Source organism: Trachypithecus francoisi, unplaced genomic scaffold (assembly GCF_009764315.1).
Source record: "Trachypithecus francoisi isolate TF-2019V2 unplaced genomic scaffold, Tfra_2.0 Lachesis_group4, whole genome shotgun sequence".
Classification (NCBI taxonomy): Eukaryota; Metazoa; Chordata; class Mammalia; order Primates; family Cercopithecidae; genus Trachypithecus; species Trachypithecus francoisi.
The window spans coordinates 95339514-95411112 of NW_022681469.1; the positions used below are offsets into that span (position 1 = coordinate 95339514).

The window sequence follows — 71599 nt, forward strand, 5'->3', positions numbered from 1 at the left end:
CTGGACCTCAAGTGATCCACCTGCTCAACCTCCCAAACTGCTGGAATTACAGGCATGAGCCACCACGCCTGGCCCTAATCTTTTTTTCTTTTAGAGATGGAGTCTTACTCTGTTGCCCAGGCTAGAGTGCATTGGTGCAGTCTTCGCTCACTGCTACCTCCACCTCCCAGGTTCACACGATTCTCCTGCCTCTGCCTCCTGAGTAGTTGTGATTATAGGTGAGTGCCAACATACCCGGCTAATTTTTGTATCTTTAGTAGAGACGGGGTTTCACCACGTTGGCCAGTCTGGTCTTGAACTCCTGAGCTCAGGTGATCCGCCCGCCTCGGCCTCCCAAAGTGCTGGGATTACAGGCATGAGCCAGTGCTTCCGGCCTTTTTTTATGAGACGGGAGTCTCACTCTGTCTCTAAGGTTGGAGTGCAGTGGCATGATCTTGGCTCACTGCAACCCCACCTCCTGGGTTCAAGTGATCCTCCTGCTTCAGCCTCCTGAGTAGCTGGGATTACAGGCGCCCGCCACCACGCCCGGCTAATTTTTTTGTATTTTTAGTAGAGACGGGGTTTCACCGTGTTAGCCAGGATGGTCTCAATCTCCTGACTTCGTGATCTGCCCGCCTCAGCCTCCCAAGTGCTGGGATTACAGGTGTTAACACCGCACCCGGTCCTCTAACATCTTTTTTATTTTTTTTTGAGACGGAGTTTCGCTCTGTCGCCCAGGCTGGAGTGCGGTGGCCGGATCTCAGCTCACTGCAAGCTCCGCCTCCCGAGTTTACGCCATTCTCCTGCCTCAGCCTCCCGAGTAGCTGGGACTACGGGCGCCCGCCACCTCGGCCGGCTAGCTTGTATTTTTAGTAGAGACGGGGTTTCACCGTGTTAGCCAGGATGGTCTCGATTTCCTGACCTCGTGATCCACCCGCCTCGGCCTCCCAAAGTGCTGGGATTACAGGCTTGAGCCACACCGCGCCCGGCCTAACATCTTTTTTATAAAGGTCACTTGAAACACCCTCTTCTTTTACTTTATGGTCATTTAAAAATGTGTGTTTCCTACTGGAATATATTCAGACTTTTTAGGATATTAGCTACCTACCGGCCAGGTGCGGTGGCTCACACCTGCAATCCCAGTACTTTGGGAGGCTGAAGCAGGCAGATCACGAGGTCAGGAGATCGAGACCATCCTGGCTAACACAGTGAAACCTCATCTCTACTAAAAACAGAAAAAATTAGCCAGGCTTGGTGGCGGGCGCCTGTAGCCCCAGCTACTTGGGAGGCTGGGGCAGGAGAATGGTGTGAACCTGGAAAGCGGAGGTTGCAGTGAGTCAAGATCATGCCACTGCACTCCAGCCTGGGCAACAGAGCGAGACTCTTGTCTCAAAAAAAAAAAAAAAAAAAGAGAAGTATTAGCTACCTATCTTTCCTTCAGCATGGTGCTAGTACTGAATATTCTCAATATTTACAACTTGGTCTCCTCCAAAAGAGAAGCAAAACAAGGGTTTTAAAAGAACCAAACACAAGACAAGAACTAACATTCTGGTGTAAGAAAAAAATATTTTTAAAAATGAGAAACATTGGGAAATTAAAACTCAGGATGGGTAAACTTTCATATAAATATGCACTGGGGGGATGTGAGGGAAAAGGACCAGTTCCTCAATCATATTTCTCCACTGTGCCACAATAAAGAGACAATCCCATTTTCAAAGAAATTAGCTTTTATTTGAGACTACTTTTCCCCACATGTATCTTTCAAGAATTCTATGCTATATGATAACCTGCTTATCCACTGTTCCAATACCAGAATTTCTAACAGCAAATTATACAACTGCTGTAGGTAATAAATAAGGGTTGTTCTTCACTGATTAAGGGAATAAACTTCAATAAATTTAACAACAACAACAAAAAAACACACTTTAGTTTTTAAGTTTTAACAGATGTATTTCAAATACAGCATGTTTTACAGGAGTCCACAAACTTTCCATCTCTAAAAAAAAAACTTTCAACTACCTGACTGTTCCATTCCACCCCAGACAATCCTGACATAACTGAACTACTTCATGTGTTACTTTCCTGAAAATAAAGTTAAAAAAAGGAGTTCATGATAAATGCAGATCTCTAATACAGTATCTAACACAAAATAAGCTTTAAAAAGACAGTTTCTTTCCTTATTTGATTAGTTAGAAGTTTAGGTAAAAGCAAAAAAAAAAAAAAAAATTTACAAAGCGTAACATTGGGGTTCTTTTTATACTCAAGATGTTTAACTGCTCAAAATGACAACAATTACATCTTTAAGAGTATAATTAAAAGGGGTGGAAAACAGCAACACAATTGACAAAGTGTAGATGCTAAATAAACCAAAGATTTTTTTCTTAAGGAGTAGGAAGAATCCAAAGCTTGGGGAAGTCTCAGGAAAAAAAAAAAAAAAAAAGAAAACAAAGAGGAAAACAATGTCCTTAATTGCAACCATTCCGTTATCAATAGCGTCCTAGAAGAGAAAAAGCAAAAAAAAAAGGTTAACAATTATAGTTTAATTTGCCTAATATTTTTCCAACTATTCACTGCCACCTTCCACCTTATATTCTAATATTCTAAAGTAAGCCATTAATTAGAAATGAGGTTTTTAATGCTACAAAAGCAAAGTTCACATACTTGGGCTGTAGGAACGAGATCTTGATCGTGATCTGTATCGACTATAATAAGGAGAAGGTGATCGTCTTCTGTAAGAAATGAAAGATTACTTAGCATATTATATAATCACTCTACTGAGGCAGATGAAAATAAAAATTCCTCATCATTCAAAATAATAATGTACCTAAGGTGATAACTACTTAATATTAAGTTCTCTTTGTGCCAATGAGACCAGAAAAGTATACAGCACAACAAAACACTGGCATATACAGATTGCTAACTTCTGTTCCCAAAGCATCATATATGATCTATTTTAAAAATCAAGTTTTTATTCATATGTATCAAACATAAAAGTGCCAAACACTATCATCTAATTTAGAACAGAAAGCTCAAGTTAAAACATTACCTGTACCGGTAATCATAGTCTTCATATCTGTCATACCCACGATCATATCCTCTATCATAGTAAGAATCTCGACGTCTGCCACCACCTCCACCTCCACCACCGCCTCCTCCTCCACCACCACCACCACTACTGCAGAAAAATGTAAAAATTCTGCATTAGTGTGAATGACTATTTTCCAGGACACTTTAATAGAAATTGAATGCCTTAAAAAAGAGAAAAGTGAGAAAGAACATCCCTTTCATCAGAAATTGCCTTCGTATCTCATTTTACTGACTCCCATGGTATTCTGCTTTGCCTTATTCACTACACACATAACCAAGAAAGACTTCACGAAACTCTCAAAACTATTAACTGCTCTTCTATTAATGCACTGCCCAAATCATCAAAACCTTTTCAACAAATTGAAACGATGAAACACTGTGTTGAGCAGCAGTATAAAAATGCTAAGATGCATCCCTACTGCTAAATAAGACTGGTAAAATAAATTGAATAAAAGCTGTATCCCTGACTAAAAGGAAATAAACACCAAGAATTTTAAAGTAACTAACTCTGGACACCAAAGAGAATACCAAGGAATGACTATATTCCTTCTTTTATTCCCAAGAAATACCTCTGTGAATACTGCCTTTGGTTGTATATTTTATTTTTACTTTTTGAGACGGAGTCTTCCTCTGTCACCTAGGCTGGAGTGTATTGGTGCGATCGCAGCTCACTGCAAGCTCCGCCTCCCGGGTTCACACCATTCTCCTGCCTCAGCCTCCCAAGTAGCTGGGACTACAGGCACCCGCCACCACGCCCGGCTAATTTTTGTATTTTTAGTAGAGACGGGGTTCCACCGTGGTCCCAACCTCCTGACCTCATGATCCACCCGCCTTGGCCTCCCAAAATGTTGGGATTACAGGTGTGAGCCACTGCGCCTGGCCAATGAACATCACAAGCCAGCCAGGAGGGTTGTATATTTAAAAACATTATCAAAACCCCTACTTATGTTTTTTGTTTTTGATTTTAGAAAGAGTCTCACTCTGTCGCCCAGACTCACTGCAACCTCCGCCTCCCAGGTTCAAGTGATTCTTGTGCCTCAGCTCCCAAGTTGCTGGGATTACAGGTGTGTGCCACCACACCCGGCTAATTTTTCTATTTTTCTTTTAGTAGAAGCAGAGTTTTGCCATGTTGCCCAAGATGGATTTGAACTCCCGGCCTCAAGTGATCTGCCTGCCTTGGCCTCCCAAAGTGCTGGGATTACAGGTGTGAGCCACTACACATCAGAATGGGGTACAGTGGCTCATGCTTATAATCTCAGCACTCTGGGAAGTCAAGGTAGGTGAATCCCTTGAGCCCAGGTGTTCAAGAACCACCCAGGCAATGTAATGAGACCTCTCGCTCTAAGAGAGTCCTTCTCTCTTTAAAACAAAAAAATTAGCATGGTGGCATGCACATGTAGTCCCAGCTACTTCAGAGGCTGTGGGAGGATTGCTCTGGCCCAGGAAGAAGTTGCAGTGAGCCAAGGTTGCTCACAAGGTGCTACAGGTTCTTTTTATAACCTACCTCCAATTTTATTCTTTAGCTTATGAGGCGCAACCTCAGCTCACTGCAAACTCTGCTTCCCAGGTTGAAGCAATCTTCCTACCTCAGCCTCCTGAGTAGCTAGGACGACAGGTGCATGCCACGATGCCCAGCTAATTTTTGTATGTTTTAAGAAGAGATGGGATTTCACCATGTTGTATAGGCTGGTCATAAACTCCTGGACTCAAGTCATCCGCCCACCTTGGCCTCCCAGTGCTGGGATTATAGGTGTTGAGCCACTGTGCCTGGCCTACTGTGGCATCTTTTAATATTTTTAACAAATGCTAAAATCAATAAAATCTGTCTTATACACAGAGACCTCCCCAAATGACATAAGAACAAAAAGAGAATCAATATTTAAACAGCCTATGATATTTTTCTAGTATTCAGTAATTTTTCTGCTTGTACAGTACAAAGAGCTGAGCCAGGCTAGGGGGGAAAAAAGCCCGGATGCACTTTTGATAGTTTTAATTTATCCTGTTGCTCAAACATATGTATGTAAAAATAAAAAGACTGGCTGAGGCAGGTGGACTGCTTGAGCCCAGGAGTTCAAGACCAGCCTGTACAACATAGTGAAATCTTACCTCTGAAACACACAAAAAACGATGTATTTAACTTTCAACTCTATCCTGGCATGGTGGCTCATACCTGCAATCCTACCCTTTGGGAGGCCAAGGCGGGCAGGATCCTTCAGCCCAGGATTTCAAGACCAGCCTGGGCAACAAGGCAAAATCCCACACGGCAAAACCCCATCTCTACAAAAAATACAAAAATTAGCTGGGCGTGGTGGCACGTGCCTGTAGTCCCAGCTACTTGGGAGGCTGAGGTGGGAGGACTGCTTGACCCAGGAAGCAGAGGTTGCAGTGAGCTGAGATGGCGCCACAGCAGCCCAGCCTGGGTCACAGAGTGAGACCATGTCTCAAACCCACACCCTTGCCAAAATCAATTCTAATTATAGGAAAAAAGTTTTTTTGAGTAATCAAAATTTTGCACATATTTCTGGTGGATTTCATAGTTTAGCTTAGGAAACTTGAACTCTTACTGAGTTGGTCTGCCCATGTAGATGCCTGGTGTTGGTGTGTGTGCTCTCTTGGTGATAGAATAATCCACCCGAATTCTTCTACCATCCAGCTCCATTCCATTTGCCCTTTCCATAGCCTAGAAAGAACAGGCACAGAAAGTCACGTATAATTCACCAGTCTTGAAGTAATCATTACTTAAAATTAAGCACAAAGTATTTGTAATCCAAATAAACTCCTGATTTTGAAAATGACAGCAATGTAGCTTGTACAGGGCACTGTATAGACAATTCTAGACCTCAACAATGTCTAGAACACATTTTAATTTACTCAGCAGAAAGAGTAGTTAATAAACTTTCCCAAATAATTTTCCAGTTCTGGTTCAATTCCCATTCCCCACTCCATGAGATCAACAAACAGTAGTTAATAAACTTTCCCAAATAATTTTCCAGTTCTGGTTCAATTCCCATTCCCCACTCCATGAGATCAACAGGGGAGCGGAGACTGAAGTCTTTTCAAGCTAATTTTGTAGGTTGCCCAGGTAGACTGCCATTTCATACTTTCTAGTCTCCAGCGATTTCACTTACAAAGACTGACTTCAGAACATTTAAAAAGGGTTTGCTAAGCTTTATACAGGTTCTTTTTATAACCTGCCCCCAATCTTATTCTTTAGTTTGCAGTCTAGTATACTGACAAGACTCAGTGAGCAGTCAAGAAATGATGATATAAATAGACAAGAATAAATTTATGGTAATGCCTTTCAGCCTTTTACTGAGACTGAACTAATAAAAGTATAATAAACTAATAAAAGCTACACAATTTTTATGTATCCACAAATATTTCTCTGTAAGATGCCCTATAAACTAAAAGTCATTAAAAAACAAAACAAAACAAAAGACAAGGTCTCACTCCGTTGCCCCGGCTGGCAGTGACAAGATCATAGTTCACTGTGGCCTCAAACTTCTCGGCTTATGCAATCCTCCAGCCTTAGTCTCCTAAGTAGCTAGAACCACAAGGTTTGTGCCACCATGCTTGGCTAATTAAAACAAAAATTTTTGGTAGAGAAGGGGTCTAAACAGTATTCCATTCAATGGACTGCATTTTATTATTTACTTATGAGAACAAGTTTCGCTCTTGTTGCACAGGCTGGAGTGCAATGGCGTGACCTCGGCTCACTGCAGCCTCTGCCTCCTGGGTTGAAGCAATTCTCCTGCCTCAGTCTCCCAAGTAGCTGGGATTACAGGCATGCGCCACCATGCCCAGCTAATTTTTTGTATTTTTAGTAGAGACAGGGTTTCACCATGTTGGCCAGGATGGTCTCGATCTCTTGACCTCATGATCTGCCCGCCTCAGCCTTCCAAAGTGCTGGGATTGCAGGCATAAGCCACCACACCCGGCCTGCAAGCATTTATTTTTGTAGAGACAAGATCTGGATATGTTGTCCAGGCTGGTCTCTTTTTTTTTATTTTTTTATTTTTTTATTTTTTTTGAGACAGAGTCTGGCTCTGTCGCCCAGGCTGGAGTGCAGTGGCCGGATCTCAGCTCACTGCAAGCTCCGCCTCCCGGGTTTACGCCATTCTCCTGCCTCAGCCTCCCGAGTAGCTGGGACTACAGGCGCCTGCCACCTCGCCCGGCTAGTTTTTTGTATTTTTAGTAGAGACGGTGTTTCACTGTGTTAGCCAGGATGGTCTCGATCTCCTGACCTCGTGATCCGCCCGTCTCGGCCTCCCCAAGTGCTGGGATTACAGGCTTGAGCCACCGCGCCCGGCCCAGGCTGGTCTCTTAACTCATGGCCTCAAGTGGCCTTCCCACCTCAGCCTCCCAAATTGCATGAGCCACCTTGCACAGCCTAATTCTTGAAGATCAAGAGATGTCTCTTTGAAAAGAACTCTTTAGAGTATTATTTGTTTCTGGTACAATTTTTTTCCTATTCTCTCACACACACATATATATTTGTAGAGACCAAGTCTCCCTATGTTTCCCCAGGCTGGTCTCAAACTCCCGGGCTCAAGTAATCCTCCTGCCAAAGTGCTGGGATTAGAAGCATGAGCCACCACACCCGGTTCAATTTTCAAAAAGAACCTTATATCACATAAATGTCTGCAAAAGCAAAGCTGCAAAAATTTAACACATTTTCCATTTGAAGTTCCAAAAATCAAAGTTGATCTCCCCCCATTCCATCCTAAGCACCGCCTCCAAAAACACACACAAAATCTCTAAGTACTTCTTACTAAAACAGGGTGAGGAGCTTATATTATTATCTTCACCACATGCACTCTAACAACTTTGACACTTCAGTGAAATTTTCAGAATCAGGGAGAAGTTAGTCAATAAGGGATACAAATTTTAAAAAGATTTTAAAAATCACTTTAGGCTGGGCACAATAGCTCACACCTGTAATCCCAACACTTTGGGAGGCCAAGATAGACGGATCATGAGGTGTCAGGATCGGGACCATCCTGGCCAACATGGTGAAACCCCATCTCTATTAAAAGTACAAAAATTAGCTGGGTGTGGTGGCGTGCGCCTGTAGTCCCAGCTACTCAGGAGGCTGAGGCAGGAGAATTGCTTGAACCCGGGAGGCGGAGGTTGCAGTGAGCCGAGACTGTGCCACTGCCCTCCAGCCTGGCAACACAGCAAGAGATTGTCTCAAAAAAAAAATAAAAATAAAAAATCACTTTAGCCAAGTGAAGTGGCTCATGCCTGTAATCCTGGCACTTTGGGGAGGTCAAGGAGGGCAGATCACTTGAGGTCCAGAGTTTGAGGCTAGCCTGGGCAATGGGGCAAAACCCTGTCTCTACCAAAAAATACAAAAATTAGCCAGGTATGGTGGTATGCACCGGGGTTGTCCCAGCTACTCTGGAGGCTGAGGTGGGAGGATCACTTGAGCCTGGGAGGTGAAAGTTGCAGTGAGCTGAGATCGTGCCATCACACTCCAGCCTAGGCGACAGGGCAAACAGCAAGACCTCACCTCCAAAAAAAAAAAAAAACCAGAAACAAGAAGAAAATCAAATCACTTCAGATTGCCTGTCCCTAAAGACTGGAGGCAGTCTCAGCCATAGAGAAGAAACCATACAACATGCCTGTGTTAGCTGAGGATTCAGCCTAGGCAACTGAAAAGAGAAACTGCGATTTAGCTGTCAAGCCTAGTCAACCCAATCCTTAAGTAACACACTGTCACCTAGTGAACTAAAAGGAACTTCTAAACCTGCCACTAAGTAACTGCTCCTGTCTTTAAAGTTGCCATGTAAGCTTTATTTTTTTAATTTTTTTTTATTTTTGAGATGGAGTGGAGTCTTGCTCTGTTGCCCAGGCTGGAGTGAAGTGGCACGAATTTGTCTCACTGCAACCTCTGCCTCCCAGGTTCAAACAATTCTCCTGCCTCAGCCTCCCGAGTAGCTGGGATTACAGACACGTGCCACCATGCCCGGCTAATTTTTGTACTTTAGTAGAGATGGGGTTTCACCGTGTTGGCCAGGCTGGTCTTGAACTCCTGACCTCAGGTGATCCACCCACCTCAGCCTCCCCAAACGCTGGGATTACAAGGTGCGAGCCACTACGCCCCAATAGCTTTATCCAGAAGTGGAAGGGGGAGAGGTGGAATCAAGAGATAAACATGTTTCATATTAAAAAATAGTAAGAAGAAAAAATTAAACTGTGTTCTGGCTTGCACTTTGCGACTTTTACTTCAGCTCAGATATCCTAGTATTTCCAAATTGATACCTTTATCTCTTGAGAAAAGGAATATATAAATCAAATATGTAACAGTAAAAAAAAAAAAAAGTCGTAATACTGACAAATTAAGGCATTAAACTGCCTGTGACATAAATGACTAAAAACTGAAGTACTAGCCGAGATTGCGCCACTGCACTCCAGCCTGGGAGACAGAGCGAGACTCTGTCTCAAAAAAAAGAAAAAAAAAAAAAGCCTGATTATTAATAGAACTTCTAGATATACACAAATACATGTATTTTTTAATTTAGAAGACAGAAAGTCTAATAAAACTAAAAGTATTAAGCTTCAAATTCCTTAAAATGCAATTTTATAAGTCAATTACTATCAACTTTTATTAAAGAGTAAGCGAGCCTAGGCCAGGTATAGCAGCTCCCATCAGTAATACTAGCACCTTGGGAGGCCAAGGCAGGAGGAACAGTTGAGGCCAGGAGGAGTTCCAAGAGCAGCCTAAGTGACACAGCAAGATTCCCTGCAAAAACTTAAAGCAAGCCTAACACTTCCTTTATAATACCTAATATGTTAGAATAGCACTATTTCAAATCATTGACATTGATTAGTTCATTGTGTTAGACAAGAATAGCATTAAAAAATTATCAATTCTTTCCATGTAGTATTTTTCAATTATTGAACAGACTGATACATGAACATTTAGAGAACAGAAAAACAAAGTTCCTTCCTCATTATAGACACAAAATTAAACATATCAAACCTAAACATCACAGAATTATTTTTAAAGTTAACATAATCACCTATTTGGAGCATCATTATGGCTTATTCAAAAGAGAACACTTACACATATATACTTTTTCCATTAACTTTTAACTTTTTCCATTAACTTTACACAGCCAGATTTCAATTAGGATATGCCTATACCAGAGAGCATAACTGAAAAAAGTGAAACTGGTCACTCCAATTGTTAACACTGAGAGGCAGAGTTTGAATCAGGTCAAAATTAGAAAGGACACAACAGGCCACATATGATGGCTCATGCCTGTAAAACCAGCATTTTGGGAGGATCACTTGAGGCCAGGAGTTCGAGATCAGCCAGGAGTTCGAGATCAGCCTGGGCAACATAGTGAGACCTCATCTCTACAACAAGAAATTATCTGGGCATGGTGGCCCACGCTTGTAGTCCCTGCTACTCAGGAGGGCTGAGGTGGGAGGACTGTTTGAGCTCAGGAGGTCAAGGCTGCACTCCAGCCTGGACAAGAAAGCAAAATCAGCAAGATCCTATCTTTTATTTTTTTGAGACGGAGTCTCGCTCTGTCGCTAATCAATGTCAATGATTTGAAATAGTGCTATTCTAACATATTAGGTGTTATAAAGAAAGTGGTAGGCTTGCTTTAAGTTTTCGCAGGTGCTTTAAGTTTTCGCTGGGAGTCTTGCTGTGTTGCTCAGGCTGGTCTCGGAACTCCTTCTGGCCTCAACTGCCTGCTGTTCCTGCTGCTGTGGCCTCCCAAGGTGCTAGGATTACTGATGTGAGCTGCCATACCTGGCCTAGGCTCGTTTACTCTTTACTAAAAGTTGATAGTAATTGATTTATAAAATTGCATTTTAAGGAATTTGAAGCTTAATACTTTTAGTTTTATTAGACCTTCTGTCTTCTAAATTAAATAAAATATGTATTTGTATATATCTAGAAGTTCTATTAATAATCAGGCTCTCTTTCTCTCTTTTTTTTTGAGAGAGTCTCACTGTTGTCCAGGCTGGACTGCAGTGGCGCAATCTCGGCTCACTGCAAGCTCCGCCTCCTGGGTTCACGCCATTCTCCTGCCTCAGCCTCCCGAGTAGCTGGGACTACAGGGGCCCGCCACCACGCCTGGCTAATTTTTTGTATTTTTAGGAGAGTCGAGTTTCACCGTGTTGGCCAGGATGGTCTCGATCTCCTGACCTCGTGATCCACCCGCCTCGGCCTCCCAAAATGGTGGGATTACAGGCCTGAGTCACCACACTCAGCCGCAAGATCCTATCTTAAAAAATAAATAAGTAAGAAAGAAAAAAGGATGCAATGTTTACAGAAACAAAAGTCTGTTAATCAACTTTTCACACTAATTCAGTACTATAATTGGGCATATAAAAGACAAATTTACCTCCTTTGAGTCATCTATTCTCTCAAAATACACAAATGCAAATCCTCGAGATCGTCCAGTTCGCTGATCATAAACCACATTGACACCACTCAATGGTCCATATCGAGAAAATACTTCACGAAGATCTCTCTCTGTTGTGTACAAACTGAGGCCAAACACTCCAAGGCAAGTGTTGGGATCTGGATTTGCCTATTGAATAAAAATATTATTTAAAACTCCAAATTAAAATCAAAATTAAAGAAACAGAAATACTTTGTTTAGAACACTTCATCTAATACACAAAAAATATATTGTTTCTAGTAATTTGGAGGTAAGATTTTAAGAGAACTAGAGCAGATGAGCCATATTTTACAATTCACAGTACACCCAAGGTCTTCTTTGGGATATGCTTTCTGTCTATTGCCTGAATTAAAATGTTCTTACTCTCCAGCCCAGCAACGTTCATAATGTATCCTAAAAATCTTGTAATCCCAGCACTTTGGGAGGCTGAGGTGGGTGGGTCACCTGAGGTAAGGAGTTTGACACCAGCCTGGCCAACATGGTGAAACCCCATCTCTACTAAAAATACAAAAATTAGCTGGGCATGTTGGCGGTGCCTGTAATCCCAGCTACTCCAGAGGCTGAGGCAGGAGAATTGCTTGAATCCTGGAGGTGGAGGTTGCAGTGAGCCAAGATCACGCCATCGTACTCTAGCCTAGGCGACAAAAGTGTTAGAAATGTTTGTTTCTTGGTGTCGTAAAGTAGCAGCACTTGAACATACATTTTTTTTAGTAAGGCCATTTTTATTTTCTGGAGAAAGGGTACACTTGTCAGCAGTTTTGTCACAAGAGTACACTGAACAAAGGAAACAGGGTCATTTATAATCTGATGTGTCTACCTTACTGTTCTGTTTTTTATTGGTTGGAACGTGACTTCACATTCTGTATTTGTGTTGATTGGCTAGTAACTTAGAACTGAGGCAAAGGCAGGAGAACAAAGGAAGGGGGAAGTAACTTGTGGAATGTTGAGAAAGGTAAAAACACCTTTAAATAAAGAGGAGGAACAGGCTATGACCTAATGCTTATTTGGACCTGTACAAGCATGTTAGGGAAAATATTTAGGCTAAATTGTGGGAGCTAAGAACATAAAGTACATTGATTTTTTTTTTTATTACGGCTAGTACTTTTTTTTTTTGAGACGGAGTTTCACTCTTGTTGCCCAGGCTGGAGTGTAATGGTGCGATCTCGGCTCACTGCAATCTCCACCTCAGTCTCCCAAGCAGCTACACCCATTCACAGTATACACTACCCATTACAGGCACGCACTGCCACCCCCAGCTAATTTTATATTTTTTAGTAGAGATGGGGTTTCTCCATGCTGTTTAGCCTGGTCTCGAACTCCCAACCTCAGGTGGATCCACCCAACTTGACCTCCCAAAGTGCTGGGATTATGGGCATGAGTCACCGCACCCGGCCTAGCAGATATTTAAGAATGTTAGCACAGGTCTTTGAACAAATTTTGCTTCTAAGAGAAGTTATTATTTATTTCTAATTAGATGGGGAGGAAAATCTCTTTGAAGAGGAATCTACTTTTTACAAGAGCGAAACTCCATCTCAAAAAAAAGTTTAATACCATCTTTCTGGTTTATTCAAATGCTTTACATCCCTTACAGATTTGTACTTGATCTGACTTGATCTGTAATTGCTGATTTAGACTCCCTCTCCTCCATTTTCTCTTTTTTTTTTCCCCTGAGACAGGGTCTCACTCTGTTGCCTAGGCTGGAGTTTAGTGGCCCGATTATGGCTCACTGCAGCCTTGGCCTCCTTGGGCTCAGGGAATCCTCCCATCTCAGCCTCCCAAGTAGTTGGGATTACAGGCATAAGCCAATATGCCTGGCCCATTTTCATTCTTTAGCAAGGATATTCTTTCAGTGTTCCCACAATCCAGATTTTATAAATAAATTTACAGATTTCAAAACATTAAATAATGACATGCTCCACCACAATTTCAGTTAGTATCCTGTGGGAGAAGCATAGCACAGCATGCAAACATGCTCTAAAAACTTCAGAGTTCGGCTGCCTGGTTGAAATCTAGACTGCCGGCCGGGCGCGGTGGCTCAAGCCTGTAATCCCAGCACTTTGGGAGGCCGAGACGGGCGGATCACGAGGTCAGGAGATCGAGACCATCCTGGCTAACACACTGAAACCCCGTCTCTACTAAAAATACAAAAACTAGCCGGGCGAGGTGGCGGGCGCCTGTAGTCCCAGCTACTCCGGAGGCTGAGGCAGGAGAATGGCGTAAACCCGGGAGGCGGAGCTTGCAGTGAGCTGAGATCCGGCCACTGCACTCCAGTCTGGGCGACAGAGCGAGACTCCGCCTCAAAAAAAAAAAAAAAAAAAAAAAAAAGAAATCTAGACTGCCAGTTAGCAAAAACTAAACCAAAACCAAAAGTCCTTCAATGTCATACATCCAAGACTCAATAACTTGCCTCACAGAAATATTAAGAGCTTGAAGTGTACTGAATAAAAGTGTTAGCTATGATTACTAAAAAGTTTTTAGTATTTCTTTGACTCCCTTACCCCATCGTAAAACTCTGAACATATCCCAGTATTCCCAACTCAGTTTATGCTTTTCACTTGAATTCTTGGAACGCATTTCTTCCCAAGTATCATCTCCTTTATATTTTGAGACAGAGTCTCACTGTCGCCTAGGCCAGACTGGAATGCAGTGGCACAATCTCAGCTTGCTGCAACCTCCACTTCTCTGGTTCAAGGGATTCTCCAGCCTCAGCCTCTCAAGTAGTTGGGATTACAGGCATAAGCCACCACGCCTGGCTAAATTTTGTATTTTTAGCAGAGATGGTTTCACCATGTTGGCCAGGCTGGTCTCGAACTCCTGACCTCAGGAGTGAGGTCACCCGCTTCAACCTCCCAACAGGAATTACAGGTGTGAGCCGCCGCGTCCAGCCTTCATCTCCTTTTTACTCAAAAGTCATAAAAAGAAAAATATACTCCCAGCCAGGCACGGTAGCTCACGCCTGTAACCCCAGCACTTTGGGAGGCCAAGGCAGGTGGATCACCCGAAGTCAGGAGTTCGAGACCCAGACTGGCCAACATGGTGAAACCCCATCTCTAAAAATACAAAAATTAGCTGGGTGTGGCGGCGCACACCTGCAATCCCAGCTATTCGGGAGGCTAAGGCTGCAGTGAGTCGAAATTGCCCCCTTGCACTCCAGCCTGGGAGACATAGTAAGACTCTGTCTCAAAAAAAGAAAATATACTCTCTTTGCATTCTTTTTTTTTTTTTGAGGCTGAGTCTCGCTCTGTCGCCCGGACTGGAGTGTAGTGGCCGGATCTCAGCTCACTGCAAGCTCCGCCTCCTGGGTTTACGCCATTCTCCTGCCTCAGTCTCCCGAGGAGCTGGGACTACAGGCGCCTGCCACCTCGCCTGGCTAGTTTTTGTATTTTTTTTTTAGTAGAGATGGGGTTTCACGGTGTTAGCCAGGATGGTCTCAATCTCCTGACCTCGTGATCCACCCATCTCGGCCTCCCAAAGTGCTGGGATTACAGGCTTGAGCCACTGCGCCCGGCCTCTCTTTGCATTCTTTGTCATAAAACATGTAAGCTTATGAAAGATGGTATTTCCTTTATTTTGAAAGCTAAAGCAGCTTATTAAGGATGTTTCCAGAGTATCACTTCTAAACAGTGGCCAAGCTCTCCTAAAAGCAAGACATGCCATGACTAAACACAGGAGAGAGAAAATAAGTCATTAACTTTTATAAACCACATACCCTGCTGCCAGTATGTCTTCTCCGGTTAGACATTGGAGAATGGCTTCGGCTCCTTCGCCGCCGGTATTCTGGTGTGTATGATCTACTTCGAGATCGTCTCCTATGAGAGTGAGAGTGGGATCTGGATCGAGTGTAACGTCTATGAGAATGCCTCCTTGACCTCGACCTTTGAGAGAAATACATTTAGGTAAAAATATTGGAACAAAATGGCTAACATCCTTCCCTCTTCCAAGGAAGTATACATGTATCCCTAACTATTGAGGTCCTTCCTCCTTGTTTCTGAGGAAAGGGTATTCTTCCTCCCGTTCACCTAAGTCACTACATCTTCCACTCTGTTCTCAGTCAAGCCCCTCTACATTCACCCTTTCCACCTAACCTTACAAAAATGTTAAGGCCCCATCTTCTTAAAAAAAAAAAACAAAAACAAAACAAAAAAAAGGGGCCAGGCACGGTGGCTCAAGCCTGTAATCCCAGCACTTTGGGAGGCCGAGATGGGCGGATCACGAGGTCAGGAGATCAAGACCATCCTGGCTAACACGGTGAAACCCCATTTCTACTAAAAAATACAAAAAAACTAGCTGGGCAAGGTGGTGAGCGCCTGTAGTCCCAGCTACTCAGGAGGCTGAGATAGGAGAATGGCATAAACCTGGGAGGTGGAGCTTGCAGTGAGCTGAGATCTGGCCACTGCACTCCAGCCCGGGGAACAGAGCGAGACTCCGTCTCAAAAACAAACAAACAAACAAACAAACAAAAAACAAAAACAAAAAGCCAACTACTGCTGTAAAATAAAATCCTGGCCGGGTGCAGTGGCTCATGCCTGTAATCCCAGCACTCTGGGAGGCCAAGGTGGGTAGATCACGAGGTCAAGAGATCAAGACCATCCTGGCCAACATGTTGAAACCTTGTCTCTACTAAAAATACAAAAATTAGCCAGGCGTGGTGGTGGGCACCTGTAATTCCAGCTACTTGGGAGGCTGAGGCAGAAGAATCGCTTGAACCCAGGAGGCAGAGGTTGGAGTGAGCCAAGATCATGCCACCGCACTCCAGCATGGTGACAGAGCGAGACTCCGTCTCAAAATAAATAAATAAATAAAATCATTCGATTCTTAGTTAAGTGCAGTGGCGTATGCTTATGTTCCCAGCTACATGAAAGATGAAGCAAGAAAAATCACTTGGGCCCAGGAGGACAAGTCTAGCCCAGGCAACACATCAAGACTCCACACCTCTATTTAAAAACAAAAACAATAAACAAACAAACAAAAAAACAGGCTGGGCGCAGACGCTCACGCCTGTAATCCCACCACTTTGGGAGGCCGAGGAATGCAGATCATGAAGTCAAGAGATCGAGACCATCCTGGCCAACATGGTGAAACCCCGTCTCTACTAAAAACACAAAAATTAGCTGGGTGTAGTGGCCCGCGCCTGTCATCCCAGCTACTCAGGAGGCTGAGGCTGGAGAATCGCTTCAACCTGGAAGGTGGAGGCTGCAGTGAGCCGAGATCGCGCTACTGCACTCCAGCCTGGGCAACAAGAGCGAAACTCCATCTCAAAAAACAAACAAACAAACAAACAAAATCCTTTTTGATTTTGTGCTACTTTCTCCATACAGTTCTTTGTCGCCCAGGCTGGAGTGTAGCGGTGTGATCTCAGCTCACTGCAGCGTCTCTTTCCCGGGCTCAAGAAATTCTCCCACCTCAGCTTCCCAGAGAACTGCACCACCATGCCTGGTTAATTTTTATATTTTTCCGGGTTTTGCCATGTTGCCCAGGCTGGTCTTGAAGTCCTGGGTTCAAGCAATTTGCCCGCCTCGGCCTCCCCAGTTAAGCCAGTGTGCCTGGCCCATAAAGTTCTACATTCCCCTCACTGCTAAGTATCATTTCCATTTCCGATCCTTCTTTAGCCTGCTGCAATCTAGCATCTGCTAACTAATTCAACAACCACCTAAATGCCCATTAAAACTGTAACTTTTCTTTTTTTTTTTTTGAGACAGTCTCACTTCTTCACCCAGGCTGGATTGCAATGGCACGTCTCGGCTCACTGCAACCTCCACCCCCCAGGTTCAAGTGATTCTCCTGCCTCAGCCTCTTGAGTAGCTGGATTACAGGCACTTGCCACCGTGCCCGGCTAATTTTTGTATTTTTAGTAGAGATGGGGTTTCACCATGTTGGCCAGGTTGGTCTCGAACTCCTGACCTTGTGATCCACCCACCTCAGCCTCCCAAAGTGCTGGGACTACAGGTGTGAGCCACCGTGTCCGGCCCAAAACTGGTAACATTTCTGAGTCTTCATGTTTTTTTTTTTTTTCCTTGAGAGAGAATCTCGTCAGTGGTTCTCCTGCCTCAGCCTCCTGAGGAACTATAGGCCTGTGCCACCACACCTGGCAAATATTTTGTATTTTTAGTAGAGACAGAGTCTCAACATGTTGGCCAGCCTGCTCTCCAACTCCTGACCTCAAGTGATCCACCCCTCCTTGTGCTCCCAAAGTGCTGGGGTTACAGGAATAAGCCACCACACTCAGCCTAAGCCTTTACTTATTGATACTTTCTATAACATCTCACTTGTCTACTGCTGCTTTTCTAGTTCATCTCCTCTAATTCCCAGTTGCTTGCAGTCCTTTCTTTGCCTGTAAGACTAATCCAACAGGCCGGGCACAGTGGCTCATGCCTATAATCCCAGCACTTTGGGAGGCCAAGGCAGGCAGATCACAAGGTCAGGAGATCGAGACCATCCTGGCCAATATGATGAAACCCTGTCTCTATTAAAAATACAAAAAATTAGCTGGGCATGCCTGTAATCCCAGCTACTCAGGAGGCTGAGGCAAGAGAATCACTTGAACCCGGGAGGCAGATGTTGCAGTGAGCTGAGATCAGGCCACTGTACTCCAGCCTGGCAACAGAGTGAGACTCCGTGTTAAAAAAAAAACTAATTCAACAAATTCTTACCTACTATTCATACGACCCACCCTTAACTGACACAGACCAGCAGCGATGACAGTCATATAAAATGAACCCAGGAGGTGGAGGCTGCAGTGAGCCGAGATCACACCATTGCACTCCAGCCTGGGCAACAGAGCAAGACCCCATCTCAAACAAAACAAAACAAAACAAAACTCTTCAAGAGTCTCCACTTTTTTTCAGCTCAATAATAACCTATTGTTAATATGGCTAACTATCCTCAGTAATTCCCTACTTGAACCAGATCACCAATTTTCGGTTAAGTAATCAAGCAAAAACTTTTTGCATGATTTTACAAAGTGAGGATATGGAATACAGGAATAAAACTAGAGGGAAGACCTTATGAAACACAATAGGTGAATAATAACGCTAGGAGAGTTGATATTTCCTATTTTAGCTAGTACCAATTTACAGTTCCAAATCTTAAAATAAAGAAAAAAAAATAAGAAAACCCTTAATTTAAAACATCAATTATTACTTTTAAACAGGAATGAAAGTGAGACAATAAAACTCTTCCAGCCAGGCGCAGTGGCTCACGCCTGTAATCCCAACACTTTGGGAGGCCAAGGTGGGCGGATCACCTGAGGTCAAGAGTGTGAGACCCGCCTGGCCAACATGGTGAAACCCCGTCTCTACTAAAAATACAAAAAATCAGCCAGGCACCTGTGATCCCAGCTACTCGGGAGGCTGAGGCAGGAGAACTACTTGAACCCGGGAGGTGGAGGCTGCAGTGAGCCGAGATCGTGCCACTGTACTGCAGGCTGGGCAACACAGCGGGACTCCATCTCAAAAAACAAACAAACAAAACCCTTCAAGAGTCTCTTTTTTTTTAATTAGACAGTGACAAATAACATTAAAAAATTAAGAGTAAGGGAATAATGGATATGTGAGCAACTCAATGTTCTCAGGTGACAATCAAATGAAATAAGAGAGGAGAAAAATGTTCTAGGTTGAAGGTGACAAATGCAAAGGCCCTAAGGCAAAAACATGCTTCTTGCTACTTCTATGCTCAAATTCTAGCCCGTGCTATTCTGCACATAATAAATTTAATAACTGAGTAGTAAGTAATCGAGCACTGGGCTAGACCCTTGTTGTAACAGAAAACAGCATGGCTGATAACCCCAAGAAAAGTACAGCCTTTTAACTGATTTTTCTGTCTCATGCCCCTTTGCAAGTAGACTGTTCAAAGACGTAAAATCTATCCCTCCACCCAAGAAATGACAATGAAGTAAGCTAACTGGTCAGGCTGTTTTAAAACCTTTTTTTTTTTCTTTTGAAGAAAGAGTCTCGGCCGGGTGCAGTGGCTCAAGCCTATAATCCCAGCACTTTGGGAGGCCGAAGCAGGCGGATCACCTGAGGTCAGGAGTTCGAGACCCCCCCCACCATCTCTACTAAAAATACAAAATTAGCCGGGTGTAGTGGCACGTGCCTGTAATCCCAGCTACTAGGGAGGCTGAAGCAGGAGAATTGCTTGAACCTGGGAGGCGGAGGTTGCAGTGAGCTGAGATCGCGCCATTGCACTCCAGCCTGGGAAACAAGAGCAAAATTCCATCTCAAAAAAAAAAAAAGTCACCCAGGGTGGAGCGCAGTGGCGCCATCTCTCGGTTCACTGCAACCTCCACATCCCGGGTTCAAGCGATTCTCCTGCCTAAGCCTCCCAGGTAGCTCGCCACTACGCCCAACTAATTTTTGTTTTTTCAGTAGAGGCGGGGTTTCACCATGTTGCCCAGGCTGGTCTCAAACTCCTGATCTCAAGTGATCCACTCACCTCGGCCTCCCAAAGTGCTGGTATTACAGACGTGCACCACTGCGCCCAGCCTGTCTTAAAACTTTTTATCCCACCTCAGTACACCTGGGGCATTTGACAGTGAACTTTGCATTGGTTCTGCATCTGTTCACTATGGCGTTTCTGTTGTCCATGGTGGTGGGACCCCGAATCAGCTGAGGACTTTTCTGCCCAATTACATCTGACCAGAGCTCTACTGTGGACATAGAGTCAGAATCTTCAGATAAAAATGTAGCTGGAATGTAAATCCTAAAAATGCTTCTCAATCGTTCTGACCAACCAGTATAACATACACACATCAACTTTCTCTGCACTAAATTACATGTGAGACTCCAATGTAGAAAACCACCTTTTTGTTGTGCAAATATTGTTGGCATAGAAACCAAACACTAATTATCAAATACCAAACACACTTAAATCAATGGCTATATACATATAATTTGTATTGGCTGCAACTATCCAATATATTAACTGGGCTAGGAGATGATTTTATTATTAATTTCTTATTTTTCAGAGACAGGGTCTCCCTGGCACCCAGGCTGTGGTACAGTGGTGCAGTCAATGCAGCCTGGAACTCCTGGGCTCAAACCGTACTTCCAACTCTTTGTCTGGGATATGGTATTCATTTACAAAGAGCAGTCTTAGAAAAACTACTTCGTCATTGAGTCTTTTGTGAAATTTCCACACAAAATGCAGCCAACAACCGCTTTGTCCTCAAAAACCCCAGAAGAATATTTTAAGTATTATCTTAAACACACTTACCTGGATTTTGATCTTGATCGAGAATGGGATTCAGAGTGTTTGGAAACCCTTGATGGACTACGAGATCCTGACCTGCTCTCCGATTTTACACGAGCAGGAGTTCCCGCTGGAGATTTTGACTGAGAGCGAGACTCCTAACAAAGAAGACAGTATTACAAATGGCACTGGTCATGTAGATGCCTAACACCTAACATTTAAAGTACCGTAATTATTTATATTGATTGCTCCTGAAAAACAAATGGTTAGGCAACACCCTCCAGAAAAAATTTCAGCTCAATAATAACCCATTGTTAATACTGCTAACTGTCCTCAATAATTCCCTACTTGAACCAGATCACCAATTCTCTATTAACTAAGTAATCATGCAAATTCATCTACAACTTGATCATACAGACACTGGAACATAAACCATACATTTACTTAACCTAGGACCCATTCATTCTTCCAGATTCTTTTAATTCTACTTCACTCTTGCTTTCTACTTCTCTTCATTCTTCATTGAGTTTTTCATTTTTCATACTTCGCGTATTCTTCCCCAATTCAAACAATTCAAAATAGCCTTAAAAAAAATTCAAGTGCTTCTATCTGACCAATCTTCTGTTCAATTTTTTCCCCCATTCAATTTTAATTTTCTGATCTTTAATACTTTTCATTAGCCTTCTTTTATCTTGATTTATCTTCCACATTCTTGGAAAAAACTCTTCAATTTCTTCACGAACATTAACCTTAATGGAAAAAGAACATTTAGTATATTTAAGCACGTGGGGATTATAAAACTCTGCTGGAGTTCAGAATGTTATCTACCAAATGGAAAAGCCAGCAGGTAAAGTGCAAGTAACTAATTTAAAAAAAAAAACAAAAAACAATTTTATAGTCTTTAAAATTGTTCAAAACTCTAGTTTCTAACAGAGAAGTTACTAAATTTCTCTAAATGTTTTTTTAACCGTACTCTTCACCCTCCTCCCATGTTTCATTCTAGTTCCTAAAATGTGAGCAATTTTTAATATAAATAATTCAAACATAAATCTAACAACTATAATTTCCGCCCACCTGTTAAATTTTCACTATTTTATAATCTGAAGATTCTTAAAACAAGCTTTCACTAAGTTATGCTAAGAAATCAAGATATAGTTAGAGTAAGCATCCCAGGCTCAAATATTTGTACACACCTATCTAAACTCACCCATAGCACATGTCAAAGTTCAAATAAGTCCAAAAGAAAAAAATCAGTAAAATTACAACTTCTTTCAACTTCGACCACTATCTTTGTTCATTCTGACTTAAAATATGTTCTGAAGACAAACAAGCATACTGAAAAAATTAATAGGCATCAAAGTCTTAAAATTTCCCCATTAGCTTATTAATTCCTGATATATACATTTTTGCAACCATATCACTTTAAAATGCTCTATCATCCATGAAATACCATAATGTACAAGAAGGTACAAAATGTATATCATGGTCTTTATCTTTGATTCCACCTGTTTTGTTCAGTTTTGACATAATTTATGCATTTATGTATACTGGCACTCCCTTCAGTGACTATATCCTATATCCAAAAACTGATGAGTTTCTGAAAAAATTGGATGTAAATCAAAGCATTCCAAATAAAATAACTTACTGATCATAAGCTTTTTTTTTTTTTTATAACAGATACGAGGCACTCATGATCAAAACAGGATAGACAGCTTGGTTTCTGTCCAGTTAAGCCTTGATTATCAGTGTAAATAATTATCTCAATTTCAGAGAAGTAATTTCACACCAATTTATTTATGCCTTAAGACTATCGCCGGGCGCGGTGGCTCAAGCCTGTAATCCCAGCACTTTGGGAGGCCGAGACGGGCGGATCACGAGGTCAGGAGATCGAGACCATCCTGGCTAACACGGTGAAACCCCGTCTCTACTAAAAAAAAATACAAAAACTAGCCGGGCGAGATGGCAGGCGCCTGTAGTCCCAGCTACTCGGGAGGCTGAGGCAGGAGAATGGCGTAAACCCGGGAGGCGGAGCTTGCAGTGAGCTGAGATCCGGCCACTGCACTCCAGTCCGGGCAACAGAGCGAGACTCCGCCTCAAAAAAAAAAAAAAAAAAAAAAAAAAAAAAAAGACTATCACACAACTCAAACAGCTTTCTGAAAATGTTTCCTTTGCTTCAAGTTTAATGTCAAGACTTATTTATCAAAACTGAAATACACAGCTACCTTTCCGCTCAATACCAACCTTTCCCATTTAGCTACCTACAAGTCTTTCACTGCATCTCAGATACTCTAAACTACTGAACAGATGTTTGCAGCAGGCACAGCAATCTGGGCTTTTTCAGTCACTGAAACTATGAAAACAGCATATTCAGTATCTTATAAAAAAAAAAAGGCATGGCTAATTTGCTTGTAATTTAAGTTTCACAGACTGGTTCATTAACCAAACAGATAACAGTATCTCATATTCCCCTCTTCTCTTTTGGTTTTCCTTTCTACAAAACAGACCTTATGATATAACATTCATTTATGCTACTGTTGAATAGCAATAGCTGGATAACCATCTACGAAAGCTGTTACTGTCCTTCTTATATATACAAAGGAGGCTTTCCTCTGTAAAACACTACAACCCTTTAATTTTACTAGGATGGAAATAAAAACCTTTTATTAAAGTAAACAAGATAATTCAGTAACATCTTAATATTCAAATTTTAAATCCGTTTTGGAGTAGCAACAAAGCATTGTGGTATGACAGAATGTCTTTTTAAGAGACGTTAGCTTATTTCTTTTGAGATGGAGGAGTCTCATTCTGTCACCCAGGCTGGAGTGTAGTGGTGCCATCTAAGCTCACTGCAACTTCCACCTCCTGGGTTCAAGTGATTCTCCTGCCTCAGCCTCCTGAGTAGCTGGAATTACAGGCATGCACCACCTTGCCCGGTTAATTTTTGTATTTTTAGGAGGGGGGGGTTTTCCCATGTTGGCCAGGCTGGTCTCAAACTCCTGACCTCTGGTGATCGCCCCACCTCGGCCTCCCAAAGTGCTGGGATTACAGGTGTGAGTCACCATGCCCAGTCAACATTAGATTTATTTTAAAAGAAGCTTTGCTTTTTATTATCAAAGGTGTCACAAATACCTAACCTCCTTTGTTGTCTGCCCTTCTCTATCTCAGAGGAAATCTCAAGTCTGCATAAATTTCTTCATGGAAACATCTAAGTTTAAAACAGTCCTCTTCTTCCTAGCTACAAAGTTGTCACCATGATTTTAACTTTTTTTTTTTTTTTTTGAGATGGAGTCTCGCTCTGTAGCCCAGGCTGGAGTGCAGTGGCACATGATCTCAGCTCACTGCAACCTCCGCCTCCCAGGTTCAAGCGATTCTCCTGCCTTAGCCTCCTGGGTAGCTCGGATTACAGGTGCGCACCACCACACCCAGCTAATTTTTGTGTTTTTAATAGAGACAGGGTTTCACTATGTTGGCCAGGCTGGTCTCGATCTCCTGACCCCTTGATCTGCCTGCCTTGGCCTCCCAAAGTGCTGGGATTACAGGCGTGAGCCACCACATCCAGCTTCATTTTAACTTTCAAAAACAACTTACACACTTATATTAACAAATCAGTCAGTAACACTGTTAGTAAACTTAACTGGAAGAATAAACTGCCAAGTATATAATTATTTAGAAATAAAGTAACATTTCTCAAAAGCTGTTACCAAATAAATGCCACTTTCATGGAACTCTACATTAGGAATCAGGCTATAAGAAGTCCTTTATATAAAGAGGATAAATGCTAGGCTAATCCTTTTCTCCCTGACTTGTCTTCATTATGAAACAATTTCAACTTTTTTCTCAAAGAAATTCATAAAACTATCCATAATTTGGAAAATGAATTGAAATTGGAAACAAAAAAAAAAAATTGCTAGGAATGGGTGGTATCTGCCCTATTTCACTAGACTACTTGTTCTTAAAGCTGTCCAGTCAAGGAATCCTACATTTCCTCAGTAATCTGGCTCCTGCATCCAATAGCCATTAAAAATACACTGCCCAGTTGAAATGGGCAGATTAATAACTCAACTTGTATCATGAATTTTAACAGAAATCTTAAATAGGCCTCCAGTCTATCTTACACGCTATAAAGCAGAAGCCAGGCAGAAAAGTTCTTCTAACAGCACAACCTGCTTAAACAGGTTTTTGTTTTGATGTTTATTTGCTTGTTTGGTTTTTCTGTGTCACCCAGGCTGGAGTGCAATGGCACAATCTTCTCATTGCAACCTCCATCTCCTGAGTTGAAGCAATTCTGCCTCAGCCTCCCGGGTAGCTGGGAGTACAGGCACCCGACACCGCACCCGACTAACTTTTGTATTTTATTTTAGTAGAGACGGGGTTTCACCACATTGGCCAGGCTGGCCTCGAACTCCTCATCTCAAGTGATCTACCTGCCTCAGCCTCACAAAGTGCCGGGATTACAGGCATGAGTCACCGCACCTGGCCTGCTTGATTAAACTATTCTTTATTATCAAGATGCCCCTGCTGTTGGTTGAAGGAAATGGCCAAAAATTAAAAGGAGGGAACTAACACTAAGAAAGTATTATAGTGTATCCAATACAAACTGATCAAGAATTGTCTGTGTTAAAACAGAGTTGTATTTTACACACTGAATAACCACAATAACCACGTACTATTCTTTAACCAGGAAAAGGGTTATTATATACATGTACATACTGTTGAGGAACATGAACAATTCCTACAGCAAACAATAATTGCAGTCTTTTAATATAGCCTGTGTCATACTATAAAAAGAAATTCCAATACAATATATATATGTGCTATCCATTAAAATAAAGAAACTATTAAATGCTATACTGTAACTTACTCTAACATTAAGGCCGGGCAAATTCTATGCCATTTAATAGTGCCAAATTTACTCAAGTCCAAGTCTATGAGTTTAATAAGCTTGTAAAACAAACTTACTCAAAACGTGTTTTCCTGCTGCTTTATGACATTGGAGCTCTATTTCCAGAGATACACACTAGTGCATCCAGGAAAATCACAAGTACTCAAAACAAAGGGAAATGTACCTAAATTATCCAAATACCTTACAATATTCATCTTACTACTTACTAAAGAACTTCTTCAAGGCTTGTAAAAAACCTGTATTTACTCAACCTCAGCCTATAGAAAGAACAGTTCTGCTTCCTTCCTCTTGGGTATGGTAGAGTACTTATACAGACCCCATGAAGTTTAAAGCAACACTTCCATTCTCTCCTTAAACCATAACTGCTATTAGAACAAATCCCTTAAAAAGAAGATAGCGACTGCTCATATTAGTTAAATTTAAACATAATTTCCCTTCTTTTAAATGCAGCATGCCTATATGCTGCATTCTGAAGTCAATGTGGTCTTTATCTGCAAAGACGCAAACATATTCTAATACTGTACGTTTGCTTATTCTCTGAAGTTCAGAATAGTCTTATAAATGATTTAGTAACTGACACACACATATAATCAAATTTAAACTCATACCATAATTGTGAAATTACCTGTAAAATTTACAGTATTTTGTACAGATTTTAAATGTGGTTCATAAGTCTCCTAGCTTATATATCATGATCAACTGTAACGTTCAAAAAGCTAATGTGTAAGTGGCAATTTCAAAGGTAGAAAAAACAAGTTTGTTTATAAGGACTAATGTGGTTTAACTGTATTAAAAGCCAATAAATAGCAACTAAACCCAAACTACCAAGAACCTGTTACAGCATTCTCTATGTTCTCATCTTCTGGTGTTATACAGCATTTATGAATCTTGGTAAGTCAGATGATAGGGTCCTGGTTTCAAGGAAAAATCACAACTTTTCTTCTACATATTAGTCAGGCCTAGTCACTCCATCTTTGGTCAAAGTCATGGGACAGGAAGGATTATATATAACTATATATACAAGTAACTTAAAAGGAGGGAAGAGAAACCATATTTCCCTTTATTATTCTCCTCTCAACTTTTCTTCAGTGTATACAATCTTTCCCTCATCTGGTTGTTACTATCTTTTTTCATCTCCATGCCTGTCTTGCTAAATTTGTGAGGACATATGAACAAATAGCAATCAGTTTTAATTCATTAGCACGTGAATACACATCTTTTAGTTATCTAATGAATGAGCACCCACTGATACTATCAAAGAAAGTTTTCTGTCAGTCAAGTTCTAAGAAACTACTATACTGATTATTGATGATATTTCACACTTGTTATGCTACATCGTAGGTTAGAGTTTGGTGGATTTACAAAATTAAGCCCACAAAGTGTTTTCCAAACCACACATCCCTAAATATTTGAAACCCTGGACATTCCTTCAGATCTCAAGGTTCTATATTCCACTTAATGAGTGGTACAAAGTATAAGCCTCTATGACAGAACTGTAAAATTAGTTATGCACTGTGGGTATAATTACTTGCGCTGCTCCTTTTCAAAATCTTGCCATCTACTTATATTGAGCAGATCAGCATCCTTCAGTGAAAGAACCTCAAATATAAAAATTTGAGATTTAAATTTTTTTTTAAGTTTACAAATTCTTTGCTTAAATGGAAGGGGGGAGGAGAACAATTGAAAGCATTAAAATCAGATAAATGATAGTATTTAAATTTAGGAAAACAGATTAAACCCAAGACTCTCTTAGGTTAACACTCCCTCCTATAAGAAAGCAAGCTTTACCCTTATGTAAGGTCAATTTGATAATATATGGAATTAAATTGCTAAAGATGCTGAATAAGCAAAATGCTGACATCTCTCACATTTATCTTAAAATTTCATACACAAATTTTAAGCCCAATTTAAAAGTTTTTTTTTTTTTTTTTGAGACAGAGTCTCGTCTGTCACCAGGCTGGAGTGCACTGGTTGATCTCGGCTCACTGCAACCTCCACCTCCTGGGTTCAAGTGATTCTCTACCTCAACCTCCCGAGTAGCTGGGATTACAGACACACGCCACCACGCCCAGCTAATTTTTGTATTTTTAGTAGAGATGGGATTTCACCATATTGGCCAGGATGGTCTCCATCTCTTGACCTTGTGATCCACCCACCTCGGCCTCCCAAAGTGCTGGGATTACAGGCGTGAGTCACTGCCCCTTGTTTTGTTTTAAACAAGCCAGTCACAGAGCTGGGTTTTGAATAAGTAGTCATCATCCCTATCATTCTCAGATTTCAGAAAAGGACCCTCCCCCCATTTCTTCTATTCTTTAACAAAAAATCTTTACACACAAAACTTTTAATTCCAAATTGGAACAGATAAATGTTTGCTTTTTTTTTTGAGACAGAGTCTCGCTCTGTCGCCCAGACTAGAGTGCAGTGATGCGATCTCGGCTCTCTGCCTCCCGGGTTTAAGCAATTCTCCCACCTCAGCCTCCTAAGTAGCTAAGATTACAGGCATGAGCCACCCCGCCCGGCCTGTAGGAGTCTCTCAAAAATATCACAGCTACTCAAGAAGCCAAAACAAATCCTGAAAAGGAGGCAAGAATAAGCGGTATTTTTCCTCTTCAACTGTAGAAAACATAAATAACTCTCTAATTACAAGATAGGTCTCTAACAATAAGGAATCATTAACCTCTATTATCAACACTGGGCTGTTGTATGAAAATTGCACATTTTTATAAAGTACAATTCTTAAAATTTTAGGGGTAGAGGTGTAAAATGTTAAGAAAAGATTTCCATTGCCCTTAATTTCTATGAAGGGCATTAACAGGTTTTGAGCTCAAAATCCCAATTTTGGTTGAAGCTGTATTGAGGCAAACAACTCATTACTTTTATCAAGACACGTGAAAGCCACCGCTTAAGTGCTACCTTCACTCCCAGCTCCAAAGGACATCTCCACTTAAAATTGCTTTAATGGACCTATGTATTTATTTATTTTTGAGATAAGAGTCTCGCTCTGTTGCCCAGGCTGGAGCGCAGTGGCGCAATTCCGCCTCCCAGGTTCAAGTAATTCTCCTGCCTCAGCCTCCCAAGTAGCTGGGATTACAGGCGCACGCCACCAAGCCCAGCTAATTTTGTATTTTTAGTAGAGACAGGGTTTCACCACGTTGGGCAGGCTGGTCTCGAACTCCTAACCTCAAGTAATCCACCCGCCTTGGCCTCCCAAACTGTTGGGATTACAGGCGTGAGCCACTGCGCCCAGCCAGAAACGATTTAAAAAGGGCATCTCCAGACAAGCTTCTAGCATTGTTCTAATTCTTTAACCAATTACAAATAAAGACAATTATCTCAACCTATAAAAACTAAAAGACAAAACCTAAAAAGATACAACAGGTGAGCCTACAAGCACTAGCTGATTTCCACGAAAATACATTTGGGTACCACTTGTGAAAAAAGTATTTCCTATGACCACAAAGGGCCGTAAGGCCCTTTATTTCTATTAAATAAATCTTTAATGCCTACATGTATTTTAATTTAAAAGTGGGTGGGAATCTTTTTTTTTTTTTTTTTGGGGGGGGGAGACGGGAGTCTCACTCTGTCGCCCAGGCTGGTGGGTGGGAATCTTAACATGTTACTTTCTTAGGAGGGAAAAGTGACAACTGTCGGCAACTTACTCCTTTCCTAGACTTCATGATAAATTAAAAAAAAAAAAGCAAACAAGGTCCCTCTAGTAGTCCTCTTCACTCCCCAAAAACCAAACCAAACATCAACCCCCCACTTTTTTTAATAATGAAAGTTAATTGAAGGAATGTATGAATGGACAGCAAATTTTCTATCGACAATTACTCAACATTTTCAAAACAAGCAGCATTTTACAACTACTATCATATATGCTTATTGCATGATTTTAGAAAGTCATGTTGGGGCAATCAATATACCATCCTAAAAAATTAGCAAGTTCAATTTTCATTTGTTTCCATGCTCCAAACTTTGTCAAAAAATTCCAATCAAAAGAAAGGCAACTTCTTTAGTCTATTGGGTAACTAGTACAGTCTATTGCTTTAAATCTCTTTCCTCAAAGAGAACTAAAGCCTAAACCGACCTTCTGATTTGACTTTTTGGTTCTAGATCTTTATATCATGAACTCCCAAAAAGGACAAAATTCGCCCTCCAGTACACACCTCAAATGTTTTTATGTGCTTCCCCTGGTGACTAGAATAAACATCAACACAACAGCCCGGAACGTGTTGCATGGGGCTTTTGTTTTCCTTCCCGAGTTTCACAGGAACTCACTTCTACAATTCCCAATGTAAGGTAAACTTTGGAAATGAAACTCACTGAAAAACGTTCCAGTACATTTAAGCTGGGTATAACGTATTCTTTGTGATGTTTATATTTCTCCGACCCCAAATACATTAATAAAAACTTTCTTCTGAGCCCTCTTCGGTGGGGGATAGGGTGAGAAGAGAAATGGGAGAGGGCCTGTTAATTTTCAGGTCATCTTTTAAGTTACAGAACAGTATATACTGACTAGTTATCTTAATACTGAGCCAATGAATTCGTTCAATTATGTAAGATTAAAGACAGTTTTTTTTTTGTTTTGTTTTTACCGTAGAAAGCTGTAAAGGAGTGGTCAGTTTTTAGATGAAAGGTCATAGGAAGAAGAGCATTAGAAGTTCAGATATAAAGAAGAGAAAAAACCCAACATCGAGGAATTAGAAAAATAAGGCGTGAAAGCATTTCCACATTCATTTCGAAGTGAAAGCAAAAGTCGAAGGGACATTAAAGGAAAAGGGCTCCTTGCGTAGTTTTCCCCTCACAGCTCTCGTCTTAAGAACGCTTAAGGGTCGGTGCGGTCGTTGACTAACCACTTCATTAGGCTCGTCCCACCTTCAACCTCAAGGCTTTCGCCTTTATAGACGCAACGCCGCCGGTTCCAACAGAGACGCGGCCGCTCACTGCAATAGAGAGCCAAGGAGACACAGGCCCCAGCTAGTCCCACGCCAGCTTCTCCCCGCCCGGAAAACAGCCCCGCGCACTTTCGACCCCGAGACCCTCTACGATGCTCGGGGTCGCCAGAAATGCCACCGCAGGAAGCACCTACCACTATCCGGACGGAGGGGAGCTCCCTGCCGCCTCCTCCCGCCCAACCGCGACCGGGACCCACACCTCGGAGCAGACATAAGGAAGCCTCAGGGGTGGGGAGGAGGACGGGAGCAATGCGGGGGCGGGGAGGGAAGAGGACCCAGAAGTCCAGGTATCAATCAGCCTCCAAAAAAGGGGGAGGGGTGTTATCCGTGGTGTTTGGGGAAGGAGTGGAACCCAGAAGCCATCTTGGGATGGGAGGAAGCAATCGCGATGGCTCCAGAGGTTGCTCCTCGCGGGACTACCCGCAACCCCGCCCGACCGCGCTTGTTCCCGTGAAATCCCGAGCATTGGGCCGCCGCCTAGACGGCTCCCGCGGCTTTGTACTCACTCTGCCCTCGAAGTTGTTCTCCTCTACATCACTCATGTTGACGAGGCGCTCCCCAGAACTAAATAAGAGACAAGTCTCGGCTCGAGGGCCGATGGCCTAATTAACCCGCTGACTGGACCGTGGGGAAGAGGAAAGAGTCGGCAACCACAGCCGCTCCACTCCACTCCCACTCGGTCGCAGGCTCCAGCAAAATGGCGCCGGCGCCGCCAGAAATCTCCTGGCCTCCTCAGAGCACGACGTAAAGGGGGCGGGCGTATCTGTGACGTCACGAGGCCCCACCTCCCGCGAGGCTTTGTGCCCGCTGGGCGGGGCGCCAGAGTGGAGGTTGGCGTGTGGCCTGCACTCTCAGCCTGGGCGCCTTGGAATCGCAGTCCCGTGCTGTCTTCCAAACTTCAGACTCATCTCGGACATGTCAACCTCTTTGAAGACTTTTCAGTCACCACCAAGTGGATTCTGATGCAAGGGAACAAAACAATGGAAGTTTTTTTTTGTTTATTTTTTGAGTCAGGGTCTCCCTCTGTCACCCGAGCTGGAGTGCAGTGGAGCGTTCACTGCTCACCACAGCCTCAAACTCCCGGGCTCAGGCGATCCACCCACCTCAGGCTCCCGCGCGCGCCACCATGCCCGGCTAATTTTTTGGGGGTGGGGGACCGAGTCTCACTCTGTTGCCCAGGCTGGAGTGCAGTGGCGCTATCTAGGCTCATTGCAACCTCAGCCTTCCAGCTTCAAGAAATTCTCCTGCCTCAGCCTCCCATGTAGCTGGGATTACTGGCATGCACCACCACACCCGGCTAATTTTTGTATTTTTAGTAGAGACAGGGTTTCACCATGTTGGCCAGGCTGGTCTCAAAGTCCTGACCTCAGGTGATTTGCCCGCCCTCGTCCTCTCAAAGTGCTGGGATTACAAGCGTGAACCACCGCACCCGGCCCACCCGGCTAATTTTTGTGTATTTTGCAGACATGGGGTTTTGCCCTGCTGCCCAGGCTGATCTCGAATTCGTGGACTCAAGCGATCTGCTCGCCTCGGCCTCCCAAAGTGCTGAGATTACAGGTCTGAGCCACCGCGCCCGGCTGGAATCGTGTATGTATAATTAACAGGCTTTTGCGGGGGACGTTGTCAGCTGACTGTATTACTTTTCTTCCATATTTGCCCGGTGTAACGTCAACGTAGTACATGCACACATGAGGTTATGATGCAAAGTCGCTGCTCCTTGCCTCATCCCTCCCTGCTCCAGATACCCCTCCTAGAGACAGCCGTGTAGTCTTTTTTATAATGCTTAACTCCCTACTAGTCTTTTTGACTTAGATGTTTCCATAAAGCTTCATAGGAAGACCTCCCAAATCTGTCAACTTGGTTCCCAATCATGGTAATAATCTCTGAGATGACTTTTACTTGTGTAATGCAACTTAAAAAAATTAGTTTCATCGTACATTTTTTTCCTACAGTGCTTTATGGTAAAAAGATTGACATGGACTTTCAAATATAGTTCTATGGTAGGAAAGTTCATCTAGCATTGTTATGAAGATTGCTACGCCTGGGGGCAAGATTTCAAGGTTTGAATGTCAGTTATTGATAGGGCTAAGCTTATATGACATCTGGCTCTTAGAAAAGATGTTGAACTTGGCTGGGTGTGGTGGCTGATGCCTGTAATCCCAGTACTTTGGAGACCCTAGACAGAAGATCGCTTGAGGCCAGAAGTTGGAAACCAGCCTGGTCAACATGGTGAGCCACGTCTCTACAAAATAAATTATTATTATTATTATTATTATTATTGAGATAGAGACTCGCTTTGTCACCCAGGCTGCAGTGCAGTGGCGTGATCTCGGCTCACTGCAACCTCCACCTCTGGGTTCAAGTGATTCTCCTGGCTCAGATTTCCAAGTAGCTGGGATTACAGTGTGTGCCACCACGCCCGGCTAATTTTTGTATTTTTCGTAGAGACGGGGTTTCACCATGTTGGCCAGGGTGGGCTGGAACCTGTGACTTCAGATGATCTGCCTGCCTCGGCCCCTCAAAGTGCTAGGATTACAGACGTGAGCTGCCACGCCTGGCCAGGTTGATACCATTTGAACCACTGATCAATCTTAGTACCATTAAAAGTGGGATAACCAGATATAAGATACCTCATGATGTGATGCAATAGAAAATACCCAGTGCCTCCTGTGAAGTATTCCTGATCCCTCAAACTGAACTCAAATCTAATTAAGCCTTAGATCTAGCCAACAGTTTATAGGAAATACAAGAAAGGGAAAAATAAAAACACCGAGATGAAGTACAGAACAAATAACTGCATTCCCCAACAGATGAAATTCACAATCAAAGATGGGAGAAAGGTAGACTATTATGTACTAAGAGTCTTCCCCCCACCCTTTATTCCTCTTATTTATTTTGTGGAGATGTAATCTGACTCTGTCACCCAGGCTGGAGTGCAGTGGCACAATCATGGCTCCAGCGATCCTCCAACCACACCCTCTCAAGTGGCTGGGACTACAGGCCCCCAACACCATGACCAGCTAATTTTTAAATTATTGTAGAGACCAGGTTTCGCCCTGTTGCCCAGGCTGCTCTCAAACTCCTGGGCTCAAGTGATCCTGCCGCCTAGGCCTCCCAAAGTGTTGAGCAACCAGGCCGGGACTAGAAGAGTAGTTTCTTTATTCTTTGTCTTTTTTCTGAGACAGTTTCTCTCCAGTGCCCAGGCTGGAGTATGGTGGCGCAATCTTGGTTCACTGCAATCTCTGCCTCTCGAGATTCTTCTGCCTTAACCTCCCCAGTAGCTGAGAACACAGGTGCATGCCACTGTGCTAGGCTAATTTTTGTATTTTTTTGTAGAGATGGGGTTTTGATGTTGGCCAGGCTAGTCTCTAACTCCTGGCCTCGAGTGATCCACCCACCTCGGTCTCCCATAGTGCTGGAATTATAGGACATATTTGCTTTATTTTATGAGTTGTAATCCATTGCTATAATTATTTATTTTGTTGCTTGAATTGTCCCAGATTTCAGTTATAATCTTTTTTTTTTTTTTTTTTTTTTTTTTTTTTTTTGAGACGGAGTCTCGCTCTGTCGCCCAGGCTGGAGTGCAGTGGCCGGATCTCAGCTCACTGCAAGCTCCGCCTCCCGGGTTTACGCCATTCTCTCGCCTCAGCCTCCCGAGTAGCTGGGACTACAGGCGCCCGCCATCTCGCCCGGCTAATTTTTTTGTATTTTTTTAGTAGAGACGGGGTTTCACCGTGTTAGCCAGGATGGTCTCGATCTCCTGACCTCGTGATCCGCCCGTCTCGGCCTCCCAAAGTGCTGGGATTACAGGCTTGAGCCACCGCGCCCGGCCTTCAGTTATAATCTTTTGATATGTTTAAACATATATAATGTCCTTTTTTGGGAATTGTCTATTTTCCATTTTTCTATTGGATTTTTATTCTTTGTCCCTCAAGTTTTATGAGTTCCTTATATATTAGGAATATTAGCCTTCTATTTGTGCTTTATGTTGCAAATATTTTCTCCTAGTTTGTAAATTGTATTTGACTTTGCTTATGGTATATGTTGCATACTATTTTTTGATTTTTAATTAATTAATTAATTAATTAATTTTACTATGGCAATAAAAGACTTTCAAACTAACATACCTTTTTTTTTTTTTTTTTTTGAGATGGAATTTCGCTCTTGTTGCCCAGGCTGGAGTGCAATGGCTCAATCTCGGCTCACTGCAACCTCCGCCTCCCAAGTAGCTGGGATTACAGGCATGCACAACCACACCCGGCTAATTTTTGTATTTTTAGTAGAGACGGGTTTTCACCATGTTGACCAGGCTGGTCTCGAACTCCTGACCTCAGGTGACCCCCCCCACCCCCACCCCAGCCTCCCAAAATGCTGGGATTACAGGTGTGAGCCACCGTGCCCGGCCACTACTTTCTTTTCTTTTTTTTTCTTTTTTTTTTTTTTGAGATGGAATCTCACTCTGTTGCCCAGGCTGGAGTGTAGTGGCACAATCTCATCTCACTGCAACCTCCGCCTCCCGGTTTCAATTGATCCTCCTGCCTCAGCCTCCCAAGTATCTGGGACTACAGGCGCTCACCACCATGCCCAGCTAATTTTTTGTAATTTTAGTAAAGACGGGGCTTCACCATGTTGGTCAGGCTGGTCTTGATCTCTTGACTTCATGATCTACCCGCCTCAGCCTCCCAAAGTGCTGGGATTACAGGCGTGAGCCACCACGCCTGGTTCAAATTTTTATGTCTGATTGGGAAAGTCCCCATTCCTATATATTTTTAAGTAAGTCTCATTGCTTAGTGGCCACAATTCATTTTAAAAATCTTATTTTGTTTTATTTATTTTTGAGAGAAGTTCTCACTCTGTTGCCCAGGCTGATTCTCCCACCTTAGCTTCCAGAGTTGCTGAGACTACAGGCATGTGCTACCACACCCAGCTAATTTTCTTTCTTTTCTTTCTTTCTTTCTTTCTTTTCTTTCTTCTTTTTTTTTTTTTTGACGGAGTTTTGCTCTTGTTGCCCAGGCTGGAGTGAAATGGCACGATCTCAGCTCACTGCAACCTCCACCTCCCAGGTTCAAGCAATCCTGAGTAGCTGGGATTACAGGAGTGCGCCACCACTCCCAACTAATTTTTTGGGTACTTTTAGTAGAAACGGGGTTTCTCTATGTTGGTCAGGCTGGTCTCAAACTCCCGACCTCAGATGATCTGCCTGCCTCAGCCTCCCAAAGTGCTGGAATTATAGGCGTGAGCCACCAGGCCCAGCTTTCTTTTCATTTTTTAAGCAGAGATGAGGTCTCACCATATTACTCATGCTGGTCTTGAATTCCTGAACTCAGGTGATCCTCCTGCCTTGGCATCCCAAAGTGCTGGGATTACAGGAGTGAGCCACCATGCCTGGCTCCTTGGGAGAAACTGAAAATGTGAGTGTGTGAAGTATCTTTCCTCTCCCCAAGCCCAATCTCTCACTTTTGGCATGTGAGGAGTGTTAGAGTATTTGAGGCTAACTCTCCTTATTCATATCTTACTGGGAGTTTAGGAAAGGATCCTGCATGAGGAGCAATATTAGAAATAAGAGGTGTCTCCAGTTCCCTCATTTTATATGCAGAAAGGAAGACTCAGAAAAGGAAAGTCACCTGCACCAGTAAGAGAGAGATGGACATTGGATACAGTGTACACTGCTCGGGTATTGGATGCATAAAAATCTCAGAAATCACCACTAAAGAACTTATCTAAGTAACCAAAAACTACCTGTTCCCCAAAAACTATATAAATAAAAAATTTGAAAAAAACTATTAAAAAAAGAGAGAGATGGAAACAAACTTAGAGATAATCTAATTACTTGGTTTTACAGAAGCAGAAGTCATAAGTTGCCCACCCAAAGTCATGTGGCAGTAACAGTACCATTGAGTCCTCACCATGCTTCAGGCACTGGACTATTTTTATTTATTTATTTAGAGACAGAGTCTTGCTCTGTCACCCAGGGTGGAGCATAGTGGCGCCATCTCAGCTCACTGCAACCTCGGCCTACTGGGTTCAGGTGGTTCTCTTGCCTCAGATTACAGGCACTTACCACCACGCCTGGCTAATTTTTGTATTTTTAGTATAGACGAGGTTTTGCCATGTTGGCCAGGCTGGTCTTGAACTCCTGACCTCAGGTGATCCACCCGCCTCTGCCTCCCAAAGTGCTGGGATTGCAGGCATGAGCCACCGCGCCTGGCCTGGGCTACGTATTCTAAAAAGTTTAACTTGTGTATTACAACAACCTAAAGATTAAATAATATTATTGCCTCCATTTTTTTTCATTTATTTATTTATTTAGAGATGGGATCTTGCTATGTTGCCCAGTCTGGAGTGTGGTGGCTATTCACAGGTGCAATCATAGCAAACTGAAGCATGGAAGTCCTGGGCTCAACTGATCCTCTTGCTTTAGCCTCCCAAGTAGCTGGGGCTACAGGTGTGTGCCAGGTGGCTCAACTGCCTCCATTTTATAGATTTTTTTTTTTTTTTGAGATGGAGTCTTGCTCTGTTGCCCAGGTTGGAGTGCAGTGGCTCATGTGATCACAGCTCACTGCAAGCTGCGCCTCCTGGGTTCACGCCATGAACCTGCCTCAGCCTCCTGAGCAGCTGGGACTCCAGGCACCTGCCACCACACCTGGCTAATTTTTTGTATTTTTAGTAGAGACGGGGTTTCACTGTGTTAGCCAGGATGGTCTCGATCTCCTGACCTTGTGATCTGCCCACCTCAGCCTCCCAAAGTGCTGGAATTACAGGTATGAGCCACAGCGCCCAGCCATTTTATAGATTTTTAAGGCTGAAGCTGAGAGTAGTAAAGGAACCAGGTGAGTCAGACAGCTGGCACAAAGCAGAACTGGGGTTTAAACTTGGGTAGATTAACACTCTTAACCATTAGGCTCTCTTGCCTCCCGACAAGCCACTGTCATCACAGATAAAGAGCTCAAATGAGCAGACCTAAGTTTAGTCTCCAGTCACTCAAAAATTACTTGTTTTAACCAAGAACTGAAGTGTTGATATTGTACAAACTCTTGCATGAAAGTAAAAACACATAGAATGAACAGTCTATATTAATGATTTCACAATGCACCAGGCCAACCCAAGAAAGTCATTGTCTCACAGCGGTAGTTTTTGTTTTTGTTTTTGTTTTTTTTATGTATGCAGCTTGAGCTTTTGCTTTAAACATGTGCACATCTGCACATGTGCATTCTTCCCTTTTGACTAGCAAGCAGAGAGAGATACCTCCATACCACCTGAATATCCAGTTGCCCATCAACCCTTCATTCAGTGGGTTTGGCATCCATTGAAAAATCTTTGCCTGAATCAGCCATTCTATTCAAAATGTGGACTTTCCAATTCTATCTTGTCCCTCTATTCACCAGCTGGCAGTCTTCTAGTAAATAGTTTCGTTTTTCTTTGTTTTGTTTCTTGCCCACTTCCTCTCTCTGCTCAATAGTTTTTTGTTTTTTGTTTTGTTTTGTTTTTTAAGAGCTTTCTCCATCAGCTACATGTTATTTGACTATTTTGAAATACAGCTCCATCGCTTCTCAGCCTTTTGGCTAGGATCACATGCAAAATATAGTTCCTACTGGAAATGATAAATGCTTAATTATTTTAATTGCCAATTTCAGAATAAGGTGTTTGTAAAACAGCTCCAAAGGAGGAATATGAAGCTTTTCAATTACATAACTGAAAGAGATTCTCACTTAGAGTACCTTACCACTTGCATACTGTGGTGTTATGATATATTCATTTTTGTCCAGGTTCCTGGCTGGTAAATCCCCATAGGCCTTGTTACAGTCTTTTGTTATAATGTTGGCTGTGTTAGGCTTCTTGCAGGCCTCAGGAAATAATCTCTTTGACCTTCTTCTGTGCTCCTTTCACTTGACCCAAGGCAGGACTCAATACTCTTCCCCTGCCTTTCTGATTGTGGGTCATAAGACCCTCATTCCAGAGAGGCCAATCACATTTCCAAATAGTTGTCCATAAAAACCCAGGAGGACTGGGTTCACAGAGTTTTCAGATAGCTGATACTTGGAGGTTCCTGGAGGGTGGCTCCCCCAGGGAGGGCATGGAAGCTCCACACCCCTTCCTCCATACCATATATTTTGTAATGTTTCTTTGAGTTTTGTGAGCTGCTCCAGCAAATTTATTAAACCCAAAGTGTTGGATGTGGGAATGCCCAAAGCACTAGGGTTATGGGCATGAGCTATCTCTTCTTTTTAATATTATTACTGTTATTTTTTGAGACAGAGTCTGGCTCTGTCTCCCAGGCTGGAGTGCAGTGGCACAATCTCTGCTAACTGCAACCTCTCCTCCTGGGTTCAAGTTATTCTCATGCCTCAGCCTCTCGAGTAGCTGGGATTACAGGCACATGCTACCATGCTCAGCTAATGTTTGTGTTTTTGGTAGAGACAGGGTTTCGCCATGTTGGTGAGGCTGGTGTTGAACTCCTGACCTCAAGTGACCCACCCCCGGCCTCAGCCTCTCAAAGTGCTGAGATTACAGGCATGAGCTGTCATGCTCAGCCAAAAATATATTTTGTGGCCTCCCCAGTACCTCAAACCTGTAATATCAGCACTTTGCAAAGCTGAGGTAGGAGGACTGCTTGAGCCCAGGAGTTTTTGAGACCAACTTGGGCAACAAAGTGGGACCCTGTCTCTAAAAAATTTTAAAAATTAGCTAGGTGTGGTGGTGCATGCCTGTGTCCCCACTACATAGGAGGCTGAGGCAGGAGGATCGCTTGAGCCCAGGAGGTCAAGGCTGCAGTGAGCAGTGTTTGTGCCACTGCACTCCAGCCTGTTTGACAGAGCGAGACCCTGTCTCTAAAGAAAAAAAAAAAAACCAGCCAACAAACATTTTATCACCTCAAGCACTCAGAGTAGAACACAATGAAATTAACCTGTAGCATTTAGCCAGTTCTTAGGAACTAGATCTCAACACTGAAAGTGAGAAAGATCAACCACAATAAAAAAAAAGATAGGTAAATTCGAACATCAAAATTTACAACTTTTGTGCATTAAAGGATAATATCAACAGAGTGAAAAAATAACCCACTGAAAAGGAGAAATATTTAGAAATCATATGTCTAATAAGGGTCTAGTATTCAGAATAAATAAATAACTCTTACAGTTTAAGAAAAAACAAGCAACCGGTCCCAGTGGCCCATGCCTGTAATCCCAGCAATTTGGGAGGCCGAGGCGGGCGGATCACAAGGTCAGGAGATCGAGACCATCCAGGCTAACATGGTGAAACCCTGTTTCTACTAAAAATACACAAAAATTAGCCGGGTGTGGTGGCAGATGCCTGTAGTCCCAGCTACTCAGGAGGCTGAAGCAGGAGAATTGTGTCCACCTGGGAGGCGGAGCCTGCAGTGAGCCGTGATCTCATCACTGCACTCCAGCCTGGGCAACAGAGCAAGAGTCCGTCTCAAAAAAAAAAAAAAAGAAAAAGAAAAAGAAAAAACAAGCCTGGGCAACATAGTGAGACCCCTTCTTTCAAAAAAAATTTTTTTACTTCTTAATTATTTATTTATTATATTATTATTTATTTTCTTTTTTATAGAGACAGGGTCTTACTATATTGCTCAGGCTAATCCCAAACTTCTGGCCTCAAGTGATCCTCCTATCTTCACCTCCCAAAGTGCTGTGATTACAGTCATGAGCCACCGTACCCGGGCTATATCTCTTCCATAGGGAGAAATCTACTGAAGTCCTTTGTTCATTTTCTAATTGTTGGGTTTTTTTTTCATTTTTTATTTAATTTAAAAAAATTGTTTGCTTTTGTTGCTGTAAAACTTTTTTTTGTTAGTTTCTTGTTTTGTTTTTGTTTTTTGGTGTTTTGGGGGCACAGGGGCTTGCTCTGTCACCTCATAGCCCACTGCAGCCTGCAACTCCTGGCCTCAAGCAATCCTCCCACTTCAGCCTCCCAAAGTGCTAGAATATAAGCATGACGTAAGTTTTTTGTAATTAGCTGGGCATGTTGGTGTAGGGCCATAGTCCTAGCTACTGTGGGAGGTTGAGGTGGGGGATGGCTTGGGCCCAGGAATTGGAGGCTGCAGTGAGCTACAATGGCACCACTGCACTCCAGCCTGGGTGACAGAAGGAGACCCTGTCTCTAAAAAAAAAAAAAAAAAAAAAAAAGCAAGATGATATATAAATGGCTAATGAGCATATGAGCATATGAAAAGATGCTCAACATCATGAGTCTTAGAGAAATGCAAATTAAAACCACAATGATATACCACTTTACACCTACTAAGATGGCTACTATAATGTTGAAAAAAGGACAATCAATGACAGGTGTTGAAAAGGATATGGAGAAATTGGAATCTTCATACACTGCTAGTGGGAATGTAAGCTGGTGCACCTGCTCTGGAAAGCAGATGGACAGTTCCTCAAGAAGTTAAACAGAGAATTACTGTATGACCCAGCAATCCCACTCCTAGGTATATACTGAAGGGAAACATATGTTCGTTCACATGAAAACTTGTACACCAATGTATATAGCAGCATTGTTCATGATAGCCAAAAAGTTGAAACATTTCAAATGTTTATCAGCTGATGCATGGATAAAAAAGTGTGATATGTCCATACAATGGAATACTATTTAGTCATAAAAAGAGATGAAATACTGTTACATAGTCCAACTTGGATGAACCTTGAAAACATTATGCCAAGCGAAGAAAGCCAGACACAAAAGGCCATACATTGGGAGCTTCTGGATACTGCGTGAAGGTTCCTGGAGGGTGATGCACCTGGAGAGGGCATAGAAGCTTCCAGCACCTTCCCACATGTCTTATCCTATGTATCTCGTCATCTGTAGCCTTTGTACTATCCTTTGTAATATCCAGACCAGCTGGATAAGCAAGGGCCCTCTGGTTTCATCTACAAACACAGTGTGGGCCACTTCATACTGTGCTGCCTCACCACCAAGTAGTACGATGGGCGTAGCACCTGCTCCTCCCACCTGTACAACTAGGACTCTGACCCCATCTAGGAGGATGGAATTCTAAAAAACGAACAAAGGAAGGGAGCAATGGAGCTTGAGCCAAGAACTTCAAGTTAAAAAAAAAAGGCCACATTTTGTTTTTGTTTTGAGACAGAGTCTCGCTCTGTAGTCCAGCCTGGAGTGCAGTGGCGTGATCTCGGCTCACTGCAACCTTAGCAGCTGGTCTCATTTACCAGTTTATTATAAAGGATATTACAAAGGATACAGATGACGAGATACATAGGATAGGACATGTGGGAAGGGGCTGGAAGCTTCTATGCCCTCTCCAGGTGCACCACCCTCCAGGAACCTTCGCATGCTATCCAGAAGCTCCGAATACATGGCCTTTTGGGTCTTACTCTGTTTCCCAGGTTGGAGTGCAGTGGTGCACTCTCAGCTCACTGCAGCCTCCACCTCCTAGGTTCAAGCGATTCTCCTGCCTCAGCCTCCGGAGTAGCTGGGATTACAGGCGCCCGCCACCACGCCCTGCTAATTTTTGTATTTTTAGTAGAGACAGGGTTTCACCATGTTGGCCAGACTGATTTTGACCTCCTGACCTCAGGTGATCTGCCTGCCTTGGCCTCCCAAAGTGCTGGGATTACAGGCATGAGCCACTGCGCCTGGCCAATATGGAAGTTTCTAAAGAAATTAAAAATAGAATTACCAGATGGCCCAGCAATCCCTTTGCTGGGTATACATAGCCAAAGGAAATGAAATCACCACCTAGTAAAGATATCTGCATTCCCATGTTCATTGCCATGTTCATTGCAGTACTATTAACAATGGCCAGGCCTGGCGCAGTGGCTCACGCCTGTAATTCCAGCACTTTGGAAGGCTCAGGCGGGTGGATCACCTGAGGTCAGGAGTTCGAGACCAGCCTGGCCAACATGGTGAAAACCCATCTCTATTAAAAATACAAAAAAGAAAAAAAATTAGCCAGATGTGGTGGTGGGCGCCTGTAATCCCAGCCACTTGGGAGGCTGGGTCAGGAGAATTGCTTGAACCTGGGAGGTGGAGGTTGCAGTGAACTGAGATCGGGCCATTGCACTCCAGCCTGATTGACAAGAGTAAAAAACTCCATCTCAAAAAAAAAAAAAAAATAGTGAAGATATGGAAACCACCTCGGCGTCCATCAATAGATGAATGGATAAAGAAACTGAAACTGTGAGATACACACACACACACACACACAGAGTGGAATATTATTCAGCTATAGGAAAGGAAATCCTGCCATTTGCCACCACACAGATGAAACTAGAGGGCATTATATTAAGTGAAATAAGCCAGATAAATAAAGAAAAGTACTGCATGATCTCACTACTTACATGTGGAATCTAAAAAAAGGAAAGAAAAAAAAAAAAAAAGCAACTTCAGGAGCAGAGGTACCCTTGCAGAGCACAGAGAAAATTCACAGTATCTTTAAACACTTTGCTAGGACTGACTTTGGTCTGTCAGTCGCCAAAATGATACCATCTGGGGAGTGTAGAAAAGACCTCTCTGCTTAATTTATTCTCAACTTTTCCACTTTGCTAAGACTCGTGGTTAATCATCAGCAAAACCCCCTGTGTCCTCTATCTCCTCTTTAAGTAGTTCATTCACCTTGCTGTAACTCAGAGATTCTCACCTGGAAGCAATTTTGCCCACCTCCCCAGAGCACATTTGGCAATGTTTGGAGGTATTTTTAGTTGTCACAACCGGAGATGGTGCTAGTGACATCTAGTGGGAAGAGGCCAGGGATGCTGCTAAACACCTTACAATGACAATGTACAGGATGGCCCCTCACAGCAAAGGAGTATCAGACCCAGATGTCAATGGCCAAATTGAGAAACCCTGACTCTTTTCTGTAGGTACTGCTTCCTCTTTAGATCTCTCAGATCATCTGTGTTTTCTCGTACCACTGGGTTTGGAGGTGGAGTGGGAGTCTTCTTCCTTTCTCATTGCTGCTTGCAAACAATTCTTCCTCCCTAAATCCTTAAAAAAGCCCAGCTTAACTTAGAATTTTACATCCTCAGACGTTATCACTCACCACCTCTCCTTAATGCAGTCATCTGCAGATTTCCACTCCATTCATTGTCATTCTCTCCAACACCACAACCATCTTCAACCTCGGCGATTTCATCATCCACACGGATGATCCTTCCAACATCTTGGACTCTCAGTTCATTGTATTCCACTTCTGCAGGGAGTATGATTCTCCACCACAGTCACTTCCTCACTTACATTGCCATAATTGCCATCATCTGAATTTCACTTTCTGGGCACTACATCCTATCATTTTAGCCCACTCCCTGTAGTAGGTTGATTTCAACAAACTTTTGATCTCATTAGGTAGTGAGTGATAATGTCTGATGATGTCATTAGGACAACCAATCCATCAATCAATTGCGTAGTATTTATGCTATGAAATTCAGCAAATCTACAAATTAGTGTTCTTTTCCTCTTTCTTTCAGAAAGCTAGTTGTTAAACATTTAAGTCTTGTGTATTCATGGGATATACCTTAAGCAATCTCTGTGTGTGTGTGTGTGTGTGTGTCTGTGTCTGTGTATGTATACATATATAAAATGTTGCTTTGTACATTTAAACATTTTGTATACCTGGTTTACTATAGTATGTTTTCTGATATGACTCCCTCCACAACGTTTAGATTATGAGATGCATTCACGTTGATATGTGTAACTCTGGATTACGGGTTTGTTTTTTTTTTTTTTGAGACAGAGTCTCACTCTGTTGCCCAGATTGGAGTGCAGTGGCATGATCTCAGTTCACTGCTGCCTCTGCCTCCCAGATTCAAGTGATCTTCCCACCTCAGCCTCCTGAGTGACTGGGACTACAGGCCTGTACCACCATGCCTGGCTAATTTTTTTTTTTTTTTTTGAGACGGAGTCTCACTCTGTCGCCCAGGCTGTGTGCAGTGGCCGGATCTCAGCTCACTGCAAGCTCCGCCTCCCGGGTTTACGCCATTCTCCTGCCTCAGCCTCCCAAGTAGCTGGGACTACAGGAGCCCGCCACCTCGCCCGGCTAATTTTTTTTTATTTTTTAGTAGAGACGGGATTTCACCGGGTTAGCCAGGATGGTCTCGATCTCCTGACCTCGTGATCCGCCCGTCTCGGCCTCCCAAAATACTGGGATTACAGGCTTGAGCCACCATGCCCGGCCTAATTTTTGTATTTTTAGTAGAGAAGCTCTTTCGCCATGTTGGCCAGGTTGGTCTGGAACTCCTGACCTCAGGTGATCCGCCCGCCTTGGCCTCCCAAAGTGCTAAGACTACAGGTATGAGCCAAGGCGTCAGCTGGTTCATTCATTTTCTGCCCTACACAGCAAGAATGTAAGCTCCATGGCCGGGCGCGGTGGCTCACGCCTGTAATCCCAGCACTTTGGGAGGCCGAGGCGGGCGGATCACAAGGTCAGGAGATCGAGACCACGGTGAAACCTCGTCTCTACTAAAAATACAAAAAACATTAGCCGGGCGCGGTGGTGAGCGCCTGTAGTCCCAGCTACTCAGGAGGCTGAGGCAGGAGAATAGGGTGATCCCGGGAGGCGGAGCTTGCAGTGAGCCGAGATCGTGCCACTGCACTCCAGCCTGGGCGACAGAGCGAGACTCCGTCTCACAAGAAAAAAAAAAAGAAAAAGAAAGAAAAAAAAAGAATGTAAGCTCCATGAAGGCAAAGATTTTTATTGATTTTATTCTCTGCTATATTCCTAGGATTTGGAACAGTGCCTGGCACAAAGCAGGCTCATATTTATTTGAAAAAACAGGCCCAGGACGGTGGCTCACACGTGGAATCCCAGCACTTTGGGAGGCCGAGGTGGGCAGATCACTTGAGGTCAGGAGTTTGAGATCAGCCTGGCCAACATAGGGAAATCCCATCTCTAATAAAAATACAAAAATTAGCTGGGTTTGGTGGCTCACACCTGTAATCCCAGCTTCTTGGGAGGCTGAGGCAGGAGAATCACCCGAACCTTGGAGGCAGGGGTTGCAGTGAGCGGAAATTGTGCCACTGCACTCCAACCTGGGCAACAGAGTGACACCTTGTCTCAAAATAAAAAAAAAAAAAAAAAAAAGAAAGAAAGAAAGAAAAAGAAATGAATGGTGGGCCTGAAATTCTACCTTTGGCACTTATCTAATTTAAAATATTGCTTGGTTATTTTTCTTTTTTTTTGCTGCCCCTTGCAGAGCAGAGCTACCTCATACACAGTGGGCCCAGAGTAGCCTATGTTGCTATTTGGTAGCTTAGTAGATCTTACTACACTGAACCACTTGAGTTTTCAAACCTCATCAAAGGATTTATTTTGCATATCCTTTGTAACCACAATAGGGCAAGCTTGGAGGGAAAAAGAAATAGGTGAGAAATGGAAACAAGTCCTAAATGTAGGAGGCTGCCTGTTTTGAATATCTATAGCCACCAGGTGGCAGTATGAGCATGCTGGAAATTTAAGGTCGGGGATGCAGGCTACAGGGGTCTCCGAATGTAGATGGGTGCCCCAAACTTACACATTTTTCCGCTTTATTTCTCCTTTTGGTCAAGTTGTCATTTTTTTTTTTTTTTTTTTTTGAGGCGGAGTCTCGCTCTGTCGCCCGGACTGGAGTGCAGTGGCCAGATCTCAGCTCACTGCAAGCTCCACCTCCCGGTTTACGCCATTCTCCTGCCTCAGCTCCTGAGTAGCTGGGACTACAGGCGCCCGCCACCTCGCCCGGCTCGTTTTTGTATTTTTAGTAGAGATGAGGTTTCACCGTGTTAGCCAGGATGGTCTCGATCTCCTGACCTCGTGATCCGCCCGTCTCGGCCTCCCAAAGTGCTGGGATTACAGGCTTGAGCCACCGCGCCCGGCCAAGTTGTCATTTTTTAACATCACTATTCTGCAGATTTATATAAGTTGATACTTTCTATTTTCCCTTACATTTGACAATACTAAATTTAAAATATTGGAGCGTAACAGATAATAAAAAATCACATAGCAGGGGGTGGTGGCTCACGCCCGTAATCCCAGAGCCTTGGAAGGCTGAGAGAGGAGAATCGCTTGAGCCCTGGAGCCTGGGCAACATGAGACCTTGTCTCAAAAAAAAAAAAAATCCACGCTTGATAGTGAGCACCTATGGTTCCAGCTACTTGGGAGGCTGAGGTGGGAGGATCGCTTGAGCCCAGGAGGTGGAGGCTGCAGTGAGCTGTGTCTGTGCCACTGCATTCCAGCCTGGGCGAGAGCGAGACGATGTCTCAAAAAAACAAAAAACAAAAACAAAACAAAACGACAAAAAGACAAAAAGCAAAACAAAACAAAAAACTCGCATAACATACAAATCACTATTAAGCCTGCCTGCTTCCTTGCTTTCTGTCTGCTTGCATGCTTCCTTTTCTTTTTCTTCTTTCTTTCTTTCATTCTTTCTTTTCTCTTTTTTTTTTTTTTTTTGAGACGGAGTCTCGCTCTGTCGCCCAGGCTGGAGTGCAGTGGCCCGATCTCAGCTCACTGCAAGCTCCGCCTCCCGGGTTTACGCCATTCTCCTGCCTCAGCCTCCCGAGTAGCTGGGACTACAAGCGCCCGCCACCTCGCCCGGCTAGTTTTTTATATTTTTTTAGTAGAGACGGGGTTTCACCGGGTGAGCCAGGATGGTCTCGATCTCCTGACCTTGTGATCCGCCCGTCTCGGCCTCCCAGAGTGCTGGGATTACAGGCTTGAGCCACCGCGCCCGGCCTCTTTTCTCTTTCTCTCTTTCTTTTCCTTCCTTCCTTCCTTCCTTCCTTCCTTCCTTCCTTCCTCCTTCCTCCCTCCCTCCCTCCCTCCCTCCCTCTCTCCTCCCTCCCTCTCTTTTTCCCTCCCTCCCTCCCTCCTCCCTCCCTTCCTTCCTTCCTTCCTTCCTTCCTCCTTCCTTCCTTCCTTCTTGCCCTTTTCTTTTCTTTATTTTTTGACATCTGACTCCATCACCCAGGCTGGAGTACAGTGATGTGATATCGGCTCACCACAACCTCTGCCTCCTGGGTTCAAGCAATCCTCCCACCTCAGCCTCCTGATTGTCTGGGACTACGGGTGTGTGCTACCATGCCTGGCTAATTTTTGTGTTTTCTGTAGTGATGGGGCCTTGCCATGTTGCCAAGGCTGGTCTCCAACTCCTGAGCTCAAGCAATCTGCCTGCCTTGGCCTCCCAAATTGCTGGGATTGCAGGCTGGAGCCACTGTGCCAGGCCTTAAACCATTTTAAAGTGTAAAATTCAGTGGGTTGCCTTAAACCATTTTGAAGTGTAAATTCAGTCGGTTTTAGTATAATACATTCACAATGCTGTGCAACCATCACCATGACCTAATTCTGGAATATTTACATTAAACCAAAAGGAAATCTTATACTCATTCAGTCACTTGCCAGCCTCCCCCCATCTTCTGACAAGTACTAATGTACTTTATGTCTCTATGGATTACCTGTTCTGGGGATTTCAGGTAAATGGAATCATACAATATAACAGCACCTTTTTTTTTTTTTTTTTTAACAGAGTCTTGTTCTGTTGCCCAGGCTGGAGTGCACTGGTGCAATTTCAGCTCACTGCAACCTCTGCCTCCTGAGTTCAAGCGATTCTCCTGCCTCATCCTCCAGAGTAGCTGGGATTATAGGCGCCCGCCACCATGCCTGGCTAATTTTTGTATTTTTAGTAGAGACTGGGTTTCACCATGTTGGGCAGGCTGGTCTTAAACTCCTTAACTTAGGTGATCCACCCATCTCGGCCTCCCAAAGTGCTGGGATTACAGGCGTGGCATGAGCCCCTGCACCTGGCCAGCAGCACATATTTTCAATTGCAATATTTATCTATGGCATCATACAGATGGACATTGTAGACAGAATTGGGGGATGTTGAAGGTGCGTGAGGGATGAAAAATGACCTATTGGGTACAATGTACACTATTCAAGTGACCCGTGTACTAAACATCTAGACTTCACCATTCCACAATTAATCCATGTAACCAGAAACCACTTGTACCCCTAAAGCTATTGAAATTAAAAAATGTTATAAAGGACTTATCTCTGGCATTGAAATAAGGCTATATTTTTAGGAATTTCATCTAAAATATCAAAGTTATATACAAGTGGAAAAACATACAATTTTGGAACAATTAGTAACCCTAACTTCCTTTAATATTACATAATAAAATTTTAAGGGCTACCTAAATTGTGTTTGCCTGCCCTCTTGGGCAGGGATGCACTTTGGTTCTCTTAATTGCAATGAGACAGAGACTGAAGAATGGAAGCGATGGAGAATGATTAGCAGAATCCATGTTCCCTTAATTCCCTAGCAAATAAAATGCAAAGCAATATCTAGACATTACCCATCACGTTTTTAAGCTCCTACATAGTCTTCATGGCTCTGAGCTCAGAGCTGGCTGCAAGTGGTCCCTGATGGGTTTTGCCCACAGCATAGGCATGGCACCTCTGGAGACAGCTGGGCTAATGTTCAGCAAAGGTTGGCAGAAGCAGGGAGAGGGGTTTGTCTTTCTTTCCTAACTTTCCCAAAAATAGAACTTGTGAGTTCATGGCAACATTTAGTCACAACTTAATTTTGTAAATAGAGACAGGGTCCCACTCTTTCACCTGGATTGGAGTGCAGTGGTGTGATCATAGCTCACTGCTATGAACACCTGGGCTCAAATAATCCTCCTGCCTCTTTCTTTCAAGTAGCTGGGACTTACAGGTGCACGCCACCACACTCAGCTAATTTCTTTTGAATTTTTGGTAGAGACAGGGTTTTGCCATGTTGCCCAGGCTGGTCTTGAACTCCTGGGCTCAAGGGATACTCCTACCTTGCCCTCCCAAAATGCTAGAATTACAGGTGTGAGCCACCATGCCCGGCCTCCTTCTTTTTCTTTATTATTATTATTTTTTAGATGGAGTCTTGCTCTGTCGCCCAGGCTGGAGTGGAGTGGCATGATCTTGGCTCACTGCAACCTCCGCCTCCCGGGTTCAAGCTATTCTCCTGCCTCAGCCTCCTGAGTAGTTAGGACTACAGGCACATGCCACCACATGTGGCTAATTTTTGTATTTTTAGTACAGACGGGGTTTCACCATGTTGGCCAGGATGGTCTCGATTTTCTGACCTCGTAATCCACCAGTCTCAGCCTCCCAAAGTGCTGGGATTACAGGCTTGAGCTACTGTGCCCGGCCTCCTCCTCCTCCTCCGCTTCCTCCCTCCTCCTCCTCCCCTTCTCCTTCTTCTTCACGATTTCTCTCTCTCTCTCTCATTTTCTGAGATGTACTCTTGCTCTGTCGCCCAGGCTGGAGTGCAGTGGTGTGATCTGAGCTCACTGCAAGCTCTGCCTCCCGGGTTCAGGCCATTCTCCTGCCTCAGCCTCCCAAGTAGCTGGGGTTACAGGTGCCTGCCGCCACGCCCGGCTAATTTTTTGTATTTTTAGTAGATACGGGGTTTCACCATGTTAGGCAGGATGGTCTCGATCTCCTGACCTCGTGATTCACCCACCTCGGCCTCCCAAAGTGCTGGGGTTACAGGAATGAGCCACGACTCCTGGCCTCCAAAGAGTTTTTCAGAGGGGCTCCCACAGCACTAAATGACGTCTTCACTAGTGACAAACACAGACAGATGCATGTACTTTAAAACTGAAATTCACGGCTGGGTGTGGTGGCTCACGCCTATAATCCCAGCACTTTGGGAGGCTGAGGCAGATGGATTGCCTGAGGTCAGGAGTTCAGACCAGCCTGACCAACATAGTGAAACCCCATCTTTACTAAAAATACTAAAAATAGCCAGGCGTGGTGGTGTGTGCCTGTAGTCCCAGCTACTTGGGAGACTGAGGAAGGAGAATTGCTTGAACCTGGGAGGCGGAGCTTGCAGTGAGCCGAGATCCCATCAATGCACTCCAGCCTGGGCGGCAGGGCGAGACTCCGTCTCAAAAAAAAAACCAAAAAACAAAAACAAACCCAAAAAACAAACAAAAAAACCCCCCAAAACCAAAAACTGAAATTCACTGAAGTAAAAGTGACAGGAACATGGGGAGAAAATGATTCTACAGCCATCATAATTTTTTTTTTTTTTTTTTTTTTGAGACAGACTCTTGCTTCGTTGCCTAGGCCAGTGGCACGATCCCGGCTCACTGCAACCTCTGCCTCCCAGGTTCAAGTGATTCTCCTGCCTCAGCCTCCCAAGTAGCTGGACTATAGGCGCGTGCCACCATGCCTGGCTCATTTCTGTAAGTGATTTTTTATAATAGGAATAGCCAGCTATGTCTTGAAGATTACAAAAACATTCAGATTTTTAAAAATTCAGAGAGCTGGCCGGGCGCGGTGGCTCAAGCCTGTAATCCCAGCACTTTGGGAGGCCGAGACGGGCGGATCACGAGGTCAGGAGATCGAGACCATCCTGGCTAACACTGTGAAACCCCGTCTCTACTAAAAAATACAAAAAACTAGCCGGGCGAGGTGGCGGGTGCCTGTAGTCCCAGCTACTCGGGAGGCTGAGGCAGGAGAATAGCGTGAACCTGGGAGGCGGAGCTTGCAGTGAGCTGAGATCCGACCACTGCACTCCAGCCCCAGCGACAGAGTGAGACTCCGTCTCAAAAAAAAAAAAAAAAAAAAAAAAAAAAATTCAGAGAGCTGGGTGTGGGTGGCTTGCACCTGTAATCCCACCTACTTGGGAGGCTGAGGTGGGAGGGTCACTTTAGGCCAGGTGTCCCAGGCCAGCCTGGACAACATAGCAAGACCCTTATCTCTTTAAAAAGTTTTAAACCATTATCTGGGCTTGGTAGCACACACCTGTAGTCCCAGCTACTCAGGAGACTGAGGTGGGAGGATCACTTGCATCCAGGAGTTCAAGGCTTCAGTGAGCTATGATCATGCCACTGCACTATAGCCTGGGTGACAGAGTGAGACCCTGTCTCAAAAAAAGAAAAAATGAGTTCAAAGAAAGGAGAGGCATAATTCATTGGAATGATGGCCTCATACAGCGGTTGACGCCTGTAATCCCAGCACTTTGGGAGGCCAAGGTGGGTGGATCACCTGAGGTTAGGAGTTTGAGACCACCCTGGCCAATCTGGTGAAACCCCATCTCTACTAAAAATACAATAATTAGCCGAGTGTGGTGGGGGGGCACCTGTAGTCCCAGCTACTCAGGAGGCTGAGGCAGGAGAATTGCTTGAACCTGGGAGGCAGTGACTGCAGTGAGCCAAGATCGCACCATTGCACTCCAGCCTGGGCAACAGAGTGAGACTTGGTCTCAAGAAAAAAAAAATTCATTGGAATGAGATTTTCTTTCATTTATTGTCATTCATTAAATATTTAGTAAGTTCCTATTATTTGCTCTGCACTGTGCTAGATGTGTCATGATCAAGAGGACTGGGTTGCCCTGAAATAGTCAATTCTGATCACATAATTTAAAAGGACCTCAGTGAAGAAGAGTAAAAGGAGATGTCTGAAAAAGCCACTGTGATAGTATGCAGCATTTTCTAATTAGTTTGGATATTAATAGAAAATATATGCATGACAGAAATAAGGAAATGTGACTAAAGATGAATAGAGTTCCACAAATCTGTAAAAATGGCATGAGGAATACTACAGCTCAAATGAAGGGAGAATTGCAAAGCCACTAACGACAAATAAAACAGTTTTTTAGGCCAGGTGTGGTGATCCATGCCTGTAATCCCACCCCTTTGGGAGGCCAAGGTGTGTGGATCGCCTTAGGTCAGGAGTTTGAGACCAGCCTGGCCAGCATGGTGAAATCCCATCTCTACCAAAAATACAAAAATTAGCTGGGAGTGGTGGCATGTGCCTGTAGTACCAGCTACTCAGGAGGCTGAGGCAGAATCGCTGGAACCCAGGAGGCGGCAAATGGAGTGAGCCAAGATCACACCACTGCACTCCAGCCTGGGTAACAGAGTGAGACTCTATCTCAAAAGAAAAAAAGATCACATTTGGCTGAAGAGGACAAAAGAAGACCTAGGTCTGATGCTTGGGTTGTGTAGTGTAAACAAGTGACAGAGGAAGCATAACCCTTTGAGTCTGTCTTCTGTGTCAAAGAAAATGGTCTGGATACTGAAAAGGGTAAAACAAAAGTGGGTCAGAAGGAACTGGAGCCCAAGATGGGGGAGAAGTGTGAGAATATATAAATTGTACAGTGATCTAAATAATTTTCAATTATCAGGCCTAGGTGAATTAGATCTCAGCTTACTCAGAGAGCCCTGAATGAGTAGATGAACAGATATTCTTTTATTTGAAAATCAAGGAGAATGAAATCAAGGTTGGATATTAACAAATACAGAGGCAATATCTTTTTTTTTTTTTTTTGAGACGGAGTCTCACTCTGTCGCCCAGGCTGGAGTGCAGTGGCCGGATCCAGCTCACTGCAAGCTCCGCCTCCCGGGTTTACGCCATTCTCCTGCCTCAGCCTCCGGAGTAGCTGGGACTACAGGCGCCCGCCACCTCGCCCGGCTAGATTTTTGTATTTTTTAGTAGAGACGGGGTTTCACCGTGTTAACCAGGATGATCTCGATCTCCTGACCTCGTGATCCGCCCGTCTCGGCCTCCCAAAGTGCTGGGATTACAGGCTTGAGCCACCGCGCCCAGCTACAGAAGCAATTTCTAATAGGAGAAGCTAGAGCTCTCAAATTATATGCTGATGAAATTGGTTTTGATTCCGGGCAAGATTCAAGAAAGAGTTCTTCAAAGTATCATTTATGTGGTCATATAAAGGAAACACATTCTTAGAAGTCAGAGTTTGCTAGAGATGTGTATTTTCAGATTCACTTTATTTTTATTTATTTTTTTTTTTGAGACAAGGTGTGACTCTGTCACCCAGGCTGGAGTGCAGCGGCACGATTATGGCTCCACCTCCTGGGCTCATGGCATCCTTCCACCTCAGCCTCTTGAGTAGCTGGGACTACAGGTGCACATCAGCATGCTTGGCTAGTTTAGCAATTTTTTTTTTTTTTTTTTTGGTAGAGATGGGATTCCCACATGTTGCCCAGGCTGTTTTCCAACTCCTTGATTTTTCAAAGTGCTAGGATTACAGGTGTGAGCCACTGTGCCTGACTAACTTTACTTTCTTTCTTTTGACATGATTAATGAATTTGTAAAAGAAGGAATGCAGATGACAGGAAATCTTTTTTTTTTTTTTTTTTTTTTGAGATGGAATCTCACTCTGTTACCCAGGCTGGAGTGCAGTGGCACAATCTCCGCTCACTGCAACCTCTGCTTCTCGGGTTCAAACGATTCACCTGCCTCAGTCTCCTGAGTAACTGGGAAAACAGGTGCACACCACCATGCCCAGCTAACTTTTGTACTTTTTAGTAGAGATGGGGTTTCACCATATTGCCCAGGGAGGTCTCGAACTCCTGACCTCGTGATCCCCCCACCTCAGCCTCCCAAAGTGCTGGGGTTACAGATGTGAACCACCGCACCTGGCCAACAGGAAATCTTGACTTCCATAGGGCTATAGAATAGATTTCTCAGGGTATCTTCCAGACTGCAAGGTCCTTGAGTATAAACGATTGTGCCTCATTTGTCGTCGTGTCCTCCAATGCCTGCCTGAAACAGATTTTTCTTTTTTGAAGAAACATCCTGAGATTTAGTTTTTATTTATTTATACACAATAGCTGTACATATTTATGCGGTACATACGGTATTTTGACACACGTATACAATGTGTAATGATCAAATCAGGGTAATTGGACTATCATCTCACATATTTATCATTTCTCTGTGTTAAAAACATTCCAAATCTTCTCTTCTAGCTATTTTGAAATATATGATAAATTATTATTAACTATGGTCACCCTACTATTCTATCAAACACTAGAAATTATTCCTTCTATCTAACTGTATTTTCGTACCCATTACCTAACCTCTCTTCATTCCCCCTTCCTCCTACCCTTCCAGGTCTCTGTAACTACCATTCTATTCTCTACCTCCATAAGATCAAATTTTTAGCCCTCACATATGAATGAGAACATGCAATATTTGTCTTTCTGTGCCTGGCTTATTTCACTTAACATAACATCCTCCAGTTTCATCCATGTTGCTTCAACTGGCAGGAGTTTATTCTTTATTATGGCTGAATAATATTCATATATATGTATATATCACATTTTCATTTCTGTCTCTTTTTTTTAAATACCCACATTTTCTTTATACATTCATCCATTGTTGAACTGTCTTAGGTTAAGATTCCATTCGTTGGCTATTGTGAATAGGCTGCAATAAACATGCAAGTGCAGATATCTCTTTGGAATGCTGATTTCCTTTGTTTTGGGTATATAACCAGCAGTGGAATTGCTAGATCATCTGGTGGTTCCCTTTTTAGTTTTTGAGGCACCTCCTCTGTACTGTTTTCCACAGTGGCTGTACTATTTTACATTCCCACCAACAGGGTAGAAGTGCTCCTCTTCTCCATGTTAGCATCTGTTCTTTTCTTTTTTTGAGACAGAATCTTGCTCTTTCGCCCAGGCAGGAGTGCAATGGCATGATCTCGGCTCACTGCAACCTCCGCCTCCTGGATTCAAGCAATTCTCTGCCTCAGCCTCCCGAGTCCCTGGGATTACAGGCACCTGCCACCATGCCTGGCTAATTTTTGTATTTTTAGTAGAGACAGGGTTTCACCATCTTGGCCAGGCTGGTCTCGAACTCCTGACCTTGTGATGTGCCTGCCTCAGCCTCCCAAAGTGCTGGGATTACAGGCCTGAGCCACCGCTCCTGGCTTCTTCTCCTTTTTTTTTCTTTTTTAAACCTTTCCTATGGTGCTGAGCATTTGTTATTTTTGATCTTTTTGATAATAGCCATTTTACTGGGGTGAGATATCTCATTGTGGTTTGATTTGTGTTTGCCTGATACGATTAGTGATGTTGAGTATTTCTTTTCATATACCTGTTGGCCATTTGTATATCATTTATTTATTTTTAGAGATAGAGTCTTTCTATATTGCCCAGGTTGAACTTGAACTTCTGGCTTAAGAGATCCTCCCACCTCAGCCTGATGAGTAGCTGAAACTACAGGCATGCGCCACCATACCCTTGTACATCTTCCTTTGAGAAATGTCTATTCAGATCTTTTGCTCATTTTTAAATTGAATTATTTGTTTATTTTTGCTATTGAGTTGCATGAACTCCTTGTATATTCTGATTATTAATCCCTTGATAGGTGGATAGTTTACAAATATTCTTTTAATTCTTAAAATTAGTTAATTATTTTGTAAAGACAGGGTCTCACTGTGTTGCCCATGCTGGCCTTGAACACCTGGCCACAAGCCATCCTCTTGCCTTGGCCTCCGAAAGTGCTGGGATTACAGATGTGAGTCACTGCACCCAGCCAATTTGCAGATATTTTTCCCTTTCTGTAGGTTGTCTCTTCACTTTGTTAATTGTTTCCTTTGCTGTGCCAAAGCTTTTTAGTTTAAGATAGTCCTGTTTGTCTATTTTTGTTTTTGTTGCATGCGCATTTGAGGTCTTATACACAAAAAAGTCTTGCTCAGACCAGTGTTCTGGAGCATTTCCCCCATGTGTTCTAGTAGTTTTGTAGTTTCAGGTCTTAGAATCAGCTCTCCGGCTGGGCGCGGTGGCTCAAGCCTGTAATCCCAGCACTTTGGGAGGCTAAGGCTGGAGGATCACTTGACATCAGGTGTTTGAGACCAGCCTGACAAACATGGTGAAACCCCATCTCTACTAAAAATACAAAAATTAGTCAGGCATGGTGGTGCACGCATATAGTCCCAGCTACTCAAGAGGCTGAGCAGAATTGCTTGAACCTGGAGGTGGAGGTTCCAGTGAGCCAACATCATGCCACTGCACTGCAACCTGGGTGACAGAGGAAAATTCTCTCAAAAAAAAAAAAAAAAAAAGGTAGCTTTTTCTGTTTATGTAAAAATGTCATTGGTATTTTGATAGGGATTGCATTGAGCCTGTAGGTACTTTGAGTGTATGAACATTTCAACAATATTAACTCTTCCAATTCATGAGCATCATTTATCTTTCCATTTTTTGTGTGTCCTCTTCAATTTCTTTCATTAATGTTTTATAGTTATCATTGTAGAGATCTTTGATTTCTTTGGTTAAATTGATTCTTAGGTATTTTATTTTATTTTTGTAGCTATTGTGAAATGGGATTGCTTCTTGATTTCTTTTTCAGATGGCTCACTGCTGGCATACAGAAATGCTACTGATTTTTATATGTTGCTTTTTGTATATGCGAACTTTACGAAATTTATCAGTCCTAAAACTTTTTTTGTGGTATCTTTAGTTTTTTCTTGAAATAAGATAATGTTATCTGCGAGGAAGGACAGTGTGACTTCTTCCTTTCCAATGTGAGTGTTCCTTATTTCTTTCTCTGGTGTATTGCTCTGACTAGGCCCTCCAGTTGAATAAAACTGGCAAAAATGGGCACCCTTGTCTTGTTCCAGATCTTCAAGGAAAGACTTTCAATTTTTGTCCAGTCAGTATGATGTTAGCTGTGGGTTTGTCATGTCTTGCCTTTATTGTTTGAGGTGTGTTCCTTCCATACTCAGTTTGTTAAGAGTCTTTATCGTGAAGGGATGTTGAATTTTGTTCAATGCTTTTCCAGCATCTATTGAAATGATCATATGGTTTTTGTCTTTGATTCTGTCAATGTGGTATATCATGTTTATTGGTTTGCATATATTGAACCATCTTTGCTTCCCTGGGATCAGTCTCACTTGATCTTTTACATATTAATTCTTAATTTAATAAGTAATTATTAGTGAAGAGACTGCCTAATAATATTAATATTAATTCATTTAATATTTATTTTTAATTTAATTTAGTTTGTTAGTATATTTTGTTGAGGATTGTTGACTATGTTTCTCAGGGGTAGTAGAATATAGTTTTCTTTTGTTATTGTGTCTTTGTTAGGTTTTGGTATCAGGGTAAAGCTGGCCTCACAGAGGAAGCAGTACCTTCTTATTAATTTTCTGGAATAGTCTGAGTAGAACTGGTATTATTTCTTTACAAGCCTGGTAGAATTTATCAGTGAAGGCGTCTGGTCCTGGGCTTTTCTTTATTGGCAGACTTTTTATTATGGCTTTAATCTGGTTACTTGTTATTGGTCTGTTTAAGTTTTCTATTTCTTCATGATTTGATCTTGGTAGTTTGCATGCGTCCAGGAATATATATATATATTTTTCTAAGTTGTCCAATTTGTTAGCATGGAGTTGTTTATAACATTCTTTAATAATCCTTTATGTTTCTGTGACATCAGTTGTAGTGTATTCTTTCTCATCTCAGATTTCATTCATTTTATTTTTATTTATTTGTTTTTTTATTATTATTTTTTAGAGATGGAGTCTTGCTATGTTGCCCAGGCTGGCCTTGAACTCCTGGGCTCAAGTGATCCTCCTGCATCAGCCTACCAAGTAGATGGTATGTATGCACCACCATATCTGGCTATTTTTCTTTAATTGATACTAATATTTGTACATATTTATGAAGTAACTGATAATTTGATATATGCATAGAATGTGTAATGATCAAGTTAGGGGTACTCAAGATATCCCTCACCTCAAACATTTATCATTTCTTGGTGTTGGGAACATTTCAAATCTTCCCTTCTTGCAATTTTGAAATATACAATATATTGTTGTTAAACATAGTCACCCTACTGGGCTATTGAACACTACCTACTATCTAACTGTATGTTTGTACCATAACTTTTTTTTTTCCTTTTTGAGATGGATTCTCACTCTGTCCGCCAGGCTGGAGTGCAGTGGTGCCATCTTGGCTCACTCCAACTCCTGCCTCCTGGATTCAAGCAATTCTCCTGCCTCAGCCTACTGAGTAGCTGAGATTACAGTTGCCCGCCACTACACCCAGCTAATTTTTGTATCTTTAGTAGAGATGGGGTTTCACCATGTTGGCTGGCTGGTCGAGAACTCCTGACCTCAAATGATCCACCCACCTCGGCCTCCCAAAGTACTGGGATTACAGGCGTGAGCTACCATGCCTGGTGTGTTATTTTTTTTTCTTTTCAATAATGACCATTGTAACTGGGTTAAGATGTTATCTCATTGTGGTTTTGATTTGCATTTTCCTGATGATAAGTGATGTTGACCTTTTTTTTTTTTTTTTGAAGCAGGATCTCACCCAGGCTGGACTGCGTGGTATGATGAAAACTTACTGCAGCCTCGACCTCCCATCTCAGCCTCCTAACTGGCTGGGACTACAGGCATGCATCATTTTGTCCAGCTAATTTTTAAATTTTTTGTAGAGATGGTCTCACCATGCTGCCCAGGCTTATCTCAAGCTCCCGGCCTCAAGGAATCCTCCCACCTCAGCCTCCAAAAGTGCTGGGATTACAGATGTGAGCCACCACACCTGGTCTTATAATGTTTACATTGATTTGCATATGTTGAACCATTATTGCATCAGCTGGATGAATCCCATGTGATCATGGTATCTGTCTAAATATCTTTTTAATGTGTTTTTGGATTCAATATGATGATATTTTGTTGAGGATTGTTGACTCTATGTTTATCAGGTATCTCAGCCCATAGTCTTTTTTTGTGATGTCCTTGTCTGGTTTTGGTATCAGGGTTATGCTGATCTGACAGGATGAGTTAGAAAGTACTTCCTTCTCTCAATTTCCTTGGAATAGTTTGGGAAGAATTGGTGTACTTTGTTCTGTATACGATTGATACAATTCAGCAGCAATGCCATCTGGTCCTGGACTTTTCCTTGTTGGGAGTTTTTTAAAATTACTGATTCAATCTCATTCCTCATTATTAGTCTGTTTAGGTTTTCTGTTTCTTTGCAGTTCAATCCTGGTGGTTGTGTCCTCCAAAATTTTCTATCTCCTTGCATTTCTTAGCATATAGTGGCTTGTTATAGTCTCTAATAATAGTTTGTATATGTGTGGAATCAGTTGTAGTGTCTCCTTTTTCCCCCCAATTGTGATTATTTAGGTCTCCTTCCTTTTTTTTCTTGATTAGTCTAGCCGAGTTTATCAATTTTGTATGTTTTCAAAAAACCAAATTTTGTTTCATTGATCCTTTGTATTGTTTTTTAAGTCTCCATTTCATTTAATTCTGCTTTTTTAAAATAGCTTTTGCTTATTTTATTCAATATATTTGAACTTAATCATTCACAAATTTAACGTATCCTTAAAAGTAGGCATTACTTATTTTATATTATCCTATTTGTGTACAAAACAAACCCTTTACATATTCACACTTAGGTAAGTGCACAGAAAAAAGCCTGAAAGAATATATATTATTAAATTCAAATGCTGGTAACCTTTGGGAGGGTAATAAAGGGAGATCATTTTTTATTTCATTCTGTATATTTGAATTTTTTACAACATGTATTTATGGATTACTCACATAAATTATTTTTTTTTTTTCATGGGTCACTGAGGCTTTTTATTTTAAGCACAAAACCACCGGGCATCTTGCCTGTGGCCACCCTGGAGATGACACGAGGCTCACATGACTCCAGACACTTGGTGGCAAGTAAGGCGAGAGAAACAGTGATTTGGGCCAATTACACGATGGCAAAGCTAGAGCTGCCAAACAGGGCTCCGGGGAGCTTGGTTCTGCAGAAGTTCTAAGGAAGCGGCACGGACTCCACGGCGGTGGGTGAGGGGCGCTAACTAGCAGGAACCCCTGCAAGCGTTGGTCGGGGCCTCGAGCTGCCCAAGCTGACACAAGGGGAGGGGTCTATTTAGCCAACAGGTGACCGAAGGGCTTGCCTGCCCACAGCTTACTTGGCCAGGGGGTTTCTGAAGTTCCTGCCGGCAAACTTAGCCTTGCTGCCCAGCTCCTCTTCAATTCTGAGGAGCTGGTTATACTTGGCCAAGCGCTCAGATCGGCAAGGGGCACCAGTCTTGATCTGCCCAGTGCACAGCCCCACAACCAGGTCAGCGATGAAGGTATCTTCAGTCTCCCCAGAATGATGAGACACCATGACACCCCAACCATTGGCCTGGGCCAACTTGCACGCTTGAAGGGACTTGGTCACGGAGCCAATCTGGTTGACTTTGAGCAGGAGGCAGTTGCAGGACTTCTCATTCATGGCCTTGGCAATCCTCTTTGGGTTGGTCACTGTGAGATCATCCCCAACTACCTGGATTCCTGCACTGGCCGTGAACTTCTGCCAAGCTCCCCAGTCATCCTGGTCAAAGGGATCTTCGATAGACACCACTGGGTAGTCTTTGATGAAGGACTTGTACAGGTCGGCCAGCTGATCAGGTGAGATGTACCTGCTGGGGTCATCGGGAGACTTGAAGTCCAGGTCATACTTCCCAGACCTGAAGAACTTGGAAGCCCCTACGTCCATGCCAATGACCACCTTATCAGTGTAGCCAGCTTTCCCAATAGCAGTCTTCAGCAGCTCCAGGCCTTCTTTATTCTCCAGGATGTTGGGAGCAAACCCGCCTTCATCCCCCACATTGGTGGCATCTTTCCTGTATTTCTCCTTGATGACATTCTTCAGGTTGTGGTAAACCTCCGCTCCAATGCGCATGGCTTCCCTGAAGTTTGCTGCACCGACTGGGAGGATCATGAACTCCTGCATGGCCAGCTTGTTGCCAGCATGAGAACCGCCATTGATGACATTGAACGCCGGGACTGGCAGGATGACTTCAGAGTTGCCAGCCAAGTCAGCGATGTGGCGGTACAGGGGGACCCCCTTCTCAACAGCACCAGCTTTGCAGACGGCGAGGGACACCCCCAGAATGGCGTTCGCACCAAACTTAGATTTATTTTCTGTTCCATCCATCTCGATCATCAGTTTGTCAATCTTCTCTTGTTCTGTGACGTTCAGTTTCTTGCTAACCAGGGCAGGCGCAATAGTTTTATTGATGTGCTCAACAGCCTTTGAGACACCCTTCCCCATATAGCGAGTCTTATCATTGTCCCGGAGCTCTAGGGCCTCATAGATACCAGTTGAAGCACCACTGGGCACAGCAGCTCTGAAGAGACCTTTTGAGGTGAAGAGATTAACCTTAACAGTGGGATTCCCACGAGAGTCAAAGATCTCCCTGGCATGGACCTTGAGAATAGACATGGTGAATTTCTAGCTGCTGGGTTTCGTGGCCTAGGAGAGGAAGCGGCGGGTGCAGCAGACACCGAAGTGAGTGTGAAGCCGGCCAGGTCTGTGAGGTCTGCGTGCTCTGGGTCCCCACACCTAATCACATAAATTATTTTTTAAAAGGCATAATGGGATTCAGTTAAACCATACTTTCTAGTCATTATGTGCATATTAATCAAGACTTCTATTATTTCAAGTAGCTCTTAAAGTTTGTGAAATACATTCTAATTTCCCCCTCAATTTTGCTTGCCCCAGTCATTTATTTAGTAAACCCTTTTCCTCACTCATAAGTTAACTCCAGTTTTGTCAGAAGTACAACTTAAAGTGGCTCCAGGCTACAGGTAATCCTGTTCAAAATTCAGGAACTCAAGAAATTTGGATGGGTTTTTGGAACTAAAAAAAGGTTTAGATAATGTGTTCTATATCCAAACTCATAAATGAATATATGTGGTACCAAGGGATACTTTGTATTGCTATCTAGGCACTTTTGCACTAATGTTGCCTTTAGGGAAGTGGTTTATAATCCTTGAGTGCCCACTGGAAAAATCTGTGGAACTTTTAAAAAATACATAGATGCTTAGGCACCATCTTTAAAGATTTCGAGTCTATAGTTGTCAGGGAAGCAAATGTTCTTTAGAAATGTTTTTTCCTAAGAAGAAGAAGAAAAAAGAAATGCTTTTTCCTAAATCTCGATCAGTGATTATATGTGTAAAAAAACGACATTACCCAGAGAATGACTGAATACAGAACCTTACGGAATGCAAAAGCTAAAAAATTCAGAGTAAAGTTAGGGTTTTTTTGGGAGGAAGGGAACAGAATTGGTTTCTGCTAAACATATTCAAAAGCACCAAAAAAGATGAAAAACAATTTTAAAATACCTATTTTTGCACCAGTGGTGTTTTGTAGTATGTAGTCTTCCTCGGAAGCCATGTACTGATAATATAGGGCAAAGACTGTAAACAAATAACAAACATAATCCTGAGGTTTATTTATCAAATGCCAGTCAGTGGAATCTCTGACCGGCTTTTAAAATGAGGGCAGTTTCATTACACTGGCATACTTGGCAAACCAGGTAAATACAGAAACCTTGTTCAAGATTTTAAAAATGGAGCAACACTGGTCAGCGTTTGGTATGTGAATATAATACACCTACTGAAAATCTTCCCATACATCATGAAAACTTGGAGGTAATTTGTATAGCTTGAAATGACTTTAGAATATTATGCATAAAAGGGCCTCATCAGGAACAGAAAAGTGGCATTTTTTTGTGTTTCGACTACAAGTTAGAACCCAACTGGCTTTGATGTTATATTAAGTAAATTCTAGAGTATGTGGGGCATAAAATCAAGCTCCAGAGTAAGTGGGGCATAAAATCCTGATTCGAGTTTTATATGACAAAAATTCTAGTAAATATTCTTTTTAATAAGTGGCTTATCAATATTCTCAAATTCAATCTAATCATCCAAGAAAAAGTAGTTTCCACTCTTCTTTTGTTCTACATCCTTAATTGAATTAAATTTATTTATTCGTGGCCTATAGTTGTTTGGATCTCTTCTGAATGTAGTTTCAAGCTGAGAGAAAAATGTATTCATGCCAGCCAAAAGGGTTTGAGGACTGTTTGCAACTGTGTTCTTAGTAGATGGAACACCATCAAAAATGATGACATGATCTGCTAGATAGGTGGCCATGATGAAGTCATGTTCCACAACAAAGGCTGTCTTTTTTGCATGAAGTATGAAACGTTTGGCAACTCCAGCTGCCATCAGTCTTTGCTCAGAATCCAAACATGCAGATGGTTCATCAATTAAATAGACATCAGCAGGTTTGCCCAAACAAAGGGCTAAAACTACTCACTATAATTCACCACCCGATAATGTCTGCACCTCTTGATTGGTGATGTTTTCAATTTGCAGAGGCTTCATTATATTAGTCACAAATTGTGAATGAGTATAAGCATCTCTTATCTTTTCATGTAGTAACTGGTGAACACTTCCAGTTGATTTGGGACTAATTTTCTGTAGCTTATAACTGACATTTAGAACTGGTACTTCTCCTCCTTTATCAGGTTTAAGTCTTCCAGCAAGCATTCTGATAAATGTCGTTTTACCCATTCCATTTTCCCCCAGCATCACCATGATTTCAGAATCTGTAAACTCTCCAGCTACAATTGCTAGCTCAAACTCTCCTATTTTTTCTTCATTCTTGGATATTTATACATACACATCATTTTGACTTCTTTTTCATTTGCTGTCTCAACCACTTTAAAAACAAGTGATGCATCTCTGAATCTCAAGTTTTCTGTTGGAACATAGCCATCCAAAAAAATGTTTATGCCCTTTCTTACACTAAAAGACATGGTGACAATTCCATAGGTGCTTGGTACACCATATAAACAGCAGATGAAGTCAGAGAGATAGTCTAATACACTTAGGTCATATTCCACCACAATGATATATCTATCCGGATTATTAGAGATTGTAGAGTAATGCAGCTTTAAATGCTGCTTGACATCTAGGTAACTAGAAGTCTCATCAAACATGAAAATATCAGCTTTCTGTATGCAAATGACAGCGCAGGCAAATCTCTGCAACTCTCCTCCTGAAAGATCTTCAACATTTCGTTCTTTTAGATGGGTTAAATCAAGCTGCTAACATACAATTTCCTGTGTCTTTGTTTCATATTTTCGGTCCAAAATAGATTCCACTGTCCCCTTTGCAGGCTTAGGAATATGGTCTACATATTGGGGTTTGATGATGGCTTTTAGGTCATCTTCTAGAATCTCAGTAAAGTAATTCTGTAATTCAGATCCATGGAAATAAGTCAAAATCTCTTGCCAATCAGTAGGATCATCATACTTTCCAAGGTTTGGCTTTTGTTTTCCTGCAAAAAATGTTTAGAGCAGTTGACTTTCCAATACCGTTAGTTCCAACTAATCCCAAAACTTCACCTGGACGAGGGATAGGCAACCTGTGAAGTTTGAAGACATTGGCACAATATCGATGTGTGGTTTCTTTTTCAAGTTGCTTGGTAAATTGTCAATTGATAAGGCTCCAAAGGGGCATTTCTTAATACAGATACACAACCAATACAAAGAGTTTCAGAACTTGGCTCTGGGGGGGAACTTCTGTGCATAATTTTCCCATCTGAACTACAGGACAACTCTTTTTGCATTCCTGTTGACATTTCTTAGGTTTACATTTGTCATGGTTGACAATAGCAATTCTCATTAATTTGTGTGCTATAACTGTGCAAAAGAATATCCAGCTCTTCTGGAGAAATGATCACCTTGAGGAGGGGAGCGCAGAGGCCAAATCAGCTCTTGCCTTCACTTATCAGCCACCCAGCATGTTCTCATGGCCACCGGCCAAAATAGCCTTTTTTTTTTCCTTTGAGGTGGAGTCTCACTCTTGTTGCCCAAGCTGGAGCGCAATGGTGCGATCTTGGCTAACTGCAACCTCCACCTCCTGGGTTCAAGCGATTCTCCTGCCTCAGCCTCCCGAGTAGCTGGGATTACAGGCCACTGCCACCACGCCTGGCTAATTTTTGTATTTTTAGTGGAGACGGGGTTTCACCATGTTGGTCTCGAACTATTGACCTCAGGTGATCCACCCCCCTCGGCCTCCCAAAGTGCTAAGATTACAGGCATCACCGTGCCTGGCCTATTCTTGTTTATTAATTAAAAAAATTAAAATAGAGGCAGGGTCTCATTCTGCACTCACCCAGGCTAAAGTGCAGTGGCACAATCACAGCTCACTGCAGCCTCAAACTTCTAGGCTGAAGCAATCCTCCTGCTTCAGCCTTCTGAGTATCTGGGACTACAGGCACCCACAACCATGCCCCGCTAATTTTTTGTTTTATTTATTTTATATATTTAATTAATTAATTAATTTTTGAGACGGAGTCTTGCTCTGTCGCCAGGCTGGAGTGCAGCTGCGTGATCTCAGCTCACTGCAACCTCCACCTCCCAGGTTCAAGTGATTCCCCTGCCTCAGCCTCCCGAATGGCTGGGACTCCAGGTGTGTGCCGCCACGCCCAGCTAGTTTTGCATTTTTAGTAGAGATGGGGTTTCACCATGTTGGCCAGGATGGTCTCAAACTCTTGACTTCATGATCTGCCCGCCTCAGTCTCCCAAAGTACTGGGATTACAGGCGTGAGCCACTGTGCCAGGCCAATTTTTTTTTTTTTTTTTTTTACATAGAGACGGGGTCTCATTATGGTGAAATGATATTGCATTGTGGTTTTGATATGCATCTCTCTGATGACTAGTGATATTAAGCATTTTTTCATATACCTGTTTGCCATGTGTATGTCTTCTTTTGAGAAATGTCTGTTCAAATCCCTTGACCATTTTAAAATCAGATGATTATTACTTTTTGCTATTGAGCTGTTTGAATTCCTTACATATTCTGATTATTAGTCCCTTGGCAGATGGATAGTTTGCAGATATTTCCTCCATTCCATGGATTGTCTCTCTGTCTCTCTGTTTTTTTTTTTTTTTTTTTGAGACAGGGTCTCACTCTGTTGCCCAGGCTGGAGGGCAGTGCTGTGATCTCAGCTTATTGTAGTCTCAGCCTTCTGGGCTCAGGTGATCCTCCCACCTCAGCCTCCCAGGTAGCTGGGACTACAGGTGTGTGCCCACATGCCTGGGTAATTTTTTGTAGAGACAAAATTTTGCTATGTTACCCAGGCTAATTTCAAACTCCTAGGCTCAAGCGATCTGCCCGCCTCAGCTTCCCAGAGTGCAGGGATTACAGATGTGAGCCACTGCTCCTGGCCTCTGTGAGTTGTCTCTTCACATTGTTCATTGTTTCCTTTGTTTTACGGAAGCTTTTTAGCTTGACATAATCCAGTTTTCTGTTTTGCTTTGGTCACTTGTGCTTTTCAGGTTTTACAGAAAAAAAATCTTTGCCCAGATGAATGTACTGGAGCAATTCCCCAATATTTTCTTCCAGTAGTTTCATAGTTTCAGGTCTTAGAATCAACTATTTAATCCATTTTCAATTTATTTTAATGAATGGTGAGAGACATAGGTCTCGTTGCATTCTTTTACATAGAGTTATCTAGTATTCCCAATAGCATTTATTGAAAAGACTGTCCTTCCCAATTGTATGTTTTTGGTGCCTTTCTCAATAATGAGTTGTGCAAATGTGTGGATTTATTTCTGGGTTCTCTATTCTGTTTTATTGGTCTGTGTGTTTGTTTCTATGCCAGTACCTCATGCTGTTTTGGTGACTATACTTTGTAATAAATTTTGAAGTCATGTAGTGTGATTCCTCTAGCTTTGTTCTTTTGTTCAAGATTGCTTTGGTTATTTGGGGTCTTTGTGGTTCCATATAAATTTTAGGATTTCTCTTTCTCTTTTTTTTTTTTTTGAGACGGAGTCTGGCTCTGTCGCCCAGGCTGAAGTGCGATGGCCGGATCTCAGCTCACTGCAAGCTCCGCCTCCCAGGTTCACGCCATTCTCCTGCTCCACCTCCCAAGTAGCTGGGACTACAGGCGCCCACCTCGTCGCCGGCTAGTTTTTTTTTTTTTTGTATTCTTTAGTAGAGACGGGGTTTCACCGTATAGCCAGGATGGTCTCGATCTCCTGACCTTGTGATCCGCCCGTCTCGGCCTCCCAAAGTGCTGGGATTACAGGCTTGAGCCACCGTGCCCGGCCTTCTCTTTCTATTTTTGTGAAGAATGTCATGGTAGTTTGATAGTGATTACATTGATCTGTAAATTGTTTTAGAAAGTATTGTCATTTTAACAATATTCTAATCTATGAGCATAAAATATTTTTCTATTTTAATGTCCTCTTCCATTTATTTCATCAAGGCTTTTTGTTGTTGTTGTTGTTGTTTTGTTATTATTTATTTATTTATTTTTTTGAGATGGAGTCTTGCTCTTATTGCCCAGGTGGAATGCAATGGCATGATCTCAGCTCACTACAACCTCTGCCTCCTGGGTTCAAGCAATTCTCCTGCCTCAGCCTCCTGTGTAGCTGGGATTCCAGGCACCTGCTACCACGTCCAGCTAATTTTTGTGTTTTTAGTAGAGACAGGGTTTCGCCATGTGGCCAGGCTGGTCTCGAACTCTGACCTCAAGTGATCCACCTGCCTTGGCCTCCAAAAGTGCTGGGATTACGGTGTGAGCCACTGCGTCCTGCGGTGAGGTGAGTTTCTTGTAGGCAGTATGTAGTTATTCTTTTTATTTTTATCCATTCAACCAGTCTATGTTTTTTAATTGGAGAGTTTAGTCCATCTATATCCAATGCTATTATTGGTAGGTAAGGACTTCCTACGGTCATTTTGTTACCTGTTTTCTGGTTGTTTTCTAATTCTTCTTTCTTACTGTCTTCCTTTGTGGTTATTTTCTCTGGTAGTGTGGTTCACTGTCTTGCTTTTATTTTTTGTGTGCCTATTGTAGGTTTTTGTTTTGTGGTTACCATGGGGGTTACAAAAAAATCCTATAGGTATAAGAAGTCATTTAAAACTGATGACAACTTTGTAAAGAAAAGAAATAAATAGCTAAAACAAAACTAAAAAAGTCTATACTTTTACTGCAGTCCTCTCACATTTTCATTTTTTTGTGGTCTCAATTTATATTTTTTTATCTTAGTGTTATTATTTTTTTCTGAGATAGAGTCTTGCTCTGTCGCCCAGGCTAGAGTGCAATGGGACAATCTCAGCTCACTGCAACCTCTGCCTTTGGGTTCAAGTGATTCTCCTGCACCAGCCTCCTGAGTAGTTGGGATTACAGGCATCCACCACCACACCCAGCTGATTTTTGTTATATATATATATATATATATATATATTTTTGAGATGGAGTCTCGCTCTGTCACCCAGGCTGGAGTGCTGTGGCCGGATCTCAGCTCACTGCAAGCTCCGCCTCCCGGGTTTACGCCATTCTCCTGCCTCAGCCTCCCGGGTAGCTGGGATTACAGGCGCCGCCACCTCGCCCGGCTAGTTTTTTGTAGTTTTTAGTAGAGACGGGGTTTCACCGTGTTAGCCAGGATGGTCTCGATCTCCTGACCTCATGATCCGCCCGTCTCGGCCTCCCAAAGTGCTGGGATTACAGGCTTGAGCCACCGCGCCTGGCCTATATATATATTTTTGAGACAGGGTCTCGCTCTGTCACCCGGGCTGGAGTGTAGTGGTGCAATCTCGGCTCACTGCAACCTCTGCCTCCCAGGTTCAAGAGATTGTCCTGCCTCAGCCTCCAGAATAGCTGGGACTACAGGTGCGTATCACCACGCCCAGATAATTTTTTGTATTTTTAGTAGAGACGGGGTTTCACCATGTTGGCCACCATCTTGATCTCTTGACCTCGTGATCTGCCTGCTTTGGCCTCCCAAAATGCTGGGATTACAGGCGTGAGCCACCGTGCCTGGCCTAATTTTTGTATTTTTAGTGTAGACAGGGTTTTACCATGTTGGTCAGGCTGGTCTGGAACTCCTAACCTCAGGTGATCACCTGCTTCAGTCTCCCAAAGTGCTGGGATTACAGGCATTAGCTACCACGCCCAGCCTTTATCTTAACTTTTAAATTTTAAAATAATTTCTGTTTCCCATTGGTCTGTGTGATGCATCAATTTATATCTTTTTATAGTGTCTTCCACTTAATAAATTGCTGTAGTTATTATTTTTGATATATTTGTTTTTTAACCTTTATACTTAAAGCATGAGTGGTTTCTACACTACAATCACAGTTTTAGAGTATTCTGAATTTGTCCACGTACTTGTTTTTACCCGTGAGTTTTATACCTTCAGGTAATTTCTTGTTGCTTGTTAGCATTCCTTTTCTTTCAGATTGAAGAACTTCCTTTAGGATTTCTTGTAAGACAGACCTGATGGTGATAAATTCTCTCAGCTTTTGTTTGTCTGGAAAAGTATTTTTCCTTCATATGGGAAGGACAGCTTTGCTGGAAACAGTATTTTCAGTCAAAAGTTTTTTTCCTTCACTTTGAATACGTCATATCATTCCTTCCTGTCCTACAAGTGTTCCACTGAAAAGTCTGCTACCAGACATATGGGATCTCCTTTATGTGTTACTTTTTTTTTTTTTTTTCCTTGCTGCTTTTAGGATCCTTTCCTTGTCCTTGTCCTTTGAGACAGTATTATATGTTTTGGAGAGTCTTATTTTAATTGAATCTCCATGGTGATTTTTGACCTTTTTATACCTGGATATTAATATCTCTCTCAAGATTTGCATACTTCTCTATTATTATTTATTTGAATAAATCTTCTATCCCTATCTCTTTCTCTACTTTCTCTTTTAGGTCAATGACTCTTAGATTTGCTATTTGGAGGCAATTTTCTATGTCTTTAAGTGTTTTTTCATTTTTTCCTTTTTTCTCCTCTGTGTATTTTCAAATAGCCTTTGAGCTCACAAAATCTTTCTTTTTCTTTTCTTTTTTTTTTTTTTAAATATAGTTTAAGTTCTAGGGTACATGTGCACAACGTGCAGGTTTGTAACATATGTATACATGTGCCATGTTGGTGTGCTGCACCCATTAACTCATCATTTACATTAGGTGTATCTCCTAATACTATCCCTCCCCCTCTCCCCACAATAGGACCTGGTGTGTGATGTTCCCCTTCCTGTGTCCAAGTGATCTCATTGTTCAATTCCCACCTATGAGTGAGAACATGTGTTATTTGGTTTTCTGTTCTTGTGATAGTTTGCTGAGAATGATGGTTTCTAGCTGCATCCATGTCCCTACAAAAGACACAAACTCATCCTTTTTTATGGCTGCATAGTATTCCATGGTGTATATGTGCCACAAATTCTTTCTTTTGCTTGATCCCAGTTCTTCTGCTGACACACTTGATGCATTTTTAAACTTGTCAATTGCACCTTTCAGCTCCAAGATTTCTGTGCTTAAAAAGTTATTTCAATCTCTGTTAACTTTAATAAATTTTAGAATTGCTTCTCTGTGTTTTATTGAAGTTTTTTGAGCTTCCTCAAAATAGCTATTTTGAATTCCCTGTCTGAGAAGTCATACGTCTCTATCTCTCCACGGTCAGCCATTGGTGTTTTATTTAGTCAGTTTGGTGAGGTCATATTTATTCTTAAGGTTCCTTTTTTTTTTTTTTTTTTTTTGAGATGGAGTCTCACTCTGCTGTCCAGGCTGGAGTTCAATAGCATGATCTTGGCTCACTGCAACCTCTCCCTCCTAGGTTCAAGCAATTCTCCTGCCTCAGCCTCCTGAGTAGCTGGGATTACAGGCGTGCACCACCACATCCAGCTAATTTTTGTATTTTTAGTAGAGATGGGGTTTCACCACGTTGGCCAGGATGGTCTGGAACTTCTGACCTCATGATCTGCCTGCCTTGGTCTTCCAAAGTGCTGGGATTACAGGCATGAGCCACTGCGCCCAGTTTTGTTCTTAATGTTTTTTTTTTTTGAGACGGAGTCTCGCTCTGTCGTCCAGGCTGGAGTGCAGTGGCCGGATCTCAGCTCACTGCAAGCTCCTCTTCCTGGGTTCATGCCATTCTCCTGCCTCAGCCTCCCGAGTAGCTGGGACTACAGGCGCCTGCCGCCTCGCCCGGCTAGTTTTTTTGTATTTTTTTAGTAGAGATGGGGTTTCACCGTGTTAGCCAGGATGGTCTCGATCTCCTGACCTCGTGATCCACCCATCTCGGCCTCCCAAAGTGCTGGGATTACAGGCTTGAGCCACCGCGCCCGGCCTTGTTCTTAATGTTCTTAATGCTTGTGGACATTCATCGATGTCCAGGCATTGGAGAGGTGGGTATTTATTCCAGTTCTCACAGTCTGACTTAGTTTGTTTCTGTCCTTCAGCGGGCCTTCAAAAGATTCAAAAGGAACTATTGAGTTCTTGTCTATGGTCACCGCAGCCATTTCAGCACCAGAGGGCACCCTAAGCCCAGTTATGCTGTCACTCTCTTGCAGCCTCCTAGATAACCTAGCCCAGATGGATGTGGGAATGATCAGGGAGAAATCCCTGAGTTCCAAGGGAAAGTCCCTCATTCATTTTCCTCTTTTTCACCCAAATGCCCAAATAGAAGGAGTCTCTGTCAGCACTGAGCTGCCTGAAGTTGGGGGAGGGGTGATACG

General features: G+C 42.8%; 2 protein-coding genes and 1 pseudogene across 6 annotated transcripts; all 3 read right to left on the bottom strand.

Annotated features, from left to right (window-relative positions):
- Nucleotides 1-1688: 1688 nt before the first annotated feature.
- On the bottom strand, nt 1689-31290 carry TRA2A (transformer 2 alpha homolog). Of its 5 annotated transcripts, none has more exons than XM_033193500.1 (9): nt 31043-31290; nt 30435-30524; nt 20703-20836; nt 15202-15367; nt 11433-11621; nt 5631-5746; nt 3026-3154; nt 2641-2708; nt 1689-2476 (listed from the first exon to the last, which is right to left on the bottom strand). In XM_033193500.1, the coding sequence occupies exons 4-9, from the start codon at nt 15232-15234 to the stop codon at nt 2466-2468; spliced, it is 546 nt and encodes a 181-aa protein (XP_033049391.1). In that variant the 5' UTR covers nt 15235-15367; nt 20703-20836; nt 30435-30524; nt 31043-31290; the 3' UTR covers nt 1689-2465. The 5 variants fall into 5 exon arrangements, with proteins under 5 accessions (XP_033049391.1, XP_033049390.1, XP_033049389.1 ...); XM_033193499.1 differs by lacking the exon at nt 30435-30524 and adding an exon at nt 21117-21427 and having other exon boundaries at nt 31043-31275; XM_033193498.1 differs by having other exon boundaries at nt 20703-21427; nt 31043-31261.
- Nucleotides 31291-59849: 28559 nt separating this feature from the next.
- On the bottom strand, nt 59850-61641 carry LOC117073012 (alpha-enolase-like). Its single transcript, XM_033193501.1, has one exon. It carries the CDS (start codon nt 61512-61514, stop codon nt 60210-60212), a length of 1305 nt encoding a protein of 434 aa, XP_033049392.1. The 5' UTR covers nt 61515-61641; the 3' UTR covers nt 59850-60209.
- Nucleotides 61642-62919: 1278 nt separating this feature from the next.
- LOC117072378 lies at nt 62920-64870 on the bottom strand (annotated as a pseudogene).
- Nucleotides 64871-71599: the final 6729 nt, after the last annotated feature.

Excerpts from the sequence above, each read along its gene's own strand:
- TRA2A (XM_033193496.1), bottom strand. The coding sequence starts at position 31,078 with ATGAGTGATGTAGAGGAGAACAACTTCGAGGGCAGA. Across the intron at positions 20,837-31,042 it reads AGAACAACTTCGAGGGCAGA|GAGTCTCGCTCTCAGTCAAA; the intron begins GTGAGTACAAAG and ends CTTCTTTGTTAG. Across the intron at positions 5,747-11,432 it reads GAATAGATGACTCAAAGGAG|GCTATGGAAAGGGCAAATGG; the intron begins GTAAATTTGTCT and ends TGTTCTTTCTAG.
- LOC117073012 (XM_033193501.1), bottom strand. The coding sequence starts at position 61,514 with ATGTCTATTCTCAAGGTCCATGCCAGGGAGATCTTTGACTCTCGTGGG.